At 35.2% G+C, this 67083-nt stretch overlaps 6 protein-coding genes and 1 long non-coding RNA gene across 13 annotated transcripts; 1 reads left to right on the plus strand and 6 right to left on the minus strand.

Moving 5' to 3' along the window:
• Window positions 1-1741: 1741 nt before the first annotated feature.
• Window positions 1742-13530, minus strand: LOC113732964 (protein SEMI-ROLLED LEAF 2). Its single transcript, XM_027259036.2, has 20 exons — window positions 13398-13530; window positions 12196-12334; window positions 11645-11719; window positions 11275-11390; window positions 10837-10951; window positions 10245-10373; window positions 10031-10078; window positions 8481-8671; window positions 8199-8395; window positions 7208-7491; window positions 6938-7087; window positions 6069-6452; window positions 5817-5966; window positions 5466-5544; window positions 5262-5386; window positions 4580-4771; window positions 4292-4423; window positions 3916-4056; window positions 2367-2573; window positions 1742-2155 (listed from the first exon to the last, which is right to left on the minus strand). The coding sequence occupies exons 2-20, from the start codon at window positions 12328-12330 to the stop codon at window positions 2039-2041; spliced, it is 2967 nt and encodes a 988-aa protein (XP_027114837.1). The 5' UTR covers window positions 12331-12334; window positions 13398-13530; the 3' UTR covers window positions 1742-2038.
• A 5112-nt stretch (window positions 13531-18642) lies between these two features.
• LOC113732965 (uncharacterized) lies at window positions 18643-23660 on the minus strand. 4 transcript variants are annotated; one of them, XM_072080965.1, is made up of 12 exons: window positions 23546-23660; window positions 22724-22792; window positions 22112-22330; window positions 21903-22027; window positions 21661-21782; window positions 21498-21580; window positions 21121-21285; window positions 20544-20672; window positions 19972-20154; window positions 19416-19510; window positions 19220-19317; window positions 18643-18933 (listed from the first exon to the last, which is right to left on the minus strand). In XM_072080965.1, the coding sequence occupies exons 1-12, from the start codon at window positions 23585-23587 to the stop codon at window positions 18827-18829; spliced, it is 1437 nt and encodes a 478-aa protein (XP_071937066.1). In that variant the 5' UTR covers window positions 23588-23660; the 3' UTR covers window positions 18643-18826. The 4 variants fall into 4 exon arrangements, with proteins under 4 accessions (XP_071937066.1, XP_071937065.1, XP_027114838.2 ...); XM_072080964.1 differs by having other exon boundaries at window positions 22724-22822; XM_027259037.2 differs by having other exon boundaries at window positions 18643-18943; window positions 22724-22822.
• A 1446-nt stretch (window positions 23661-25106) lies between these two features.
• LOC113732966 (uncharacterized) lies at window positions 25107-29024 on the minus strand. Of its 2 annotated transcripts, none has more exons than XM_027259041.2 (7): window positions 28746-29024; window positions 27641-28158; window positions 26558-27242; window positions 26358-26458; window positions 26159-26248; window positions 25948-26072; window positions 25107-25805 (listed from the first exon to the last, which is right to left on the minus strand). In XM_027259041.2, exons 2-7 carry the CDS (start codon window positions 28121-28123, stop codon window positions 25655-25657), a joined length of 1635 nt encoding a protein of 544 aa, XP_027114842.2. In that variant the 5' UTR covers window positions 28124-28158; window positions 28746-29024; the 3' UTR covers window positions 25107-25654. The 2 variants fall into 2 exon arrangements, with proteins under 2 accessions (XP_027114842.2, XP_027114840.2); XM_027259039.2 differs by having other exon boundaries at window positions 25460-25825.
• A 1512-nt stretch (window positions 29025-30536) lies between these two features.
• On the minus strand, window positions 30537-31373 carry LOC113729649 (uncharacterized). Its single transcript, XM_027253907.2, has 2 exons — window positions 31225-31373; window positions 30537-31105 (listed from the first exon to the last, which is right to left on the minus strand). The coding sequence occupies exons 1-2, from the start codon at window positions 31319-31321 to the stop codon at window positions 30621-30623; spliced, it is 582 nt and encodes a 193-aa protein (XP_027109708.1). The 5' UTR covers window positions 31322-31373; the 3' UTR covers window positions 30537-30620.
• A 992-nt stretch (window positions 31374-32365) lies between these two features.
• Window positions 32366-40005, minus strand: LOC140037065 (uncharacterized). Of its 3 annotated transcripts, XR_011840958.1 has the most exons (5): window positions 38982-40005; window positions 36253-37395; window positions 34060-34137; window positions 33128-33178; window positions 32366-32781 (listed from the first exon to the last, which is right to left on the minus strand). It is a non-coding gene; the product is annotated as an uncharacterized lncRNA (long non-coding RNA). The 3 variants fall into 3 exon arrangements; XR_011840956.1 differs by having other exon boundaries at window positions 32439-32781; window positions 34060-37395; window positions 38982-39687; XR_011840957.1 differs by lacking the exon at window positions 33128-33178 and having other exon boundaries at window positions 32439-32781; window positions 34060-37395; window positions 38982-39685.
• LOC113732967 (F-box/kelch-repeat protein At3g06240) lies at window positions 34513-42204 on the plus strand. Its single transcript, XM_027259042.2, has 2 exons — window positions 34513-35732; window positions 41200-42204. The coding sequence occupies exons 1-2, from the start codon at window positions 34513-34515 to the stop codon at window positions 41810-41812; spliced, it is 1833 nt and encodes a 610-aa protein (XP_027114843.1). The 3' UTR covers window positions 41813-42204.
• An 8310-nt stretch (window positions 42205-50514) lies between these two features.
• Window positions 50515-53152, minus strand: LOC113729457 (F-box/kelch-repeat protein At3g06240-like). The gene is made up of 2 exons (XM_027253752.1): window positions 53081-53152; window positions 50515-51414 (listed from the first exon to the last, which is right to left on the minus strand). The coding sequence occupies exons 1-2, from the start codon at window positions 53150-53152 to the stop codon at window positions 50515-50517; spliced, it is 972 nt and encodes a 323-aa protein (XP_027109553.1).
• Window positions 53153-67083: the final 13931 nt, after the last annotated feature.

Consider the following 67083-nt stretch of genomic DNA (forward strand, 5'->3'; position numbering starts at 1 on the left):
TCCGTGTAATTAATAACAAATATATTTGTAAAAAAATTATTTATAGTACAAAATGAAAGAATTTTTTTTTTTAAAAAAGAAATGCTTACAAATTATGAAAAATCTAGAAAGAGCCGTCTTGTGGATAATTGGAGAGGTACACGTGATTTGCAATTGTGAGAGTAAAAAACATTTTCTTGTGGAGTCGAACTAGAATTGGAACTCGAATATTTATACAAATGAGTAAATAGAAATCAAGTAACAGTTATAATTCCTTCAATATTAGATCGAGTTCAAATCTAACGAGTTTGACAGTTTAACCCTATTCGTATAACATACGAACAAAAATTGAACGCCAATTATTTTGGTGGGCTCCGGCAGTCGAAAGATAACAAGGAGGTCCCATAGAGAGTCCACCAGAAGAACAATTAGGCCGAAACAAGGAAAGCTTACCCATATACTCAGGCACCTCTACAAGGCTTAATTCAGTACTACAGACAGAGACACAAGAGAAGCTACAAGAGTAGAGGGTTTCGAGACGATTCATGAAAATCTTATGTCATCTACACAAACATTGGCCGCAATTTCTGGATCCTACAGGGGCCTAAACTTGCCTGAATTGCTAATGAAACCAGATGCCGAAAAACCATGCTTTTCTTTCTTCTTGTTAGTGGGAATGGAAATTAGGTTGCAATTTTTGTCGTTAGCCTCTTGTTTGGATTGCAATTTTCCAAAAAGAAAAATTTTATATTTTCCATAATCACATATTCACATTTCCTAATTATCTTTTTTAACGTCACATATATCAAATTGCAATAATATTTTTTTTACATGAATTCCAGACAATGACAGGCAAACGAAACAACTCGGCCCCTATTTCACTTCCGCATTTATACTTCGAGAAATTTTCATGTGATAAAGCCTTGGTTTTAGTCTTCTAGAGTTTAGTTTGCTTTCTCTCTTAACTTTCTCTCTTTTTTTTTTTTTGGGTATGAAACAGAAAAGAGATGGTCAAAATTTAGGATTAATTTCTCCTACATTGACAGTGTATACACTGTCAACATTGGATGAATGATAACTATGCAAAATTTGAATTTGAAATTCAATTTTTGTACACATGTCATGAATTCAACGATGATAGTGTATATACTGCCAGTGTAGGAAAGATTTACTCCAAAATTTGTTACCTCAACGAATAATGGTCGTGACTGAGTCACCAACATTTTTCCAAGTTGCTTCCTGTTCCTTTCGCTTCACACATGGAGTTGTATTCCACTTTGAGTTTACAGCCATATTCAGGTTAAAACTGGTCTAGAACCACATTTTCTGTAGTTCATTAGGGTCCAAGAATATGATTTTCCCGAAAAACAAAATTGTAACTTGTACGTGGGATTTTTAAGTACCATGATGCATTTTATGGATCAAGATTGTCAGGTTACCCATGATTCTATCATGATTTCACACGTTATAGTTAAGAGATTATGCTTCATTTTATGGATCAACTTAGTTTTGTTAACGACTCAGTTTGGTTTCTTCTGTAGTGCCATCTCAGGTTTCATGAACCCTGAACAACAGCTACACATTACCATGCACAGGGACGAAACTGCTCTTGCCCTCTTTTATGGCTGCTGGCATTTCAATTTTCGTTCATTTTTTTTAAGGTTGGGACAATATTAACTAATAGAAAACCTTCCAAGAAAATCAGTTCCTGCATATATATTTTCTCTCCATCAGAAAGCATTTCGCCCACGTAGACTGCAGATAAGAAACTCGGTCGCATTTTCACACACAAACACACAGGGTTTTGTCTTGTGCGCTTTACAAGCCCATAGGGGTTACATAATTTAGTCTGCACTGCAAACTGTTGGTGTCAATGCGAAAGCCAATGCTGCGAATGGCATAAAGCTAGGCAACTAGCGAACTAATTACACATCATCTCAAGGTGCAAACACTGCAAATGTTCTAGGCTTGACAAGGCTAACCTCATAAACATTACCTACGAATTTACAATCACTCTAGCACAAAGTTAGACGATACATAAGCTGAACCAGGCCTCTCTCTAACCACGAGCTGCTCGGAGGAAGTTATCAAAAGGACTTGCAGGAGGCAACCTAAGAGCCGACCATGACTCCTTTGGCATCTCCGAACCAGAAACTGGCCCGTCTTCACTGCCTACCTACAAATATAGAAGTTCCAAGGCCACAACAATTATCGCAATAGCTAATTGAGCTTAGAAATTCTTAGCTCAAGACTAGAAATTCAAGTATCAAAGCAAGAGCTCTTTGGTTTAATCTCCCGGGTAAAATGAAGGTCTGATCAACAGCATGCACATGAAGCTCCAGGAATCAATGTACAGTTTCTAGCTGACAATTAGTATATTCACTCACCTTCCTGATTGCTGACAAGCCATAATATCCAGGATTTGGTGGAAACGTAGTGTCTGTCTTCACAAAGTGACCATCATTAGTCAACCAGTTCGAAAGCTTCTTTCTAGCATCTGTACCAAGAGCTTCACACTGACTAGCCATGGTATGATAGGGAAGTGGAGAAGTTGAGACAGATGTTCCAGCAACCTGACCAGCAACCTCAAGTGCCTGAAGACACAGTGTCAGATTTGTAGACAAAGAAGAACATGGTAAAACACATAAACCTATGAAACCATAACTACAGCCTGTGTATCAGATAATGAGCATCATAGACAATTCTATTGTTCATGAAACATAAGACTAGGGAGCACTTCAAGGCTACAATAAGCCTGTAGTGGCACATGCCATACCCCCTACCATCCTCAGGTGTTGTGTGTGTGTGTGTGTGTGTTTTTGAAGAACCATGATGCAATTCATATAAAATTCTGTATGATTTTTCAAGAAAGTTGAATGAACTGTTAGGCCAAGTCATTGATGATAGTTTCAGTCACAAGTTTAATTAACTTAGTGCACAAGTATCAGCAAAATAATAATGTTAATCTTTCTACGAATTGGTAGTTTGTTTCACCCCCTTTTAATGTTAACCCATGCCTTTGTAGACAAATAATATTAACCCCTTTTAATATTAACCCATGCCTTTTAATATTAACTCCTTTTAATAATAAAGTTCTGCATCCTTTTCTCCTTACTACACCCCATCTGTACCAGATATTGTAACTGACAAGTAATCCTAGAAAAACCACCATATCAGCCTTTAACGAGTACATATTCAGTTCAAACGATCCATAGTTTTGTGAAACAAATCCTGACCCTAAAATACACTATCTATTTGTTTTTTTTGGTTCAAAATTGTACAAATCACAAAAATCTCAGTTTCTTTTTAATACAACATAACAATGAGAATTTGAGTAATCTAATTTCATCCCATCAGCTCATGCTTTGAGTCCACAAAATGTAGGTATCAGGACAAAGACAGCCCTACACAGCCAGCTAAGGATTCTTGGTCTGACCCAACTATCAAACACAAGTCTGTGCAAACTCACACCTCATCTCATTCAGTTTCACACTATTGCAGCCAAAGCTCAAATGAGATTTAGCTAAATGTGAACTCATCCAAAAAGGCCAAGAAATCTATTGTTTGTTCATTCACTCGCTGTTTCTCATAAGAATCTAAAAAGAACTAGACAACTAATTGCCTCTAGACTTCAGAAACATCTTAAGCCTTTTGAGTCTGAACAAAGGCAATATCTAAAGGTTTGGAACTCTGCAGTCTTTCGGTTCAATTTTAGTTCATTTTTGTATTTCTTTTGTCTGTGCTCAGTATGCAGTAATTCATGTATCATTCAACATAAGCCTTGAGAAATTATAACCAACACAAACAATTTTGTATATTTCTTGGCCCTTATGCTGTCTATTAATATTATGTCGCAAATTTAACTTTTGAAAGTGCGACCAAAGACCGAAGCATGTGCAAGCGTCTGCATCATACACCCAGAGAGAGGAAGATTACTGATTCCAGAAGTTGCCCAATGCTGACAACATGCGACATGGAAGGGCATGGTGACATAGGCGTTTTGATGAAGCGCGAGATGTCAACAACTGAAGATTCACTGATGATGTCATCCTCACTAAGCACATTTGCAGGAAACTCCTGCAGCAAGAAGTATAATCAATGGCAGCTCCTGCTTCATTATTAGCAAAAACATTCACAAAGATGGAAATTATAGACAAAGGTCTCCATAAAACTTCACTCCTAAAATAAGTTATGTCAAAGATCTTATTCAGCCTTTTTTAACACACCGTTTCCAACTTGAGAAGGAAGAAGCAAAAGTTGTGCCTTCTTCCTGCTTCACTGGAAGCAACATAATAAACTTAAAGGAACTTACACCATCAAATGATGGAGATTCCTTGGAGAAGGGTACTCCATGCACATGATCAAAGTCAAGCGGACCAAACATCAGCACATCATCTGGTGTGAATGCTTCTGACAGCTGATTAATCAGATCCTCTTCCTCAAGCTAATGAACAAACAGTAAATAACAATGTAAGTCAAGAATTTCCTACCTGCCTGCATTCATTTCATGCAAAAGCATAGAAAGCCTGGCCTTGAAGCATGTAACAATAGTATTTTGAGATAGAGAAAGAAAGTCCAAACTTTTTCAACAAGCCCATACCCCAGTAATGGTAGATAAACTTGCAACCAAAAGATCTAATATAGCTTTCTCAGATTGTTTAATCTTGCCATGTAATTGAGAGAGTAAAGCTGCAGCTTCCTGGTTGTCACCAGGAGAACCATATTCTCTAACATCTGCTTGTGGTCTAACATATACTTGGATATCATCATTAATGCCAACATATGGATCAACCTGACCAAAAAACAATATGTAAGCCCATCAGAAAGAACACTACAAAAGTCCCATACCATACAAAGAACTACCCAAACTGGAAAGTTAAGCAAACATCAATGCATGGTAAGATATAGAGAGGTAGACAAAGCTAGTTCTGGAGAAATGTAACACTTAAAGACTAGTTAATTGACCATTTAGTGTTGACAACAGAAACAGTTGAAATTCAGAAAATGTGTCAAAGTGTCCACATTGCCAAATCAAGAGGCAATTTCAGATCTACTATGAAGAGTATAGTGCCCAAAACCACTCGTATATTGTACTTATACCACCTCACATTCCTTAGCAAATGCTATAGCATCATCTAATCGTGAAACAAAAGAAGGTATATGAGTCTAGTATCATTCAAATTATGTAACCATGACAAGTTATAACAACCATAAATCAGTAATTTTATCACAAGTTGTGATATCAACATAATCAAGTAGGGATACAGCTTATAAGCACTCACATCGAAATCGACTGAAGTCTTGATAAGATTAATCAAATCAGCAATATGATATATCTTAGCTGTAAACATGAGCATTGCAGTCGATAACACAATAAGCGATCTCCGGTATGCAGGAGAAAAGGCCCCTGTGAAGGGTAAAGAAGTCGTTAATGATACAATACCCTACTAGACAAGTACACTTTATTCAAAATATATTTTACATACCATTGTTAGAGTCCAAGGACATCTTCAAAAGTGAAAGAGGGAAGTGAAAGAAGCGTATGATCAAGTTGCCACGGGGGCTCTGCAACAACAAAAGATCATTAGACCTCATGAAATTGAAGGGGCATACACACACACACACATATTACACGTGGTACAAATACATAACTGGAAGTTGCTCATTTTAGTAAGCATACAAATCATTATCTATTTACCTCAACCCACCCCGTCGGCCTACAAAAGAAAAGGTCAGGTATGATGGATGCCAAGACTCAAACTTTGATACACAAATCTAATAGGAAAATGAAACACTGCAAGTATATTTAAAACATGATAAATGATCTGAATCCTCACCTTCAAGCGTGAAGTAATTAGTGTTAAGAAGAAAGAATGAGCTATAGCTTCAATATTTGCTGGTAGATTATCAGAAAGATTGGCTTGTATCCATAAGGCAGTTAGCACCTGGGTAATTTGGTCCTCATTAAACTTCATAACAGATGGTTCCTGCATGCACGAACATGCCGATCACGCATGTCAAAGATAAATAGCAAAGACAAGTTTCCAAAAAATGCACGAGGAATCAAGTTGGGAAGAGAAATTTCTTACAGCCTCAATCAAGCTCGCTGATCCAGGAGTCTTGTCAATAATATAACTTATTTTGTTAAAATTGGGAGAGTTTCTGCGAGCCCACCCCTGATGAAGTTCTTCTTCAACATCTCTTTCCTTGGAATCATCTTGAATGCTATATCCATTTTTTAGCTTAGTTCCATCTTTTCCCCTCCTGAGCTTCTCAAGTAAAGCTGCAACTGAGTCAAATGTAGAGGAACTATTCGAATGCCATCTTTTTGTGTAAACAGAAACATCCTTTCTTGTTAGGTTAGAACTCGGAATGAGAAGAATTGAGAGTACGTGGTGGCCTCCAACACGTACTTTAACATCAGGATGCAACATCACCTTCAAAAGTTGAACTAGAAGCATATCTGGGAATCCCTGCAAAGTATTTAAACTGTAATGTGGCCTTCCCTCAAAGAAAATCCTAAAATAACTCTTAATTTGAATGTTCAAGTTGTTAAAATCAGTTTTCTGCAGAGTTTCTGAGATAACATCTTCCATTAATACTATATAACATCTATAAGTTAATATGAGGATGCAGAATCAAGGAAAGTAGTATAAGAATTGATGGTTTAGCAAGCAAAGATGACAGATGAGACGGAATCGCACTAGATTAGATATTGAACCTCATGCTGAGATATAAGTCAGTGCAGATTTGTTTTCAATGCTTTTAGTAGGATATCATGCATCTATGTGATTCAGAGCTGGTTCAAACAGTAGAATGAAAGGCTAACCTGGAACTAAAATAAGATTAAACTGGAAAACAGCTGACAAGTCTTCCACCCACCCTTCTTTACCCAGAAAATGGCATGCATGCAAAACATTACTACAAAAGATTGCATTACCCAATTAAAGCACCAAACCTGCTGCACATGGGAAGAGACTGCTGCTAATGAGATCATGTGAGCTAGAATGACTAATGATCCAATGGTGGCCCTGGCAATAACTTTAACAGTTGAAAGTTTCTCCATTGACATGGCCATAATATCATAGAGTGGTCGGCCATCACTAATCTACAAGAACAAAAAATAGATTTCAGGCAGGAATAACGTTTTTACCTACAAGTGAACTACAATTTCACTAATCGCAGATCTATAAAAGCAAGGATGTCTGCTGAAGGTGTTGGTGCTTACCCCTTTAGCAGTTTCCAGCAAGAGATCTTCAATGGAAGTTTGAAGTGTGAGATTCATATCCACTTCCTTCTCCCCATCTGATTCAAATGTTGCCTGTAGGCATTTGCGCAAGTGCCTGCAAATGTCACTAACAAATCCAACATCTAAAAGCACAGTTCCACTTCTAATCTGTTGAGCCAAAGCAGTAGCTGTTTGGACCACAAAAGATTTAATTTGGGGATCATGCACAACATTCTTGTGGTCAAGATGGCGAACCACACTAGCTAAAATCACGACCTGATTCCCTGAAACCGTTAAAAAGAAAAGTTTAGGTTGATCAAAGTTCAACTACAGAGATGAAAAAGAAATGAGATGAAAACATTAAACAACACATTTTCATTCATGAAGCCAGTTACATAAGTTCAATTATCTAAACCAAAACTTTCTAACTAACTAACAAGAAAAAGTAAAGATTGAAATAGGTTAAACTTATTCTGTTCTGAGTTTGTTCTTTTCCTTGAAAACAAGTACGCACACTGCTACTTTCAATTACATTCCAATCCTTGAATGGTTTACGTAATATTCCTAGCAAATATATCTTCTAACTCACCTATTTATGTAGAATAAGGAACCATCTAGATGACTACCATTAGTTGTACAATTTAAACCAATACCACAAGCAGCCACATGAACAGAACGACAAAAATTCTGAAGCAATAGGACCGAACGAAATAAAATCATCAGAGAGGAAAAATAATGATTCATGCACTAACAGCACAACAATGAAAAGATGCCTCGTTGGAAATTGCTCAGACTTGACCAGAGCAAGATAAGACAAACTATGTTCCTTTTTTCACAAAGTAATGTTATAGGACATCAATAGAATCTGATGATAAGCAGGAGAGGAAAAGAAAAAGACAGAAATTCCTCAGTGCAATGTATTAGAAGACCTAAAGAGACAAATAGTTTGAGCAAAAACCAACCACATCAATCCAGTAGAAGGGTGGCTCACCTGAACTTTCCATAAAGTAGCACATATCAGACAGAACTACCAACGCCAACCCATGGGGTGGAACCCAGTGTCTTCCACTGTCAAAGTAGACAAACATTGGATCTAATACACGGCGAATTGTCGTACTTTCCTTCGCCAGCTCCATCATCCTCTGTACACATATCTGAGCCCAAATATTTGGTTTCTCAACCTCTTCTCTGCAATCCACAAAATCCATAGAGTTCCACCCATTATTTTCAACAAACTGACCTCGCTAATTGAATTCTCCAACAACAAACTGACCTGACTAATTGAGAAGGATCTTTCCAGTCTGGTCGAGGTCTGATGTTGATACTACTAGGGCTAAATTCACCAACACCCCTTCCTTCACATCTAATTACTTCATCAACCCAATTATGATGTGCTTCACCTCCATCTTCATCATTTTCATTGTGTCTATCGGGGTCATAATTTACTAGTGTAGCATGAACAATCTGAAAAAGCAATACAGAAGCTTCAGTACTAATATGTACTTCTTAAGATAAGCTTCTAATAAAAGGTGAAACAATGGAAAATTCCTATATCAAGGCATTTAGATAATTGACGAGACTGAATTCAACAAGCATATCAACAGGCCCTTTTTTCTTTTGCAGGACTTATATTCCATGTTATTTTAATAAATAGCTATGCCAAACAGGAGATATCCCTTATCTCTTGTAGGTAAAGATGGCTAACACAGGTTCTTTTTAGCCATTGACACGCAATCTTAACTTGCTCATGTGACAAATTCTCTCCCTTATCATCCTAAAAAAGGACCACTATCCCATGGTTCCAATTCAAATCTTCATGAATTGATCCTCATGAGAGATTTCTCATAGTGAACTAAACAAATGAGAGCAGATAAGCACTTCAGATACATACTGATCAAAATGAAAATTAACACCAGCAACACCAAAAAGGCAAGTTGATGGCATATGCAACAACTTAAAGAAGTAAATTTTCGGATAATACTTCAGAGAATTGGAGTGACTGATCAGATGCAAGGTCTTCTCATTGAATCAATAACAAACAGATGCAGAGAAATAGAATTCCTGCTAAAAAAGTCTCTAAATTGCTATCAATTCATCAGTTGTAAACATATCAGCATTAGATTACCAAATTTTTCAACCACCTCCCACAACAAAAGAAAGAAAGCGAAAGAAAAATTGAAGCTTATATGTGTTCATTCCCAAGAAAATTACCCCCTCTCAAACGAATATTTGCATAAGAGGCAAACCTTCACTTGCCATAAGAGGCACAGTGCTGACAATTAGAACATACAGATTTGTAATAGTTTGACAATGTACTGAACCAGTTAAGAATGAAACAATCTCTAGCCATTTGACTGTTAACATTAACCATTTATTTTGTAATGGAAGTCATCCGCTGTCACTTCTAATGCATTTTCATTTCCCAGTTATTTTTTCATCTTTCAACCATAGAAAGCTCAAGAAATAATTAAGCAACTACATTTTTATAGCACGATAACTCTCCATGATTACATCAAGAATTTGAAAAAATGCGACCTCCTCCCCATTTAAAAGTCAGAATTGGCAATTGCGAGTCTTAAAGGTTACATACAAACCATTATGTCTAGATAAGGCAGCCCAGGATCTATGCACAACATAATTCTGTATCATTCAAAATTTCCTCCTTAGGAGGGGGGTATTCATTTGTAAGAAGTTACTCCCCAAATATGTCTCTTTCTTTCATACATCAAAAAGCAGGAAAGAAAACATTAACAAAGTCATGGGGGAGTAATGGATACTGCACTATCAAAATAGATGCAAATAACAAGCCAAAAGAAGACCAACCTTATCAAAAGCAGCAAAAATATGAGAAAACTCCCCCATGAACCATACCTGCAAAGGAGAAGCAAACCAGTTAAAGTATATATCTTCAAGAAGGGCAGAAACCAAGTGATTACGAAGTTCAGTAGTAGATTTGAGAGTGAATTGCAAAGAAACAGAAAGAAATATCCAGAAAATTTTGAATTAAATGCACAATAAAAATAAAAAGTCCAATCACCATGGCAGAGAGAGACTGCAAACTTGACGCTCTCAAGCGGTGTTTTTGAGGTTCTTCTCCAGTCTCATGAGCAATGATAGAAACTTTGTGAACCAAACTTTCCAAATTGTATGAATAAGTTCCATCAACCTGTTCAGGCATTGTGAGTATATGGACGATAGCGTAAATGGCACCACTAAAAATAAATGATAAAATAGTTGGCAGATAAACTGCATCTAAATGCGGGCCATGGTAATTTTTGCAAATCAAATTAATATCTGCTAATGAAACCATGTGATGTACTGGGTGGAGCATTTAAAGCATTTAAATTTGATCGAGATGGAGCAAGAAAAATTGTCATCACAGTAAAGCTGTATGAAACAACTCTCAATATAAATGTTGGAATAAAGCTATTGCCCAACTATAAACAACAATTACATATGATTTGCAATTGTTTTGGAAAAACAAATCTTGCAACATAGATTGACCGAGGACTTCTAGATAAGCTAGCAAGGATCCAATGGCACGAGAATAGTTTTGTCTAACAAGTCAAAAGATTTTGCCCCCCTTCCATCACACAGTATTTGCAATATAGCTCGAGCACACAATTCACCTGACTGTAAATAAACTGAGTTAGCATCTGGCATCCAATTATCCTGACAGCATCTTGCTTCGACTCATCAAGTAGTTCAACCACTAGGCTCAATAGGTTGATAGCAAAATATGCCCTGAAAGTTCAAAAATGTTAAAGTTTTTTTTCCCTTTTTGACTGCAAATCTTCTGGAACTTCACTTCTACGAGAAGACAAGAATTTTTAAGGCAGAGACAAAAATGTATAAGAGCTTAGCCATTCTTAAATTCCAAGTTAGCACTTTAAAGCAAAAAAAAAAAAAAAAAAAAAAGAGCTAAAGGTCCCAGACCTGGTCCCTTAAAATAATGGCAGCAAACACTAAAAGAGATTTATTTCATGCCAAAGTATGTTCATAAAATCGCTAACATGCAGAGGAACAAGAGATAAAATATGCAAAGAACTATCAGTATAGCAACTCACATTTGATCCTTACAAATGCTGAGCAACTTATTATAAGCCTCAACAACGATCTCAACAAATTTGATATTCTGGCTTCTTAGTTCTTTGTAGCACCTATCTTCAAGATACTTGGTTATCTGATGGAAATTAGAATGTCAGTAACAAGTTAGAAAAACTGAATATGTTTATATGGCAAAATCCATCTTTCTTCTATAGTTTTTTGTAGAACCTGTCTTATTACAGAGTCCATGATATATTTTAGATGCTAATTATCTTCATCAGTTTTACAGTATTTCTTAATTACAGTCAGCATATCTATTGGAAACAGGAAACTTTCATCACTTCCAGAATCCATCCATATACACATATAGCATATAGGAAAATTAAGTACCTTAGGGATTCTGAAAGGGTTTTTTGCCGCGTATTCACATAATTTAACAACTTTCCTCTCGTTGGAAGAGCTATCCTGCACAAAGAAGTGTAAACATCAGTAATTCTTGGCTATTATCTATCCCAGCTGGCTTGTACAACACGTGAATGTTAAAAGGAGAATGGCAAAAGGGAACTTGCCCTCTCCTTGAGTAATACCAAATGTTCAATTCAGTTAGTTACCAACTCGGCAGAAATCAAAGTACGCCATTAACTTAAGTATGTAAAATTAAAACACATTCTCAGTTGACAACATATTTCAACTTTTCTGCAGGAAAGGGTTCACGAGCGCTCCAAGCCTCCAATCATCTATCTACCACACCGGCCGAAAAAAAAAACTCCAAAAAATTGAGTTGCAACTTATAAACCATGATACATAATGGACGAGCAATAATTGATAATATTTGCTATTCAAGTTTCCACATGTAGAGTCCAAAAAAGTAGCTTTTTCCATCATATCATAGTGCTCAGAACAGAAATCCAAACCAAATTCTAGCAAAATATAAAACTTACAGGGGACTTGGGAAAGATGTCAGCTAGCAGTTTCTTGTATCGCTTAACAGGTTGTCTTGATCTTGACCTCAAAGCAGGACAGCATACACACATATTCCCACATGCTGGGAAAATCTTTCGGGAAATGAACCCCATTTTCCTAAAATAAACATTAAACCACCAGATCAGCCTAAGTGTTCGAGTATACAACTTGAAGTTTGCATCAGATGTGCATGATTTAACAAAAAATATAAATAAATAAATAACAGAACTTTAAGAAGCTCAACTAAACAACAATGCAGCTTAGGGGCAAAATTAACCAAACAAGAATAAATCAAGAGAAGAACAACGAAAAGATTTACAAGGACCAAATGTGACAAAGAGCAGAGGAAGAGAAGAACCAAAAAAAAAAAGTGAACTTTTGCACACGAGAATGAGAAATTTGACAAAAACGAAAATTAATTAGTAGCAGCACCATTTTCCGGCTACAATACGAAAGAAAAAGTCAATGGCAAGTTAAAATAAGGGAATAACCAACGCATTCGTGCACCAGCGTAGAAAAGTAAACCAGAAAAATTGCCCAAGGATAAGAAAAATCCACCACATCAAAGTAGCACTAGACCTCAACCGAAAAAAAAGTGAGCAAAACAACAAACTCAATGAGCTACAAAAAGAGGAAGTGCAAGAAGTTGAACAAAACCCATAATGTAGCTTTCCAGAAAAACAATCAAACAAGAATACAGCGAGGAAAGATGGGGAGAAAATACACTAGCAAAATATGAAAATAATAGAGGAATGAATAGACCAAAAAGGTAACTTTCAACTTTAGAGAGACCCAAAACACAAAATGACACACAAGAAACTTAAACAGGACTAAGATTTTCCAGCTTAAATGGGAAATAATTAAAGCCCATTGTAGGTAAGAACAAAGGGGTGATCATAAAAGAAGTCGAGAGACAAACATGCACCAGTGTGTACCAAAGAAATTACATAAATAAAAGAAAAACCCAGAAAAAATTACACAAAAATGAGAAAAACCCACATCACAAATTAGTACTAGACGTCCAAAAGGAGCAACCCAAATAACCAAAAAAAAAAGGAAAAGAAAGAGCAAAATCAATGAGCCCAGGAAAAAAAGAAACATAAGGAATTTTTTGTTAGACTGAAACAGAACACCAAAATGGAGGAAAAAAATGTAAGCCCAAGAAAGGATAATAACACACCTTGCTTGTGAAACCAGATATGGGGAGTAAAAACTCCCACAGAAACTGCTATAATTTGCAGAAAGTTTTGAACTTTGAACAAGAACGGTGAGGAGCAAGCACGGGAGAGAACAGTAGTGTATACAAAAGTACAGAAAGCAGAAAAGCAAAAAAAAACTTACAAAAAGAGGGGGGAGAGAGTGAAAGAAGGCGCGTGAATTTTGAGGAATTATTAAGGGATAATTTCAGAAACCTCCCTGAGGTTTCTATAATTTCATTTAGTTTCTTTAAGATTTTAAAATTTATACTTACCATGACATTCATTCAAAACGATAATATTAGTTTTAATATTTTAATAAAACTTCCTTATTGAATATACGGATACAAAAAATGGGATTTATAATTTTTTTTTCCTTCTCTTTTTTTATTCCTTACTTTTATATTTTTTTATTAAAATTATGGAACCATAAACACTGATCCTAAATATTAAATTAATGACCTTTTTAAAGAACTTTTAATGACACTAACTCAAAAAAAGACTCAAAACTACTATCAAACTGTGACAGTTTTACCAATCCAAAAATTCACTAACTTTAAAACCATTATGATGATAGTTTCTTCCCCAATTTAGAAAAAATATGTATTTTCAATAAAGTACTATTAAAAATAATTTATCATAATTGATAGACAATTGCTTACCAAATAATAAAATTTTGGTATTGAAAACTTGATAACTTTTCTTACCCTTGTACTAAATATCTTATTGCTTTATAAAGTAATTGAAATTTATACAGTGAGGGTGTTTAGAGGTATTCGTTTAAAATTTTTACCAAATCTAAGGTTCAGTTTTTAAAAGTATCAAATTATGAGAGGTAGGTGTAATTTTTTAAAATTAAAAGGAGCTCATTAAAATTATTAGATACCTTAGGGGTAGTTTATGAAATTATCCCAATTATTAATAAAGGAGAATTTGGATTGGAATGGAGGGAGGGAGGACAGACAGCACGTGATTGTCAGACAGTGTTGCAGTGTGAAGTCCTCCAAGTTTTAGAAAGTGAGTTCCTTTAGTCTTTGGATGTGTCAGAACTTGGAAGACTAAACAACACCAATAATTTAATATTTCACTTTTTGGTTTTCTTAATCTAATTTTATTTTATTTTATCTGAATTTAATTTTATCTCGTTTTTATTTTCATGTTTCAGTATGCTTTTTTTCTAATTTTGGTTTATACTCTTTTTTCTTTGGGAAGAAGTTATGAATTTAATGACAATTTGATTAGACTTCTTTGATCACACTATATTACCACACCTCTATTGTTTAGTGTTAGTGTAGTGGTGTCAATTTAGCTTTTTAAGTCGGGTTTCAGCAAATTCAAATTCGGCATATGAGTTATATAAATTTTCGGATTTCAGATTTAAATTAAAAAGGTTCAAGTTCATCTCACACTATTACATGAATTTCGGATTCAAATTGAATTTGACCCAAACTCATAATTAAATACATAAATATATAATATATATATTTTATAATTATGAATTAATACAAATTTACATATAAATTATTAACATGTTATGTCATAATATGTATTAGTATTCAAGGAACACACTAATGTGAGTGCAACTAATAGAAAAAATATTTGTGAAATATTTTGAGTATATTTATTGAAATTATTTTCAAAAAAATTGGTTTTATATATTTGAAATTACATATGTAAAAAAAGCACCAAAATAAAAGTTATAAAAATTCATAACCATAATTGGAAGTTGCTAATTAAAATTAAGATTTACTAAATAAGTTTAAAAATAAAATATAAAAAATACATATTACTTGATAAAAAATCATATTGGTAGTAGATAATTATCAAAAATAGACAAATTTTTGTTTATATCAGAAGCTCTCTCATCATCAATGGTAGTTTAAAAAATATATAAAGTGATAAATTTTTGTTTATTCCAAATCCTTCCTCTCCTTTTATATATAATATAGATAATCATAAATTATAAATATTATTATATATATTTTACATATATAATTATATTCATATACGAATCACACTATAACCGGTCTAATCTAATATAATCTAAGTTCAATTTACATTTAATTCGAGTATAATATTTAGGCTCAAACTTTGTTGGTCCAATTAAAATTCAGGCGCAGTGTGTTTTTTCTGGCCGAGAGGGGCCTACCCCAGCCCCAAAACCCAACCCCACCCCCCCCCCCCCATAACACAAACTTTATTGCGTGCGAATCTGTCGTTGTAATGATCTATATCGGTAATCCAAAAGATTACCTCGACAATGAATCTTTTCCATTACCTAATACCTATTGACTATTGAAGTCAAACTTAAAAGCAAACTTACAAGTACCTTTTCTTGGCCTTAGTAACGGGGTAGTGTATTTTAAGAGCCCTGCAGTAAAGGTTAATATGATGGAAAATTTTATCCCTCTTTTAGGGTTAGAAAATTCTGCAGTTTCTTTAAAGGAAAATACTTCTACATTCTGCATATGACAATCACCGATTGCCACCTTATTCAAAAAATGACAGTGATTTATATCTTAAATAATTAAAATTATTGTAATTTAGGGATTAAAAATTCTTATTTCTACCATCCAACAATAAATTTTAACTTGAGTCTCCCAAATATGATATGCCAATAAGAACAAAATGTTGTACATGATGTTCAATTTTGATGACATTTTGCTTAAACCATACCACTTTTTTTTTCTTCTGATATGTGATAGTATATGATTCAGCAAGTTGTGAAAGGTGGGGCGGGGTCCACTCCCTACGGAACACTCTAAAAAAAAATGGAGGGAGGGTTGGATTGGATGATATAGGAGAAGGGAGTGTAAGTGAGAGGTCTCGGGTTCGAGTTCTCCTGCTTACACTATAAAAAAAAAAAAAAAAAGTGGCCTCTTTCAAGGCTGAATCCCTCTGATTCAAATCTTTCTTGCTAGTACAAAAACTACCTCTTTTTTTTACCAATATAAATACTGTTGCTCCATATATTTTTATTGTGTAGTACACATCAACGTGCAAGAAAGGTTAGGCAATTGATTAAAGATATTTCTTGCATGGAGTTAAGATTTATGAAAGCAACGTTTGAGGAATAATGAACAATTTTTTGTTACATAAAGCTGATCCTGCAACCGTCTGAAAAAAGGAAACTACAAGAGTTCATCCCAAGAATTTTTTATTTTTTATTTTTTTTTGTTAATGATGGAACTTCTTTAGAAATTCATCCAAATTATGAGATGGTCACCGAATCCAGATAATCCCTAATTCTTCTATTATCCCTAAAAGTTTGTATGATTCAATGCCAGTTGTCTGTCTACTGTGTGAAGAAGCTCCAAATATCTTGTGCTGGTTGGTGGTCTGCCTGCCCAAATTCCCAGCTACCTTCTTGCCCACAATAAATATCAAATGATTGGTTGGCAAGACCAATTTCCATCAAATCTGGACTTTACTTGGTATATGTGAGAGGGTCTAGACCAAATAAAAAAGGGTTAAAAACAAAGAAAAGAAAGAACTAATAAATGAAAATTTGAGTTAGTAAACTAATTTGGCTGCGATTGGATTGGTCATTTTTTTAAAAACAAGATTTTCATATATAGTGCTGCAGTAATATATTAAAAAAAAAAACAATCACAAATACTAAAAACAACCTCAAAAAATACAAAAAAAAAATCTCAAAAACACTAAAAACAGCCTAAAAAATAATCTCATCTACAGTAAAATTTTTTTTACCTACATTATTATAGTAAAATATTTCAAAAATATCCTAAAAAACAGCTAATTCAAATGGAGATTGTTTTTTGGATTGTCCCATAAATGTTCTTTTTTTAGGGGAGGGGGTGAGATTATATCAACAAAAGATGAAAATAGGATTTGACATTTGTATATACATTTTTCCTCTCTCGTTATCCTTCACAACATGAATAAAATTCTTGGGTAATTACTATCCAAAAAAAACAAAAAGCTCCCAAACATCTTTCGAACTCTAATGACAAAATCTGCAGCTTTGTTGCATTTTTGACAAAATGCAAAGCTAATATGGACATTATTAAAAGAGGGCAACAACAGTTGGTATCTGTCGCTGCAAAAATAGGCTCCTTCAGGAACATTATTGATGATTGTTCTTGGTAATAAATATCCTCGCACAAATGTTTAATAAATAGATCAACAGAGATTTGTGAATCAAAATTGTCAAGAAGAAGTTGGCCAGACAAAAAATCACATTGGGACAATGCAAAAACCGGAATTTCAAAGTTTGGTAGACATCCCTTATCCCTCGCCAAAAACAATTGCAGGTGGGGCTACCAGCACCAGCTCATGGCTGTCAAGGATTCTTGGTTTGCTATCCATTTTCTCTATTGATGATCACAACGAAAGTGTATGCCAGGGCAAGAATAGTAGTAGTACAAGTATTTCTAGTATTGGGTCAAAATCACAAAATGAATGCTAGTCTCTATTTGTTTCTTCATAAATTGGGTCAAAATCACAATGAATGCTGTGAATGCTAGTCTCTGTTTGTTTCTTCATAAGTAATTCCCTACTCTCTCTCTCTCTCTCTCAACCAGCTTTGGAGTCTTGACAAGGAGGATTGGAATTAAATTCCCCCCCAACAACCAGAGTTGGTCAGTAGTTGTGCCAATCAGATGGACAGGCAACAAAAGTATTGGTTAATCTTCGTACTTCCTTTTTCAGCTCTATTTGGCACTTAAGTTTTTTGCCAAGTTTGTCTGCTACAAATTTTTTAAAAACTTTAACTACAGTAATCTCAAATATTTTTCAAAATTTTTAAACTATACACTTCAAAATATTCAAAAATTTACGCACTTCAAAAATTTTTTAAAAAACTTCTACAATAAGTTACAGTAAAATTTTAGACAAACATTCAAAAAACTGGTTTTCCTGTGAACTGACACCAAGAGGAGGGCCACAATTGTGCTGACATCCCAGTTCAAAGGATAAGTCGACCAGAATAACAAGTCCATTAGGGCGATAACAAGCAATAAGTCCACAAACATGGCAAAGGTTAAGACTCAAGAGAGACTAGACAGATATTCAGGCTTGCTATAGCTAATTGAATAATGAATCCTCATCCACACTGACCTGACAAGATGCAGATTATTGTGGAAGCAGAAGTGAAGATTTACACTCAAGGATTAGAAGCTACATGGCCTTCTCAAATATTAGAAGATGAGAATTTAAGATTATTAGGTCAAAACCTCGGATAGCCTACCAGTTACCCAACAAGATTCATACTGAAAACTTGATCACCTTCGACCTGCTAGACCATTTCATTTTTAAGTACAGTTGTCAGAAGTACAATTAGAATGATTCCCAGTAATTATTATGTACATAATATTTTATACATTCGCCTTACTTTTTACATAGAGTAGTAACAAAATGACTAAACTGATCCTTCATGCTTTAGAGCATCAACCTAAAAAGCTTTAAATCCATCAGTTCTGGAGTCTGTATCTTGAGCGCAAACGGCTGAGGATCTCAGCATATTCTGGAGTTGTCTGGCTGAATACTTCATTCCACATCCTGAAAAGGTCTGTACGTATAAACAGGAATCCAGGTCAATCAAACTCAGCTTTAATAAATGAATAATATCATTGATACAAAACTCCACACGCATTCATTCGTCTTTCTGGTGAGAGCATATAAACTGATTCATAGGCTGAACTACTGAAAAACAGTAGTAATTGGCTGCACAAGGGAATTATTTAACGCGGTCATTTACAATAGTATGTTAGATAACACGAACTGCACATTTAACCATGTCTCAACCCTATTACATTATAATTCTATTAGATTAGCGTGGACCTACCAGCCTTATCAGCAGAGGAAAGACACATGACAATCATGTCGAATCTTGGGATTTTGGTTAGATTTTCTAAGAATTTGACAGCTAAATCCACATCTTCTCTGCCAAACATAAGGCAGAAGAAATGTCAGCAAATCATTAAAAGAAACATAATTTTGCGAATTCATTTACAAATAGTTTATTGAAGATATTAACTTACACGAAAAAGGTAGCAATACACCCAAGAATATCCATGAGTAATGAAGCAGACAAGGCATTCTTAAATATCTGTGGCAATGAAGTTGGAGGAGTTGCCTGATCAGGGAAAAAGAGGAGGTCACACAATGGGAAAAGAAACAAACTATAAACAACAGCAACAATGAAAAGTGAAATTACTATCAGCATGAAATTTCCATTTCTTTGTCAATCTATAATCAGTTTCAACATGAAGATAGTCCTTTCCAAAAAACAAAAAACACCACACAAACAGCATTTAGATAGACATGTCACTGAACTGAAAACATAGTTGGTAAAGTTCCGCCTTGCCAATCAACCTTTTTGCAAGTCTCAAGATGGAAAAGTCATTCTCCTCCATCAAGATAAATTGTTAAAAAGAATTTAAAGTGATTTTGAGAGAACATAGCAAATAAATTTGGAAAGATTCATAAAAACCATGAGTATGCAACTACAGAAACTTAGCATCCTAAATGGTACATTCTGAATTGCGTGCAAAGGACAAAAGTGACACACGGCTGCAAAACAATTTAAAAATAGACCTTCAATAATTGAGCCTGTAAGCTACGGTCACCAGAAAGCCCCCGCCAAGAAACCTCAAACTGGTAAGCTGAATTTGGAGGTGCAATGATTTTAGCAGCCTCAGCCTTAGCAAGAGTAGCAGCTCGTGCGGCAAGCTCTTGAACTGATGTCTTCAACTCATGCTTGCCATTGGTGCTGCTTCTCTGCGATTAAAAACCAAAAGAATCAGTAGAGAAAAAGAGAACCCAAGGGCAGGCTGAGTCTTAGCATATAAATCCACAAATCACGCTACAATTTTGATAATAGCCAGCTGATCACAAAGTCATGCCATGCACATGTAAAATCTATAATTATTTTAGACCTGTTTGTGAAAGCAAAAAGTATTTGCAGACCGTTGACATAAAAGATCAATCTGCAACTTTTAATTATCTTGTTCTCTTAAATCTTTGTTATTAAACTATTTGCCCTTTCTAATCATCAAAATTGAAATGTTAGAATTGTTTGTTGCCCCTAATCTTCTTAAACATTCACTATCTTTCTAAAAACACCAGCTCTTAACGAAAAGATTATACAAGAAAAGAAAACAATGGACCTTCGTTGTCTCCAAAGCAGTGTTCTGAAGAGCTGATTCATGAGAAGCATTTCCATTTTGATCCTTAGTCTTCATACTAGCACCATCAAGTCGCATAGCTGTCTTTAAAGGAATTTCTCCATTATTACCCTGCCAATCACAGCTTAAAGTTCAGAGAAATGACTTTTGCCCACTATCTGATAAAAGAAGATACTGATCAAATGTAAAGCTATTTTTTCCAAAAATTTCCAACCATCACAAATGTAAAGCCATTTTTTATCATCTAAAATATATTCTTAAGAATCTCTATGACAGGTCAGGTGCAATGAATATGAAGCTCCAAAGCCCATGCTTTCACCTTGCAACGAAGATGACTATAAAACTCTTAAACACAAAATAAACCTTCAGGAAACAGAATGAACTGTCCCAAAGACATGTTTTTACCTCCAGAAGCTAAAGGAGCAAGAAAAGAAAAGAAGGTGATTTACTGGAGTCCTTTTTAACTCACAGTAGTTTTGCTCCCAGCCAAGCCAAACCAAATAGTATACATATATACAAGCAGTCAAAAAAGTGAAAGAAGAAACTCCATTGTTCAGACCTTTGTATGATCATCCTGAACTTCAGCCACCATTCCACTATTAAAATCACTGGAGACAGGTTTGACCCCATTTACAGCTTTGTTTGTCTCAACCTTTGACTTTCCAGCTTTTTGCAACCCTTGCACAGAGCTTGTTGATGCTCTAGATACCTTCTTAAGAATTTCCTGGAAATTGACAATGACTGATCAAAAATGGAAGAACTATATCCAGAGATAGCAGTAATATATGACTCAAGTACTCAAGGATTATTAGTTTAATCGAATTTGCCGTCTTAAGTGTTCAGAGGCATGTGAAAACTTTGACAAACTGAGTCCTCAAATCTATTTCTTTACAAGAATAAGAGAACAAGAAATTGATTACAAGGTAAGGAGTAAACCTTATCTAGCAAAGATTTGGTTTCTGCATATTGCTTCTTGATCTCCTGGTTTTGTGGCTCTAACCTCAAGGCAAATTCAGCATCTGCAATCAGTCATACTTCATCAGAAATACTTCTTTTTTAAATAAATCAAAAAGAGGTTTCATAGGATCCATAATAATACCATCATAGGCTTCTTTTAGTTTGCCAAGTTCTTTTCTGGCTGTTGAACGACGAGAATAGGCCTTAATGTAGCGATCATCTAGATTTAAGGCCTCAGTACAGTCACTCTCAGCCTCCTCGAATCTAATTTAAAATGAGGAGAACATGTCACTTCTTATAGTGTGTACATTTTATCTTATAAAAGAGAATAATTTCTCTATTCTGGAAATAATAAAACTAAGAAGATAGATGATATGAACTTGCCTTTTGATTTTGATATAAGCCATAGCCCTATTAGCATAAGCAACTGCAGCAGGCAACAATGCAATGCTTCTAGAGTAACAGTCAATTGCTTCATTAAACTTCTTATGTTTAAAATATTCATTGCCCTACGCAAGATAGAAAGTAAGAATCAGTATCAATACAAGACAAACATGTCATTCTAAACCATATTTGTTGAGTGTGAAGCATACCAACTCTTTCTCCGAGTTTGCATCAACTGAACTCTCTTCTGTCATGAAACCACTTGATAACTGCCTTATTGCATCATAGTTTCTCAAATAATCATATTTTTTAGTAGCATCACCAATATCCTCATTGGCATTTTTTTCAACTGCATGTCTCTCACCAACTCTTGAGCTACTAGACAGCTGATTAGCATTTGCCACATTATGTCTTTGAGCAAGGAGATCCTGAAATAAAACTTGATCCAATCAATAATAAAAAACAACACTTATGTAATAAAAAAAAAAGTAAAAATCAGAAAATGCAATCAAAAGATCACCATCATGTCTTCCCCTTTGGCACCACTTAAATGCAATCAAACAAGAATAGAAAATGAAAGGGAAAAGAAAAACAAAGAAAAATTTGCAAACAGAAATGCATTCACACTGACTAAATTCGCTGTCAGGGTGAAGTGGCTATAAAAAAAAAAAAAAAACAACAACACTCTCGATGTAACTGCCAACAATTCTCTAAGATAGAGCATTCTAACAGAATTCTGCACATGAATATGATTTCGTATGCTGAGACAGTCAAGGGTTGAGTAACTGCACATCTTAAATACAAGAAAACAGAAAACTTACTGCCTTCTCCTTGCCTCGGGATTGTGGCTTAAGTTTCTTGTCTTTATCCTTGAATGATAATTCCCAATCCTGTAAATTATTCAGAAGCCCCTCAAAGTCCTGTTCAACCAAAATCATCACTAAGGTGAAAAAAAAAAAAAAAAAAAAAAACTATCGAGCAACATCATGTTTGTACTTTCTCTGGGCCAATTTAGTCCAGTAGTACACACTTTAGACGTAAAGAAAAATAATACAGTCCAGTAACATTAAAAAAAAATGCACCTCCATAGTTCTCAACATCTATTTTCTTTTTTTTCCTTGTACAAGAATATATTTCGCAAAGAAATCTTACAGCTAGCTCGATTTCATCCACAAATTAACACGGCTTTGAAATCCTTCCCGGACCACAAAACAGTGAACTCACAGAATAGAATTACTACAGGCCTTGACTCCACTAGATAAACATAAACACAATGATGAAGTTACTGCTCTCAGAATTTTATTTACACTTTTCATTTCTAATCAAGAAATGGATTCTACCAACCCTATAATCTTGAACCATTTTCATCTAATTTCTTCTTAATTTCCATGAACAAATAAAGCAGCAAATTTGAAGGGTTCTTCTTGCTTGAATACCTCCAACTTCTCCACCAGCAATGTGATGGTACTTACTGCAATAGAACTAATACCTCCAGCAAGTATAGAATCCAGACCTTAAAATCAACAAGCCCACAAAAAAGAATGCAAAAGCTAAAGCCGTTTCGATATTGAAATCATGCTTGGTGAAAAGATACTACAGCAATGCTGCTCTGCTAACAAATAGAAGAGAAAAAGCATATGCACCTGAGCTTGATCGCGAGAATGTTTGGAGGGAACCCTAGACATTGCTGGGAATAGAGGGCACGGCAGTCGGAGAAGAAGAGAGAGCGGAAGCAGTTCAGAATTCAGATGCTTCTAGAGTTCCAAGGGGAGAAAGAAACACATTTCATTTTAATACTACCATCGAAGCTGGATCAACTTTTAAGGCTTAATTACAAATTGTACCCAGTAATTAGGAGTTAGTGCAAATTGACCCCCTACATTTACAAAATTTAAAAACTAATTTTTTTTTGTTCTTCATTATTTCTCTTATATGTGTAGTTTTACTCTTTTCCCTTCCCAACTCTATTGTAAATCTTGATAATATTGTGCTAAATAATCTTTTTCCTCACTTAAATATAGATTATTATTTCTTATGAAAAGTTTTTAAGGGTAGACTACTATATTTACCACTAGATAGAGTTTTTAATGAAGCAAACTGTTTGCAAACGTATTTATGTTCGAATCGTTTGAATTCGAAAAAAGTACAATTGTTTAATAAACGAATGCAGTTCAAACACAATATTAGACTCGTTTAATAATCGAACCGAACATGAACCTCTTCGTGAACACATATATATAAATATAAATACAATTAATATTATTAAATACATATTATATTTTACTAAAAAAGTACTTATACATAAATTAGCATTATTTATTTTTTATTCTAAACAATGTATTATTTATTAACAATATAATTAGATCATCTTCAAAATCAAATTCGAGAACGAGCCAAATTCGAGCCGTGCTTGACCTTGAATTTGGCTCGTATAGTTTAACAAGTTGAGTTTAAGCTCAATCTTAAATGTTTATACAAATAAACGAATCAAATTCAAACGATATTTGTAATTTGTTAATATTCGAATCGAACTTGAACCCTATTTGTATAATATACGAACAAAGCCTGAACATCAATCATTCAACTCGATTTGCCTCGTTAAAAGCTCTACCACTAGACTACTTCAATCGTATAGCTCCTTCATTCCTATTAAAAAATATATATTTTGATCATAATATGTTAAAGAATTTAAATTTATAGTTAAATATAATATTGTTATTTTTTATGAAAATATTTAATGGTTGAGAAACTTATTTACCAATAAACTATACTTTTTTTTTTCAACAAACACCAATAAACTATACAAATAACTTTTGCCACTTAACGCACAAAATTGTTTTATAAATAACCATTCGTTTAGGTTTTGCCATTAGATATCATGCATTTCCATTAGCTCGGAGGATGCGTATGGAATTTTATGTGGATGGTAACTATATACTTTGCTTAAGCACAGGCTATAGAGATTGTATCTGCACGTTTGTTCATATTCAACTGTTGAAGCAGACAATTGAGCCTAGCTGAAAAGTAAATTGTATCCAACAAATGAAAAAGCAAGTTGCAAGATTACCAGAGTCAGATTTCAACATTTAATCTATAGCCAAGACAGCATGAAAAATTGAAAATCATCTGAACATCGTTACTAACGCAGCAGACCAACAGATTTCAGCACAAAAAGGGAGAATAAGTCCCTTGTACGCAAAAACATAACAAGCAAATTTCTGCAGCTTTTAACCAACTTTGTGATTCTGGTACCACAAACCTAATAGCATTACAAGATTTACAAGACAACTTGATGATAATTCTAGACAAATGTCAACCCGCATTCTGGTGGGGCATGACAATTTCAGTAAACCAACACCAAGGCATATGTAGGCTTTCTTGCATATTACAACTCCAGCCTTGAAGATCTGCATCTTGGTCCTTCTATGAGGGGGGATCAAATTGCTTCAAGAAACTCCCAAAAGCTGCACTCCAAATGGACACCGTACCAAAATGACTTACATTGATCCATGCAGCCAGGCGGTTGTAGAGTGCAAAAACAATCTCTAAAGAGAACATTAATAAGGAACCTATCAAAGCTATATACCAAATAAAGTAATTAAGCGAAATTTCAGCATCGCATCTTTCCAGTCTACAGATGCCAGCATCAAATTGGATTATATACATCCCATCCACTTAAACTGGGTAAACCTAACAGAACTATGCAAACACTGTATTCCTGAATTCCAGCAGAAGACAACAACCAGAGGTGGTCAAATCAAACAAGCAGCTGCAGTCTGCATCTTCTCATGTATTGCCTTGTAGCAACCGAGGCTGCACAGTGGCAACTTTGACTTTGAGTCTCGGTACTTGTATGCATTTGTACAAGAAGGGCCAGCACAGTTTTCACGTGGAGGAGGATAACTGACGGCAAAGAACAAAGGCTGAGTCAGAGACAAAAGAGGGTGAGAATAGCAGAAGTACATATTTGTAGTGCCACGGAGACTCCTGAAGATCTGTTGGCGTGCAATTAAAAGTGCACAGGATTGAAAAAGTGGCATATTACCTACAAGGCTTGGATTCAAGAATTCTTGGGAGGCCTATCTCATCGGGGAACGTCACAGTAGTCCCGGACGGGCCAATCACCCATCTAACTGCATTTGATGCAAGAACGTTGTTTGCAGCCCTCTCCTGCATCACATCAGAGACCTATAATTTAGAATGAATCCAAAAAGACACATAGATAGCTTCTTCACGTGGATCATTTGCGTTGTCACCTGAGCCAGCTCATCTTGTCGCTTCTTCATTTTATCCTCTTGCTTCTTCCTACTGGAATCTTGGCCTAGGATTTTTCTGATCGCCTCAGCCTGTAAAAGCATCAACCCTTGAAGTCATATCTTTTACAATACATAACGTAATTTGACTGGAATATCAACCTAAATAACTGGCATAAAAGTCTGTTGTAGGAAGCACAACCTCAGCCTCCCGAGCAGCCTTCTCCACTTGCATCCTACGTCTTTGAGCAGCCTCAGCTTTCTTCAGTTGTTGCTCCACCTCCGACAGTTTCTCCTTTTGCTCTGTCACTCAACCCAACATAAGTTATATTGTAAACATTCAATTAGAAAAGTTACAGATGCATTTGAACCAGGACAGAGTTCTACAACAGGAATGCTCACTTTTAGGTGGGGCAGGAGGTAATCCATTTGGGAACTCAATCAAACTTGCACCAGAAGGGGAAGAAGTGGATCTTGCACTTTTGAGTGCTCGTTGGCGGGTAGTGATAGCCATTTCCCTCTTAAAATCCCCTGACTCATCAATTAACTCGTTGCTGTGCTTTCTCTTTGGTTCAGGCTCATCATCAGAGAATGAGTCTTCATCTTCAAAATAGTCTGCATCTTCAGATGCTTTAACTGATCTGGACTTCCTACGCTCCTTGCCTAATGAAGAGCTGTTATGATATCTCAAATCTACATCATTACTGTAGATATCACCATAAGATAACCTAGATGCATTCTGTTGCTTCTTGCTCCCTACTTCATCTACATCTTCAAACTCTGTGCCGTGACTTGAACTAAGTCTCAGACGTCTGACCTTTTCAAGGTATCGAATCTCGTCATCACTATTATCTTCTCCATCATCAAAAACTTCACCTAATGAACGTTTCTTAGGAACTCGTTTGCTCTTACGAGAGGACTCAAGAGCACCAGATTGCCTAGTAGAGACACTTTGTCCAGGCATCTTTCCCAGTGAAATAACATGTTTCTTAACAGTAAAACCACTCTTAGAAAAATCCTTCCATGGAATGCCCTGCAATCCACTTCCTTTGTCCTTAGAAGTGCAGCGACCTGTGTTTTCATTATCCTGGAAAATGTAGGAAGAAGAAGCCCCTGTTAAGCTCTAATTCAACGCATCTTTCACAAATTAGAGCTAGAAAAATATGGCCCAAGGAGGGGGGGGGGGGGGAAGGCATGGTTTGTATTGAGCCGGGAATGAACTGGTAAAGACCAAACCGCTGTGATGGTTGGACAAAATAAGGGTCTTTTATCAACTTAGCTATCTGTTAACTCACTTGGAAAAATAACATGCTATTATGCTAAACTTTTTTGGTCAATGATCCTGAATAAGGGATCATCTTTGATCCAGAGCCCAGAAGAAGAGAACAAACCTACTATAGATATCAAAAGGATTAGAAGTTTCAAATAGAACAAGCTCGGACTTTGGTAGCCTTACTTAGTGCAAACATTAAAGCACAGAGTTACCTGCGCAATCAGCTTAGGGTGCACAGGTGGGCCATCAGAAGAGAGAGAAGACTTGGTTGATGAAGACCCAGCAAATGATGAAGCCTCAGAAACGGTTTTAGTATGTAGTGTATGAGTAACACCACCAACCTTAAGCTTCACTTTCTTAAGTTTACTGATGCCTGCATCATTTGATTCTCCCAATCGTCCAACTTCATTACTCATTTTAGAGACAGTTTCGGCGTCACCAAGATTATCATACGATGCTCTGGAAACGCTTTGGTTTGTACTTTCTTTTCCCCCCGTAGCAGCAGCATGACTGAGATTTTCCTCACTTGATGGTTTGCTCATACTGTCTGATACAGGCGTTGATGACAGGGAAGAATTATCCCGGTAATCCAAACAAGATTGAGAATCATCTACTCTTCGGCGAGGCCGAATGCTCCTCTTTTTCCTTGCATTTCTGCCCGTATCATCAAATACAAAACTTCCAACGTTTTCCATAGTGGCACAGTCCACTTACTTCCAAGCCTCTGCTGCTGCAATTCATCAAGTAAGACATTGTCAAAGTCACGAAAATCTGTTATAGTGCAAGAAAAGGAGATCAAAGAAGAATTAAGCAGATCTCATTTCTAACATTCTCAATCTGCTTTAAAGTTGCCAAAAGGACACGACTACGAGATTAATATCTACACTAATGCAATTTCTGAGTAGAAACAAACAACCTTGTAAGCATATTAAATAATACTATGATAAGCTTTGTCCCGACTTACGCTAGTTGGTTAAAGTACTTCTTTTTTCCTCATAAAATATGCTACCAACTATCGTACGTCCTCCAACAGAGGTCGAGCTTCTTGACTAATATCAAAAGAAACCGTGAACTTTATGATGTAATCTTTGAAAAGCAAACAAGAAAACATAAAAGCGAATCTCACTGAAGTCCAGGAACAGGTAACATGGTATAATTGATTTTTAAAGAAACCCCACATAAAAACACTAGCTTGACATCAAGAAACTGGAAAAAGAAAAACGTATAAAAATGGGAAGAAAATTACAAGTTTCCTTCTGGAACTCAAGAGACAACATATGATAAGCATAAAAAAGCAGAAGATGAAAATATTATTACCTTGAGTTATTTTCTTCCACAGAACCCTCAAAATATGAGGTTGGAGAGGAGCTGAAAAGGGCAGAAATTTTGTGAAGGAAATTCAAGAATTACAGGAGCCCAGTTGGAAAACAGTGACAAAGTTGGGAACTTTGGGGGAGTTGGGGCGAGGAGGAGGAGGAGGAGGGGGAGGAGAGGAGGCCATCAATGAACCTGCTGGCCTGCTCCATCAACTTTCAACCATGGTTCCTCCCGAGTCCTTAGCCCCTCGTCCCTTACGGCCTATTGGGCCTATTCCGCAAGCTTCAAGTTTGTCTATATTTTTCCATAGCTGCATTTCTTTTTTTCCAACAAACGTTAATCCATAGCTGCTTTTCATTCCCTCCATTTTTGGTCCACAGGAGGGAAAAATCTTCTCTCTTTTTTTTTTTTTTTTGATAAGGGATCAATTTTTAACTTGTACTTTATGCATAATAAATTCACAACCACAAGCTTGTAAGTTAGTAGTATTTGTTTCCTTTAAATTTTCTATGAAACCACCCCGTTTAGTACTTGTGGTTTTATTTCCACCTAAATGAAATATTTGGAAAGTTGTGTCAAGTATTTGGTCTAGATTTTCCTAGTTACAGAGGATTTAGCTATTTAAGTGAAATTAAAAAAAAGTTGGTCATACTTTAAAACACAAATGACATATTATTTATGTTATATTTTGAATTTATATATATAAACATTCAAAGAAAGAATGATAAATTGATTTGGGAGCAGAGAGTACTTTTGCCTATTATAAACCTAATTTTTCTGTTCATAATATTCATAAAAATATATTATTTTTTGGAAAAAATATTCATTTTCATATTTTCAATCTTTTTTTACCTCAAATATATCATATCTTACAAAAAGTGTTATAATAATTTTTCTCCAAAAATTCTCTGAAAAATGCAATCCAAACAAGATCTAATTTTCTGTTTTAGCTAATATTTCAATTCTTCTACGGTCAACATGTCAAAGAAATAAGAGTTTTTCTTTTTTTTTTTGGGTTTGGATGTCTCGTAAACATGTTTAAACCTCCATACTTTATTACTTCATCTTATTTCAATAACAAAAGACACTCACGACTTTTTCTTTAGAAAAAAAACTAAAAATTAGAACATCTATGATTTAAAGGAATTATTAACTTTAAAAACTACTTTTACAAGTTGTCATGAATTCTTTCATTGAATCAATTAACATATTTTTTCATGATATTAAAGGTGAGATATTTTCTTGATAATCAATCACTCTATTATTGAAATTACATGCTTTTCATATCAATTTTTTGTTAGAAGCTAACTACAATAAAGTACCTCCCCCTATAAGCGAAAGCTACTTTATTTTACATGTGAGGTTTCTTCTTGGCACCTTGTAACTCATTATTATTTTACTAATTCAATTGATACCACACTCCATTGTAATGGTCAATAAGTCAAATCTAATATATTATCAAAAAAAAAAAAAAGTCAAATCTAATATAATTGGGAATTTCGCCAATTTGGTCCCTAAACATTTTCACTTAAACCAATTTCGTCCTTAATGAAATATTTTAACCAATTTAGTCCTTGAACTAGTTTTTTACTTCCAATGTAGGACTTTTGACTACATTTTACTCCCTTCGCGTGGACCAACAGGGCTATAATTGTCACACTTGCTTAATCTGCTGCAATTATTCGAAAGACACAAATTACAGATCATTACAAAAAGGGGCGAGCATCTGGGTTTGAAGACATTAGGGAATCTTGTTAGTAGCAAATAACTTCTGACTTTTGAAATGGGAATGACGAAATTCCACAATTTATCAGGGGAAGATCTAGTACAATAAGAGCACTAGCAAGAATCAGTTGAAATCATTCTCAACACACCTCATTCCCCAATGAGAACAAGACTATGATCAAAACCTGAAACAGCTTCCATAACTTCACAACCTTCCAGATCTTCAACTACCATAGGTTCTGGTTCATCAGCCGAGCTGCCCAAGCCAAGTCTACCATTTCTACCACAGCCCCAAGTCCAAAGTTCTTTCCTAGCTGTGATAGCCATTGAATGAGCCCGTCCCCCCGATACTGTAATAGGTGTCTCACTAGAAAGTGCTTCAACCACCAGCGGGATATTTGCTGGACCATTTCTCCCAAGTTGAGAATTGTGGTTCCATCCCCATGAAACAACGATTGGTGAATCTTCAGTAACGTCTGATGCGTGATTCTGACAGACTGCAAAAGAATGCCCCATACCCGATGCTATAGAAAGAGGACGGAACTTTATGTCAACTGGATGCATCCCTGAATCTTGGTTTACTCTACCCAACTGGCCATACACATTGCTCCCACTACTTAAAAGAGTTCCATCCCCTGCAAAAGCATGTTACATGATCAATATATATCAGCATCAGATATTCTTATTATTATTATTATTCTTTTGTAGGTAGCATCAAATATTCACCAATGTACAAATAATTTGTATGACTTACCACAAAGAACCAGGGAATGGTCAAGCCCACATGACACATCTACAACTTCAACATCACGTAGTTCTTCAATTAAACTGGGTTCCCAAATGATTGGCATGTCCTTTTCTTTCTCAATACCTTCCAAGACCAAAAAGATGGAGCCAAAGATAATTCTTTTAAGGACTTGCACTTAGATGAAGGAGATCAGATTCCAGTCCATGAGGAATCTGATTCACTCGCCTCAGATGAGTTGAATAGTTGCCAGTCCTCCTCGGATGAAGACAGCAGATTTCCTTATGACTTCAAACCCAGATGCTCGCCCCTTTTTGTAATAATCTGTAATCTGTGTCTTTCGAATAATTGCAGCAGATTAAGCAAGTGTGACAATTATACCCCTGTTGGTCCACGCGAAGGAAGTAAAATGTAGTCAAAAGTCCTACATTGGAAGTAAAAAACTAGTTCAAGGACTAAATTGGTTAAAATATTTCATTAAGGATGAAATTGGTTTAAGTGAAAATGTTTAGGGACCAAATTGGCGAAATTCCCAATATAATTTGTATGGCTTACCGACCTCGTTATCTACCTAATAGCTTAAAAACCTAACATCCTAACATTCTTTAGAGTAACCTTTTTCCACGTACAGCCTAAAGCTTAACACCACGTAGATTTTTTGTTTGTTGTATTAGAAACTTAATAAATAAAGCCATACTAAAATTCATTTATTAATGACCCAAAATCGACTTCTATGCAAGAAATCCAACATGGGGTATATGTTCGAATATCAGCTCTTCATGGCTTGTAAGTAACATGATATGAATCCCGTCGTTCAAACGAAACTCACGAATAACAAATCCGGATCTTTAGTGACTGACACAAGTTTAATAGTTGAATAATTGCGAACTTTAAGAAGGTAACTAGAGCCACAATCAAAAATGATTACTTGATTGATAAGTCGGAACGAACGCTCAAGAGAATTCCGAAGCATTGAAGGATGCTCGCAAGAGCTTCAGGGGAGCTTCACGCTCGTGCATAATAATTTTTCTGGAATATTTCGCGTGTTTCATTCAAAAGAAAAGCTGTTTGGATTGTAAGTTATTTGGGATTATTTGGGATATTTTTACTGTAGCACTTTTTGTGATGTGATGTATGTGAGATAAAAAGATATTGGGAAGATAAAAAGGTGTATTGGAAATTGTAAAGATGATGTAAGCAAATAAAATTGGGGAAATATGAAGCAATCCAAACAAACGTTTAATGCTAGTCCGTCTATTGCCTAATAATTAACTAAAATAACGACTAAATATAACTAAATCATAAGCTGGAAAATTCGGCTTTCATTTCTCTTGTTTATTCGTGACTTGAACTAGGTTAACTAAAGATGAACTCCCTTCATTAATCTCTATGATCATGCTCGGCATTCCAATCGAGTCTTGAACAGCTCGAACTATCGCTTGGACGACTCTTGAAGTTTCTTGGCACGAGCGTGCGTCATTGGATCCACTGGAATGTTCATGGAATCGACTTGAGCACGTTGAGCATCTTGGACAGCTTGCGCGGCTTCATCATAACCCATTTTTGCTTTGTATAAATTTTGCATGAAGCAATAAACAAAATGAGATGCAATTAACGAAAAATGGTGCCAAGCTCAATACACTTTATTGTTATTATTATTATTTTCTTTTTGTGTTAGTTTTTTGGACTAACATTCATGTAAACATACCTACTACCTAGCAGATTGCCATATTGACACGAAACAAAGGATTCCTTTCTAGAAAAGAAGAAGAAAAGCATTGGCATAAGAAACAAAATCCTGTGGTTTGGTATAGTTGCAGACTGTAAAACGGTTTTAGCCTGTGGTTTAAATCACGGATATAGTTGCAGAGCATAAAATGAATTAGTTGCATACCATAAAACGATATTATACCTGAAAGGGTTCGACTCGACTCGAACATGATTAGTAAAAGAATGTGGAATCCTGTTGTTTAGAAGAAAAAAAACATAAAATCTATCAAATATATGATCGTCACAAGTATCATTTTTGGGCATTCCTGATTTTAGGCATTGTTTGATAATCCAATTTAGCACTTAAATTTAAAAAATTTAGCAAAAAATTGAATATTTGAATTAATTAAATGGCAATGAATTTTTAACCAAAACTTGCTTCAAAAATTTAAATTTATCACTTATTGTGATATATACTCAAGTGTATTAAATTTAATACTTAACAATTCAATAATTTAATGGATTCAAATTTCAGATTTCAGATTCATGCCTTGTTTGATAACCCAAATCAGTATTTAAACTTAATGGATTTCGATTTTAACATGTTCAGGCGTGTTTGACAACAAAAAATTGAACATCCGAATTAATTAAGTGGCACTAAATTTTTTAGACAAAACATGCGCATAAAAATAGGTGATAAACTATCCACTTATCAGGTAATGTGATATACACTAAAATGTATCAGATTTAGTATTTTACAATTCAATAACTTAATGGATTTATATTTCAGTGACACTGAATTTTTTAGGTAAAACATGCTGCTAAAAATAAGTGATAAATTATTTACTTATCAGTTAATGTGATATACACTTAAAGGTATGAGATTTAATATTTAACAATTCAATAACTTAATGGATTCATATTTCAAATTTCAAATTTTAAATTATAGTTTTCAGATTTCAATTTTATTAAATGAACTGTCACACTTCAATTTTTAAATTTCAATTTTATCCGACGCATCTTACTTTAGCTTCATATTCACCTGCCATGTTGTATTTATCGTGTTTTAGGCTTAGAAACACTGCACCAAGAAATAGAACAAGAAGAAATAAAGAAAATTATGCTAGTACTCACAAAAAATGTACATGCCATTCCGTTCTTGACTCAACCCTCGTGCTATTTTGTATTTGTCTTGGTTTAGGCTTAGAAAAACTGCACCCAGGAATAGAACAACAAGAAATAAGGAAAAATTATGCTAGTACTCACAAAAAAAATGTACATACCATTCCGTTCTTGACTCAACCCTCGTGCTATTTTGTATTTGTCTTGGTTAGGCTTAGGAAAACTGCACCGAGAAATAGAACAAGAAGAAATAAAGAAAAATTATGCTAGTACTCACAAAAAGATGTACATACCATTCCGTTCTTGACTCAAGCCTCAACCCCAATTCCCAAATCCTCAAAATCCCACCTCAGAAATCCCAATAATTTGCATCACTCTTGCAAAGTTTGTCTTTTTTGACGTGGGTTTGTCTTATTTATTTTTCTTGGCAGCAATTTTTTTTTTCGTTTGAATAATTGATGAGACATGGAAAATCCAAAAGAATTGAGGTCTGATGCTGATTTCAGCTTCGAGTTTTTCCCATTTGAAATGATAATTGAGATTCTCTCAAGATTGCCAGTCAAAGTCCTTGGCAGATTCACCACAGTCTCCAAATTATGGTACTCTCTCATCACAAGTTATATGTTCATTAATAAGCATCTCAAGGATTACTCCATCTCGCTGTCTAATAAGTCTTACAGCAGCGGCGACAGCAGCAGCAGCTCGGCTACCCCTTTTAGCTCTGTCTTGCTAATTCCTATTGTACTAAAGGAATTAGAGAGACATTCTTATTCTATGTTTTTTGATAGCACTTTTGATGATAATGGAAGTTTTGAAATTCCGATGTTGTATCATTGGCTTGAGATTTTGTACGTTGGGAATTCTTGCAATGGAATAATCTGTTTCACTGATCAGAAGGCATTTTTCGGTAGGAAAGTGTATTTGTACAATCCTGTAATTAGGAGAATGAAGCTTATATCCCATAATTGCTTTGCTGATATGATGTTTGATCGTAACAAAGTGTTTTGCAAACTGGGATTTGGGTTTTGTGAGTGTACTAATGACTATAAGGTTGTGCGGATCCATTATGTTAAGGACGAGGAGTCAAAAATGTTGGGGAATGTAGCACCTGAGGTGGAGGTTTATAGTTTGAATGCTGATAATTGGAGAAGGATTAAGGCAAATGTCGAGTGTATTGTCAATTATAGGTCGGTTTCTTGCAATGGATCTATTCATTGGTTGGCTCGAAAGAAGAATGGACGGATTTTTGATGCTATCATGTCCTTTGATATTGCTCATGAGTTGTTTTGTGAGACCGATTTGCCTGTTCAGTGCCACTCATTGAAGGATGGGACTTTATTGGTCTTCAAGGGGTTGCTTGCTATTTTCAAGGATGGCATTAGCATTAGAGAGTACGAAGGCTATAAATGCTACGAGTTATGGGTGATGAGGGAGTATAAGGTTGCCAAATCCTGGACTAAACTATTTGTTTTGGAGACAAAACGATCTGTTGTGAAGGCATTTGGATTTACAAAGAGTGGACAACTTGTGATGCAGATGCACGGTGATAGGTTAGCATCTTGGGAGCCTGAAGGAAACTGTCTGAAACATCTAGAGATTGATGGATTTCTACATCATGTGGATGCTTCTTTTGTGGAGAGTCTTGTTTTATATGAAGGTGGATGTTTTGCTTCAGCAGAAACAAAGTAAGATCTTAAGAACTTTTAGCTCATTTATCATTTGCTATCTCAGTTAAAGATCTGTAGCTTGTTGCTAGAGTGCTGGATGTTTTTCCTGTTTTCAGGATAAAGTGTTTTAGCATGCGTTGATCAATTATCTCTGTGCTAGGATGCATTAATGGTGCTAGAATGCGTTGCAGCTATAGATGCATCAGTCATATAATAAATAAAGCTTCTGCAATCCACCATAATCTCTTTCTGAGTTCTATACATCACTACCATGTTGGAATTATTTATGGAGTATCATTGCCTACACAATACGTTCCCCTAAACCATTAGACTAATTTGGTGTTCACCAATGTTATTTGTTCTGTTATCAATGCCATTAAAGGGGAAGAAGTGTTCAAATGCTGTCAGAGATAGGCTGCTGGTTAGTAGTATTTATTGTTATCCGGTCATGAAATACATGAGTAGTCTAGAAAAACATGGATCAATTGTATGACATATGCTGGAATTTATGGATTTCAGTATCTGAACGAAAAACTACCTTGCAGTTCATGCAATCGCATGGATGTCATTCTTTACATAGCCTTCTTGCCTTTCCAGCAACTAGCCATATGCAGTTTATAGGGTACTTTCTCATCTTGATAGCTGATTGAGGATCTCTTGGCAGTCAAGGTGAACAAGATTACTTTGTTAAGACCAGGATTTGGGTTTACTAACTGAAGAGATTGAAACTGGTAGATGAATGCATTGGATAGTGTCCTTCTATAGGATATTAAAGGAGAAGTAGGAATAAGAAAATTGAGAAGAGAGTACCTTACCCTTGCAAGAGATGAGAAAAATACACACAATAGCAAATCGTACAGTTTGGCTCTGATAACAGAATTTAATTATGTATATTTTGGATTCAAGTGCCTAAGAAACTAGTCCCTATTATATCAATTGTTTCTGGGATTAATCTAGAATTTCCGTGCCTTGAACAAAGTTTTACTTCAAATACTGTTTGACTCATCAGTGTCATCTATTTCTTCCTCAAACTGGAAATAGGTTTTAAGTGAGTAGGTATCCTAACCGTCTCCCATTCTTCCTGGAAATTGGTTTCTATCTCCCAAGAATATTAAGAACCTGTTCAATTGCATTTGTTCTGTCTTTGATAGATAGGGTAAACTTGCAATCCAGAAGACAAATGCAGAAATTTAACTGGTATGCAGTTGAAAAGCTTCTAGGGAAGGAGCAGAAACATTAATGGTATAGTCAAGATTAATGGCATTGTTTATTGCTTATTGCCTATTTCAAGCTTGATTAATATAATAGGTTGACTTACTAAGGAATTGGCTCTCAGTTAATGCTAATTTTGAATTGGTATTAGGCTTCATATGTACGAAGTTGAATTTAGGTGAAATAATGTTTATACATTAAAAGTAGGAGATTTGGTTTTATGGAAAAGTTTCTTTTGAGAATTTATCAAAGAGGAGATTAATGTAGCACAAAAAAACTATAGATAACTATGAGGAGAATCAATAGATATTTTGCAGATGAGGAGAATCAATAGATATATTGCAGCACCTGTAGAATAAAGTCTTGCTTAGTATCTAAGTTGAGAACATACTTGGTACTCATCAACCTTCTTGCTTTGCCATCTGAATATCAAATACTCTTATTTGGTCCTGCTTTGGTGTTTCTGCCTCTGAATAAGATGTCTAGAATCAGTTCACCACATGAATTTAGTATGCAGCTGCTTTTGCTGTCCAAATAAGTTTTCAGAAATGAAATAGAATTTTTGTTTTTGAGAAGAAGAGCGATCAGCATTGGTGATTTAACTGTTGTGATTTTTGACTGGACTGTTTGTTGAGAGTTGAGTACACGTTGATGCATCAATTACCAACATGCAGATGCTATACTCCATGAATTCTGGTCCTTCAATGGGGATATTTCTTGACTCTGTTTGTGTCTGACTTTGGTTAAAAACGTGGGATACATCAAATATTTAACTTGGCCCATTTGGTAATGTTCATGTTTTTTTGTTTTTGTTCTTTTCTAAGAACAGAACAAAATACTTATTCTGTTTTTATTTATTTATTTATTTTTTGCAAAAACTGAACATAAACACGTTTGGTTTACAAAATTGTTTAAAAAATGAAAAAAATCAAACATGTTTGGTTAGAGATGTTTCAGATGAAATTTTGATGCCTGGCTGCCAAAGTCAAGTAGGATTTATCTAATACTTTGGCAAAATGGATCCCTCTGAAGAGTTTATCACACTCTACAAGACTTTAAACAACTTTCATGGTTCCATCCTAAATTTCCATCAAAAAAGAAAACACTAAATGTGTGAGAGATAGAGAGAGTAAACAAGTGTTAAAAACAGAGACAAAATTTCAACTTTAACGCAATGCAGTGGAAGAACTTCTTGGAATCAGCATCAAATCTGAAAGCCTCATAAGATATCTTATATCCAGAATATGATTTAACATGTTATTTTGCAATCAAATGATAACCTTTACCAAATCCTGCAATAACACATGCATATGACGGACATGCTAATATAATCACCGAATTTGTTAAACATGTATAACATTAATTAATAACTAAATATTAAATAATCAGAATATTTCCACCAAAGTATTAAGGCTATTTTCTTTATCTTTCTGTCTTGTATTTTTTCTGTTTACATACAATACTTAGAAGAGCTGGAGGGTGGGGGCAAATCACCAAGAACAATTGCTGGAAAAACACAAAGATAGAGCAACTAGAAACAATGTTAATTGTACTTAAACCAGAACAATAAGCTTGGGGTACATTTTCAGGTTTAACTTGGCTTCTTGCTTATGCCCGGATCCCACTCTCTTCAGCTATGATTTAAATGCATCGTGTTAATAAATAATCAAACAAAAATACCAACAATAGAAGATGGAAAATCTTACTTGAAATTCCCTGTTTCCTGTCGAAATAATTAACTCTACAACACCCACAGAATATTTTTGGGTTGTAAAAATCTATTGGTTTGCAAACAAGAAAAAAAAAATTAAAAGGGCAAGTTTAGGTAGAGTTAAAGGGACAAACATTTATGAGGAAAGAAGAAATCAGAAGGGATCATTCTAGGGCTTTAATTCTGGAGAAAAAAGAAAAGAAACCAGAAGCAGATGACAAAGAGATCCATGATCTAAAGTGGGGAGGGCCGCGGGAAGGGTGCAGAGGAAGAGTAGGAGGAGAGGAGATCACCAATTTTAGAATTTAGGGAGGGAGAAAGGAGTGAGGGTTTGAGAAAGTTACCTTGAACAGCTGAACTGAAGTCTCAGAGCAGGAGATACAGAGTGCGACAATGAAAAATTGCTATAAGGAGAAATAAAAGGGCTCGTGTCCTAAATGTTGCTTGTCGAACAACTAGAAACATCTTTTTTGGTGTATCTAAAACAGGGCCCCTCTTTTGAACCATTTCATATTTGGCAAAAACAGAAACAACCGTAACAAAAATTGTTTTTTGTTTTCGTCTGTTGAATTCTCTGAACAAAAACAAAAAAACACCAAACAAAAACATTACCAAACGGCCCCTTCTGAAAGTAAATCTTCGTCGTGTTGGAGAATTTTGATAAGACAATTGTCAGAAAGAAGTTATTTTTGTTGGTGCAAAAGTTAAAGTATATTCTGTTAGTAAATTCAGAAGCAATCAAAAGACAGCTGCATTTTTAAGAGTTTTTAGAAAAATGCTATTGTATAACTTTCTTGAAGAGTAGAGCATGATATATAGGTTGTTGGAGAGGGTGGTGGGAAAAATTTTGCAAGAAAATTTTTGAGAAACTGCTTTCCAACTGAACAACTTCTGGGACTTTCATATGCTCACTGAATTGAATAGTAATCTGTTTGCTTGTGGTAACTGCTAACTGTTGTTATTGGGTGATCCAGAGTAGTGAGAATCATTAGCTGCTTAGTCTTATTTGCGGCATTTCTTACATTTGGCTGCTTTAGAATGTATTAATCACTATTCCAGGTCTAGGCTTTAAAGATCTTCTTTTCAAACAAGTTAGAATCTGGGGGTAGAAGCTCTGGGAGAGCATTTTGTAAACCCTCTAATATTCCGGTATCACCAACATTAGACATGAGAGGAAAGAAGGAAGCTTCGGGAGAGCTTCTAATTACTCGATTCTACCCGAGGCAGGGAAAGATGATTTGGGAAAGCATCTGACCTGACTTGGCAGTGAGACCGTCGGCTTCCCCTCCTCTCCTTTGCCTCTTCGGCTTCGGCTTGGAGTGCAGATAATAACCAGCTAGCTTACTGTACCTAAGGGGGGGAAAGGATGAACAATTTGGATCCATGTTACCAGCCTGGCAGGCTTCTAAAGCACTGCCAGTAGCCAAAATATACACATTAACGAACCCCATCTTGCAACAAATAAGAAAACTACCTTCAAAGTTGTCCTTCATTTTCTTTTTTAGCTATGAAATCTAGTGTTTCTATACCAGCCTGGTAGGCTTCTAAAGCACTGCCAGTAACCAAAATATACACATTTAACGAACCCCATCTTGCAAAAAATAAGAAAACTACCTTCAAAGTTGTCCTCATTTTCTATTTTAGCTATGAAATCCAGCGTTTCTACATTCTGAGAAGATTTTCTTTTCCTGGGCAACAAATTTTAAGTCTCATTGCATTTTAATTTGGCTGGTTTTCTTGGTTGTCTGTTCTTTTTTTTTTTTTTTTTTAACTTAATGGTCCATGATCTCTGGAATGATTTGTTTTAGTTAGAAAATCAGAAGATTATATTGACTGTTAATTAGATGAGAGTTTCTTTAAAACTAACTTGATGACATCCATGGAAACAACTTTTCAATCCTTCAAAGGTTTCAAGTTCCATGACAATTACTGGAGATGACAAATTACTAGATTAGCTTGCACAGGTGTAAAATTTCCGCTTTTTCTATTGTTTTACATCCTTCAGAGAAATTATTGAGTGTTGTAACTTTCCATTTACTGCAAATACGAGCGATTGATATATTAAACACAGCTGATAACGGAATTTGATGATTGTCAGAGTAGAGTGGTAAGTTGACAGATTGTTTAGTTTCCTGTCAGTATTTCATGAAAGATTTTAATTTGTTTGATGTTGTCATTTGTTTAGGTTGAACTTTATGACTGGCAAATTGGCTTTCCAATTTAGTGTTCCAGTGATGTGTAGTTTCATCACCATTAACTAGAGAAAGGGAAAAAAAAAACAGTTAATCAATTTTTTCCTCATTCTTTACCTGTCTGGAGGTTCATTTAATTTTTTAATGCTTCAACAGATTTTGTCCTGTTTTGGTACATGGTATTGGTGAAAGTTGCACTTAAGAAGATAAAGGCTGTATGATTGTCTTATATTCTCTTCCACAAAGTTGCAAGTTGAACTATTATCTTATAGACAAAATAGAACTTTAGCAAAAAGATCTCTTACTGATTTTTTGTGTCATAGTTGATATTCTTGGTTCTTCATACTAATGCTGATACTTTAATGGCCAGCACAATAGTAGCAGAAACTAGCCAAAGTATGAGGATCATGGATTCTCGGGAATTGCTCTCAAGCATGGATACTCTTAAAGTTCCAATTCATGGTGACGAAGTAGCGGTGAGGGTAGCAGCTGATGTTGCTTCGCTGGAATGTGGTATAAGTGAACTTAAAAGTCTGTGTTGGAGACGCCCAGCCTTAGTGTGTATCATGGCTAAGCCACGGGATTCACCTTCTACTGTGCAACTTTGTGTAGAGAATTATTGCTTGCTTATTAAGCAAGATGATCTGGGTTATGTTCCTGAATCACTAAGAGATTTTTTGGCTAATCCAGAAATATGTTTTGTAAATGTTGGTCCTGACAGGTTGTATCTCGGGCCATTCTTCCTGGAAAGAAATGGGATTGAGTTCAGTCATTTAGTTTACAGGGTTCTAAGGAAGCATTATTTTAGCAGATGGGGGTTGAAGCCTCTTGCAGATGAAGTTGGAGTTGTTCTTGAAGAATATCCTGCTAGGTTTGGCCTAGACTGCAGGACTGAAGCTTTCTCTGCTGAGGATGTCAAGTGGGCCATTTATCATGTCTATGCATCTTTTAGGATCAGTAGTAAACTCTTTGGTTCACTTTAAACTTCCTTTTTCTTTTATTTTAGTAAGCTATTTCTTCTTTTACAATTTTCGTAATTTTTCAAACAGTTGTAAAACTGTTAAACCTACCATTTTTCTTCCCTCCCTCTCTGTTTGTTTCGACCGCAATGTATCATGTATTTGTAACGGTTCACAACATGGCATCCGCTTGGACGACTTGAACCTCCCTTCTCCATAGTGGTGGTGCATGTTTACTTATTTGTTGCTAAATAGTCTGTACTTCAGGAATGCAGTAGCAGTAACTTTGGTGCCTAGCAAGTCAGTTAGATATTCTAACGTGTTATTGTGTAACACTTATCACAAAGGGCTGACTCTATGTAGCATTTAGCTATGCAGAACATTAAGATCTAGGAATTTGCAACAGGTTTGATCCATTTTCTAGTCCACACTCTGGCACTCCACGACTCAGTTTCCTGGATGTGGTCTATACTTGCTTATGTAAAACGTCCAGAGGGAAAGAGATTTGGTAGAGTAGCCATGACAAATGAATTTCCTTTTGCTATGCAACAAAGATCTTTTGAGTTTTCTAGGTAGCTAAGAGGTACAAGCCACGCAGAAGTTTGCAGAACCTCAGTTTCCAGGATGCATGACAAAGATGAAAGATGAAATCACCACCCCCTTCTGTTAAGTGGAATGCTGTTTGAGCTTAACCTGAATACTTGGCCACAACTTTAGTTCTGGACTGTAAGTACAATCTCCCATAAGCATGCTTTTTCGAGTTTTTATTATCTCTACAAAGTGCAGAACAGCTATGTATTGAATTGGCTTTCATCATCTCTAATTACATTAGTGAAAGGGCCAAAAAAACATAGAAAGAAATGTTCTGAGGATTCCACAATAGAGTTGTTTGTCATCTTACATTACCTTTCAAGGTACAACAGTTTTCCTGTTGTGAGTTTCTACATTGTGATAGAATTCGCCGTTAATCCCAAGGTCTTTAAACTGTTGATCTCTAGTATCCCATGAAACTACCGTATCAGTTATCCATCTGAAGAAGAATAAGTTTGCCATCCTGTGTAAACCCCAATACCTTCTTTGTCTGAACAATAAACTGTTTAGTCCATGACTTGGTAACATTATACTCCTCCATCACCCATATCTCATAATAGCATTTCATCTCTTCTTGTTCTCTTCCATTAGGAGGGAGATTCCACGAACAGAACAGCGCAAGTAACTCCTCGAATACCAACAGAACCCCATCCGACAAAGGTGAACGTTCAGCAGGCAGAACTATTGCTGAGAACACCTCATTACTGACATGAAATGCCATGATTGCGTCCCAAACCTCATCATCCCTTCTGCTTGCCAGCCAATTTATTGCTCCATCGCACGTTACAGGCCGATGATGAGCATAATCAGCGATACAAGGAACACCTGCCTGGATTGTTCTCCATGAATCAGTGATTAAACTATAAACTTCAACTTCGCAAGCCACTTTGCCCAACATGGTTGCCTTGTTATAGGGGTAATGTAACCAATCCTCACAATCTTATGCTGATCAGTCCATCGACAATATCCTAATACAAGGCTGAAAAACACTTCTGCGTGGCCAAAAAACACATCTCTTGGGAATGCGAGAGAGAAGATAGTTTGGAAACGGTTGGTTGCTGCAGGATTATACAAGAAGAGTTTGGTTCCTAAAATTCTTCTCATCCCAAAGGCTAAACACATTAAACCATGGCATGAACTGCCTATAGAAACAAGTTCATGTGCCTCAATACATCGTAAAGGAAAATGATATTTTCTATGTTCAAGAAACCTCTCGTCTCTAAGTACTAAGCAAAATTGTTTGGATGGCTGATTACTACAAGTAAGACTTTTCTTTCTTTGGCCTGACAAGGATATTACTCGGAAATGAACTTCTATGCATGTGTATGATGATGAAACTTGGGCTGGTGATGAGTGAATGCCATCATTTGCAGACTAGTAAAAATCTTACAAGGTACTCTACTGGCAACCTCACAAGAATTTCGATCAGGATTTCAATCGGGATATGATTGCTGGTGTTGGTTTCTGGGCCATGTTGCCTTGGAATTTCCATGGTTCTGGTGCGTGTATTTGCTAGGAGTGTGTGAAACAATTCATTGCCCCGTAATGGTTTGAGAGAAATTGTTGTATTTGCACCTTTGGATAGGTCGAAAGAGTCAAGAGAGAGCGGCCATGCCTGTTCGCAGACGATGCACCATTATTCTGATGACCTGGTTTCCCAAAAGAGTTGTTTATGCATTTAACAGTAACAGTCATAGTAAAATAGTCATATTGCTTGTTCAGCGATGGGACAACTATTATGTCTGGTGGAAGTGGAAGGTCATGGGTTCAACCCTTATCTCCTATCTTGCGTTCCTCCGATGGAAAAATTCTGTCGATTCCGCATTCCCTTAAATTAGGTTAAAGTAGGTTGTACAAATGTTATCGTTGCGATAAAAAAAAGAAAGAAAGATGGGACAACTATTAATTAATACTTTGTAAGATTTTGATATGTTTTACCGTTCAGTTAAAGGTAAGTCAAGAAGAGTTGATAGATTCACCCAGAAATAGAAAAATTAAATTAAAAAAAATCATATATATATTTTTTTATATATGCCAAAATTAAAATGAATCATAGGTTAACAGGCTAAGAGTAGATAAGTTTTCCATGGAAAAAAAAAAAAAGAGAACTCGTACATCCTAAAATGAGAGGGAATCATAAGGCTTGCTTTAAACCAAGCATTTTGAGACATGTTAACCACACCATCCATATGCCACGGGGCCGGGGGGAGATCAGAACAGAATATTTTTGTTCAAATAAGCTATTAATATTGCTGCACAAGATGCTGATTGTTTCCATTAAGAGGAAATACCAGAACAACAAATCGATAGTTCGATCAAAAAACACTCTTTTATCAATGTATGTTGAGATTCAGTAGCCTACTCGGCAATGAAAGAAGAGATGAACCTGTTAAAAGCCTCTAAACATAAATTACCTCCTCTGCAACTTCTGGTGCTAACGTTGAGCTAACCTGCAACAAAAGCTACATAATGAGTCAAAATCTTAATACACATCTCAAACAGAGATTTCAGTGCCTAAAGAATGTCCACTGCAAAAGTTAGAATAACTTCGCAAGATCTTAGGAGCTAGGAGTCACTTCCCTTGTACAGTATTCACAGGTAAGGCTCTTGGAGAAGGGTACATGGGCTGAGGTAGAGATCTACATCCATGGTCCACTAGTATGAGTAACTCCCTTGAAGAACTCTTCAAGAAAACAATGTACCACTCCCCCTGATAACCACTTGCCTGATTCACTTTCACATGAAAATCATGGCATGCCATCAGATCTTCCATAATCACAACCTATCATAAACGCTCTCTTTCTTGTGGCGAGTACGATCAGGCTTATAGTTCATCTTAATGCCATGTCTGCTGCATACCTGACTTATAGTCCTGTCTTTTTTTCTAATTGATACTGGTCACATAGCCCAAAATTTGGAGCACAAAGACACCCAAAAAAGTGTATGCTCCGTTTCACTTATAAACCATCCAGTAGTTTGTGTTACTTTAAACAGTGCAAACCAACCATTACCACCTCCAAATCTTAAGCTTCTGTACTTCAGCCAGTTATTGGGCTTGAAAAAATCAAACTCGCCAATGTTGAAAGTTACTTGAAGATATATCCTCACATTGAACCATATCTTTGGTCACATTTCATGTGTATGCTGCACTTCCAGAACTGTACATCATTAACTGGTTCATTTGCAGCAACAGTCAAGCGTGCAAAATAAGCATATCAGTACTTCAAATCAATTACCAAACGTGCATAAATCAAGAAAAGACAAGCAAATTAATAAGCAGTCCAACATTGAAAAGGACTAATAATTAAAACTTCCAATTATCACATTACCTATAAGATTGTATAAAATATCTAACATGTCACTAAAATATTATGATCGTAGAGTTTTGGCCACTGAATTCTTAAAACCTTCAAATAGCTCACCCAACTACTAAATCCCTCAACAATTGGTCATTCTGTCTAACGTCATTGTCAAGACTTCTTCATTCAGTTAAATCTAGGATTTTTACCTCTACATAAAATAAATTAAATTATAGAAGCAAAGAAAATTACCATATAACATGGTTAAGAAAATGAAAAGAGATGGAGAAGAAATATGTCAACAAGAATAAGGAAAACACAAATTGATTGATTTTTCTTCTTCTGTCTTTTATCTTTCTTTTATGAGAGTATCATCTGTGGAAATAAATGCCCCTAAACTTAGTCAAATTAAAGAAATTCAATGGCCATAATGGACCGAATGACCATTTGTATACAGAATTATTGACCTATCTGAAACTTCTAATAGTTAAGTGACCAGAACACTAAGATGAGAATAAATTTAGCAGGCTTAGGTAATTTTACCTAACTCATAATAACTCCCCCCACAAGTGGAAACTCTCTGCCATACCTGAAAATAATAGAGGACAAAGTGAGTAACTTTCATTACCAATGCAACATTTCTTTCTTTCTTTGCATAAACAACAAGATTGATAAGGAAAAGCACTTCAGAAGTTAAAGGTCATGCTTTCAAAATGTCTGAATATAAACATATAAAATGTGACGGATTTAAGCTATTCCAGCTGTAGTACTTAAGCTGGAAAGTTAAAACCATAATCAAAATGTCCTACCGCAGGCACCGACAGAAACTGTACAAAACATTATCTAATTAGCAATGAACCAAGCATTTAGGAGAAATTACCATTTAGCATGAGATAAAAGAAGAAACAAGCACAGCTCAGCAACTGTCTTCAAATTTAATGGAAATTCACAAGAAAAAAAACACACGAAAGACATGATCTAGCATGATCTATAATACTTTTTTGGGCCACTTTTTTAGACGGTTGAACAAGGGCCAATGGACCACAAAGAAGGATTGGACTCACACAGAGTCAAAAGAAGTAAGAAAAGTAATTCAATCAGCAATAACGTGTCAAGAAAAAAATGACAAATGGCAAAACCATGATTAAATTTGCAATCAATCTTGATGCATTGACCAAAAAGAAGTTGTTGAATCAAACTTTAATGCTAAAAGAACCAATGCTAACAGTTGCCAATCATCTATGCTTGCATGAATTTGTAACAGATTTACCTGCTGTTAATACAGTTGTAGGAAGAATACAATCAATGCCAGTGATGTAATACCTCCACCTATCACTGGGTCCACAAGTTTCAGATGGAGCGAACTTTGACGGCAACAATTACCTGAAAACAGAAGCAACCCAAGAAAAAAAAGTTTCAGAACAAAGTCAAACAAATTCATTCAACAAAATGAAAATATAGTAAAACAACTATAATAGACTAAAGACTATAGTTCTACTGCACTATAATATAGATATGCTGATATCAGAATGAATATTGCTGTTAATTTTGGAGGATAGAAAATTATAGCTTGCGGTCAAGGATTATGAGTTTCAAAGATTAGATTAGAAGGAACTCAGAATAATTTATGTGACTAAAGCAATAGATTTATTGACCCTTAATATTAGAACCATAAGATATATTTCTTGAACAGATACATATAATATTCTAAGAAACGAGGTCATTATGGGTTCTCCAAATGGCAGAGGAAGCAAAAATAGCATTTATGTACAGAGTAATAATATCACACCTACTTGCTGATATGCTCAAGATGATTTTCCAACCAAAGAAACTCGAATAAGAAGTCTTACACGTTGAACATACCGAGAATTATTTCTGCTAAAATAAGACAGTATTACTCCTTGTTATATATATACACTATGGAGTTTAAGAATCAATCATAGCTATGCCAAAAAAAAAAATCATAGCTATGCAAGAAAGTTTTACTAGAGAACTGCAGAAGTCTTGCCAAGTTTTACCACGACCAATTGAAGTGTCACCAAGGGAAGCAACTGCCAAAAGGAATACGTCATCACTAGGTCTAAATTGTGAACCTAAAAAATCTAGAGCTTCAAAATCTCTTCCCCAGTATGTAAATTTGTTGGCATGCTAAAATGAATTTTGAGAAAACAAAATTTTATATAGCTAAATCAGGTGATATAGAAGCGAAATTTCTTAAAAACTGTATCAGACTATGAAAGCTTAAGGAAAATAAACATGGATGCCAGAGATGTTAGAGAAAGTCTAAAGAGGCACCGGATCAATACATTGGCTTTTCAGAAGATTTGCAAGCCTCTTCTGGATAAAATACTTATGTATGGGGATTATCTAACCCATATTATCTAACTGTAAAATATTCAAAGGATAAAGCATAGCAAAATATGAAGAAAACTCAGCAACTTCCCTTTCGACTCTATTCAATAGATGAGATGCTCATATTTAGTCATGCTGTTTACCTGTATAATTACAATCACTAAGTGTGCTAAGTGTTGATGCATGATTAGGAAATGTCTAACATATATCCAGAACACAAATTCTAGATTTTGGCCGTGGAAATCATCAATGGACACACATAAAGGTGTCAGAATAGTGTAGCTCTCAGCATTTAGCAGGAGTCCAGCATGAAAGACTGAGGCATTTTAAGAAAATTTGATACTCATTAAAGAAAATTGCAAGAACATATGAGCTGTTGGCGAGAATAATCGTTTAAGATAGAAGGTAGGTCGTCTAATAGACAGCAGTGCTAAATCCGAACCATAACCAGACACTGGATGGAAAAACTGTATATGAGTAATAGGAAAATGCCTAATGTCTAAATTTGGATCAACATAGTTGAAGCATATAAAAGAGTAGTAAACCGAGTCACTAGCATTGAGCTGTGCTAGTGCCTGGTGCTAGTGTGATACCAAAAAAAAAACGGAAAGCTGGCTGCCAGTTAACAAAGAAATGGTGATTAGGAGTCTTTCTCATAGCACCATGTAAGGAAGGGGAAATTCTCCGAGAGCGGGTGGGTAGAGCTTTTGTGGTACCAAAGATGCCCAAAAAGCTAAGATAAAAAGTTGGCTTTTAACTCAGAATAAGACCTACTTCACAGAAAGAAAGATGCTAGAATTTCCTATAACAAAACCTAGCAATAATACAAGCCTTTATCACCTATTCAAAGATTTAAAACAACTTTTAGAATTTAGCAAAGACCTCTTACAAGCTTGGGGAAGTTTCTGTATCTCATCTTCTAGTTGCAATTAAAAAGTGCCACTCCATTGCTCATCCAGTGGAGTTCAAAGTAGAACTTTAAAAAACTCATTTGAGCAAGAAACAACATGATCAATTTGGGTAATATGCCTCCTAAAACAAAATGGCCTTCAGGCCTCCACTCCATGAAAAAAGAACCACATATGAGGTCGCACACAAAGAAGTTTTACATAAAACAAGATCAATGTCGGTCTTCTACAGCCAGTCCTAGCTTTCTTCTTTACGTCCCATCCTACTTTTGCACAGTCAATCAGTTATTCAATGCATAAAGACATTTTTCACCCTCTCTGAATTTGCAGCTCATAAAAAGTCCAGCTTGAGTTTAGAACATATACAGGACACATAAGTATACAATAGTTTAGACAAAAAACTAGTGCATTAGGCATCCATTATGCAGAATGTCTGCATGGCATATTGAACTAGAAATGTGTTCTGTATGATATCCATCGAAATTAAAAGTAATGCTTTATTCATGTTAGAATATAAGAGAGAGAGAGAGAGAGAGAGAGAGAGAGAGAGAGAGAAATTTTAATCACGGAAGAAATCCATGAGAAGCATAATCCCAAGGAACATCCTTTCTGTTTACACACATTCTTCCCAGTCAACAAGAAAGACCTAGAGTTAAATATCATTTTTGACCCAAAAACACAAAAAAAAAAAAGAAAAAGAAAAAAGGCTATTGGTTTTACCTCTAATTGTCTAGTAAAAGATTCACAACATAATGATATGAAGACACAAGTCTCCTTATAAGCATCAAACTTCCTCAGATCTCAAAGTCCAATATCTTCAAAGCAAGTCATTGATGCTCAGATACAGCATAAGAAGGATAGCTAACAGTATGCTCCAAAATCCATTCTTCTTGGCCTGCAAAAGGATAGCGAAAGAAGAGAAATACCTGAAAGCTAAATATCAATGTGACATTGGATAAATACAAATTTTAAAGCAAGTGAAATCAAAATTCCACAAAAATTTCATTTAGCATCAGATACAAAGATGTTGATGCATATCAAAGCTCCAGAGTCTCTAAACATATGTTGAGAAGAGCAGATGAAGCCCTTTTATGCAGAAAGACATTTAAAATTCAAAACTTTCCCCACATTAAAAATCAAACAACCTAAGCCTGAAGGGAGGAAAGGTATAGTTGGGATCCAAATATATCTGATAAAGCTTAGAAGTAACTATATTAGCAGAGATAAGGGATCAACACTTCGGGTTTTGTCATAACGATACTCACTTTGAAGGACAAGAATTTCCTCTATCAGTAGAATCAGTTCAAAAAACAAAGAACAGCAATAACTGCAGATTATGTACATTTAACTAAGCCAAGATAAGACCAAAGGAGCTTGAAATGCAAATAGTCCGTGGTTCTAAACATGCTGTGAAACTACTAGCAAAAATTCATAGGTAGGCATTTGTTGCACAACAGATCTGCATACAAAATAGCAGACAAGTAAACACAACCAATTAAGAAACACAAACAGATAAGTTGAAATCATCTTGCCTTTTCTTTTGATCCACAGCTTCCTCTTCCTTTTGTTCATATTTCTAATCCATATGTCCATCCAGGTTAGCTTGTTCATCCAGTAGGAGCAAGCTTTCCATGTATGTTATCAAGAAACAGCTATGCGGGCAATACTTAGGAAGCCCAAGATTCTTCACTTCCTGCTCCTTAAAATCATATGCCACCACTTTTGAATCAGGGGTGAGAAGCAGAATATCACAGTTTTTAGTAACCCCTAGAGACCAAACTATCCTCTGTTCCGTTACCACATTGAACAATCTCTCCCAAGAGTTGGTCACACCATACTCTCTCATCACCCACAAACTCCAAGTACCAGTCCCTTCAAGAGCTGCAAAATTTCCACAAACAAAAAATGCAAGCATGTCCTTGTATTCCTTGAGCAATGGACCTCTATAATCCCCCTCCATCTCTAAATCCGGCAACTCTAGTGTCCTAAAATCTTCACTTTTAACATCAAAAGCCACAATCAAATCTTCATCGTGTCGTTCAGGATGAAATGCAAGCCAATTAACAAACCCATTCACATATAAAATTCGCAATTGGCAGTAAATAATCCAATTAACGACTAAATTCTCAATCTTTCTCCAAGAACCTGTACTCAGATTGTAGACCTCAATCTCAGTCTTCTCCAGGTCATAGGGAGCTTCACAATTTGGGCTATCATATATAATCCTAACCAACTTAAAGACACCTGCATCAAAATCGTAACCACAACCAGGGGAAATCCAACTAAATTCCTTAGATATCCCTTCACAGCTAGAATTCCTAATGGTTATAATTCTCCTAACTGAAGGGTTCCACAAATAGACAACCCGACCGTATAATACGTCATCATTTTCTGTGAGGCAAAGCAATCCAGCACATGAATCAACAACCGAACATGACCCAGATACAAAATCAATGGGGGGTTTCAATTCTAAGACCTTCGCTTATCCATTAGGCCCATCAGATAACAGATGGTATGCAGTTTCTCGCTTTTCCCCGTCCAAAAACATATGAAAAAGATACCCAGTTGATGGATCATCTTTATAACTAGAAAAGCAATTACTAAGGTGGGTTCTAATAAACGATGGAGATCTTATAAATTGACACCATGATTTGCGAATGAAAATGAAATTGGCTAGACTTCTTGAAGGCAATCTTACAAGAATGTCACCGAAGATTACTTCTTCTGGGATGCTTTGATTCCTTTCGCCCGCCAATCGCTGTTTTGCTCAGCCATTGACTCGGATTAATTAGATGGGAGATATCAGGTTGAAGATGGTGGCAGAATTAGCAGCGAATTGGAGAGGTCGCCGTTCGGGGAGCAGAAGAGTTGATTAACTGAAGTGTTTGCCGATTTGGCAGGGAGTTATAAAGTGACAGTGACAGATCGGAAATTTTGGAATTTTGTACTATTGCGTGTCATGAATTCATTTATTAAAGGCCATGGAATGTAATGCTCGAATTTTTTTTTTTAAAACGCTCTAAAAAAACAACTAATTCATGGTTATTACAGAAATACGGTTTCATTTGTATACATCACCTTCTACTATGCAATTTTAGGCTCAAGAAATAGTAAAATACACATAGTTGCATGTGTATTTGAAGATGAGTATAAAACTTGTGAGAAATATATAAAATAAAATTTTACATGATTTTAGCAAAAGCATAAATGATGGATTCTGAACCAACTTCCCTCGCGTAAATTGATGAGTTGATCATTAGGTAAAGCATAAAGTGCAAATCTGGTTACAAGTTAGGATTTCAAACCTTTGCACATGTTTTAAAATTTAAATGGTATGTAGTAGTGCATCCTTTTGGTTTAGAGATAAGATCCTCTTCCTCTAATTTTTCTTAGTCCAATTGATCCCTCCCCTAATATAGGTTAAACCTACGTATAAAACTATAAATGGTCGATTGTTACTCTGTAGTTTTAGTCAAAGTATGGATAGTTTGATACACATACGCAGAATGTGCTTTTTATTACAAAGTATAAAAATGTAAGAAAAGTAGAAATTGCACATTTTGCATGATACTAGGTAATCAAATTGCTTAATCATGTATAACAATATATTTAGCGCTTTTAAACTTTGAAGTATACAAATATGTTTCCATGAATATCATTAAGCTCTTTTTAACAAAATCCTCAGCTAGTCCGGACTTAAATGTTCAAAATATTGCCCAAATTTAACAAGTTCAATCAAATGACCTAGAGACTACTAAGGTTGAGCATAGCATTAACAAGTTAAAATACTAGAAATGTCTGTGTAACCGAAATCATAAATTCTTGAAGGGAAAAACTTCTACTTGGAAGAAGATAGTTGTCGTCTAAAAATTAGTAAGAAGAAATTTGGAATAAAAAGGACGAGTAACCGTAGAGATTGCTGATTTGGAAGCCAAGCATAAGTGACAATTCGGCATAAGGTAATTTTCTTGGATTTGTGCGCCATTGATTCAGTATGGACTACGGCCCATTACGACTGCCGTTACAATTGTTTGTGGCAATTTATTTGATGGAGCCTTATGCCAATGAATTAGTTCCTCATGGATTTGGTGTTTTTAGGATATTTTTTTAAAATCGGCTAGATTTCTTGAAGGCAATCTTACAAGAAGAATGTCTACTTCTTCTGGGAGGCTTTGATTTTTTTCGCCCACCAATTGCTTGTTTTGCTCAGCCATTGATTCGGAATAATTAGATGGGAGATATCGGGATGGAGATGGTGGCAGAATTGGCAGCAAATTGGAACGATCGCCGTTGGGGGAGCAAAAGAGTTGAGTAACTGAAGTGTTTGCTGATTTGGCAGGGCGTCATAAAGCGACAGTGACAGATTGGAAATTTGGAATTTTGTACTATTGTGTGTCGTGAATTCATTTATTCAGGGCCATGGAATTATGCTGTGTGATGAGTGGTTGTGGGTGAAAGGAGAAGAGGTTATAAATTATTTATTTATTAGATGTAATTGAGATTGTGTGTATTATTGAAATTATTTTTGGAGTGTGACTGTAGATTTCAAAAACAAAAACATTTTAAGGAGTCTTACTATAGACTTCAAAATGTGTAGAATATTTCAATTGTGTACACAAAATTTAGCTTTACTAGTAGGGACATTGACCAAATGATCTTGAAGTTTTCAATGCTACTCTCAAGACTTTCCTTTTCCTTTTTTTCATTGTAGGATTTGGAATCTCCTTTAAAGCCAAAAACAAAAAAAATCAACGGCACGACACACGTGCATTGTACGTGTTTTTTACTACAAAGTGCAATAAATCCAATGAGTGTAGAAATGATAATGTTACATGACACGGAGTAATCTACCTGTTTAATGATATATAATAATCTTAGGCAACTTTTTAAGCTTTGAAGCATACAAATATTATTTCCATAAATATCATATAGCTGTTTTAACTAGATCCTTAGCTTGCCCCAAGTTAAATGTTTTGTAACTTTCTAATTTAAACAAGTTTAATCTAGGTGATAATTAATCAAGTAGCTTACTTGAACTCATTAGCAGTTTGGTCAACTGCTTGACTCGAACTCGGCGATGACCGAATTCAAGTCAAGTTTGAACTGCTTGATTGAGATTTCGAGTCAAATTCGAGTACAGATTTGGAAGAATCGAAGGTTCGACAAGCTCTATCGAGTTTTCTATTGAATATTTGATTATTATATTATTATTTTTCAAATTAATATTTTAGGTTTATTTGTTACAATATTTAGCTATCATATATTTCAAAACTGTTTATCGAGTTCGAAGATAAGGCTTGAAAATTTTTTGAGCTCTGACAAGTCAAGCTCGAACTCATAAAAAACTCTAGCAAGTTAAGTTCGAGTTCAAGTTCAACTTAGAATACTCGTTCGACTCGACTTGATATCGCCCCTAGTTTAATTTGGAGACATAGAGACTTCTAAGATTGAGTACACCATCAAGAAACTTGCAATCCTTTGACTCGTTGAACTGATGCATTTTCAATTATAATCAGAACTTCTTAAAAGGAAATAAAATTATGGTATGATATGCAAATGAAAAGAAAATTGGCTAGAATTCTTGAGGGCAATTTTACGAGAAATTTAACAACTATCACTTCTACTGGCAAACTTTTATTGCCATTTTTCTCCTCCAAGGATTACTAGAAACTTACAATGGTGGGATTAATTCTAATAGTTGAGGTTAAGATTCTCTAGGGCTCTGATTCCCTTATCCTTTCTTGTTTTTTAAATTAAATTCCACATCTTTCTTGTTAAAAAAAATTTTAAAAATAAGTATAGAATGGAAATTCTAAAATATCTAACATCCATATATAGCATAGTAATCTAGATATATGAGAGATATAAAATTTCAAAAGAAATCAACTAAAAAATAAAAGAAATTCTCACATAGAAGTTTTAGGAGAAGAGAAAACTCGTACAAAAAATTCCTTCCAACGGACGAAATAAAAACCAGAAAGAGTGTTCTCCCTTATGGAGAAAAGATAAATCTTTATTTCCATACGGGTTTCTAAGCATGTGTACATGTATTGCAATATTGTTGTATTTTGATTATATTCATCGGTTTTGTGTGACTTACATCTTTATTTTTGGTTAATTATTTAGGGGAATAAAGAAGGATCGATAGAGAAAATAGTGGTAGTGTTGTACGTTATAAGAGGCCGACTTGTTAGGAAGCCAAATTGAGAGATGAAATTCTTTTTTTTTTTGTGGAGGGGGAGCGGGTAAGAAGGAGATCTTGATTCTAAAACCTCCTACTTATAATCATTCCTTTCTTACCACTTAACTCAACCCTGCCCAAGATGAAGTTGGTTAAACACTCGGTGGCATGTGCAGCTCATCTAAAGGAACACCGTATTGCTCTTTAGTATTCAGTATCTAATATCAGTTGCACGTATATTCTTTGCATATAAGCGTTTTGTAAAGTAGTCATTGACAAATTAATTTATGATATGTAATTTTTACTTTTTTACCAACTAATACTAATCTATCAAAATCAAAACCAAAACTACGTGCAATCAAGGTAAAATCCTTTCATGTTTTAGTCCCGTTAGAGTCTCCAATGCATATGATTCTCCTTACAGAAGGGTTCTAAAGATTAATAATTTGACAAAAAAAATATCCTTCTTTTCACTAAGCTAAAGAAAGTTACTGCACGAATTGAGCAAGACGAAAATCCAAAATATTCAGGGCTTTTGATTTTAATGTTGCCATAATTATTTGTTTTCCACATCAATAAACATGTTTTAGAGAATCAATTCAGATTGTTTTTCTAGCTAGAACTGCACTAATTAAGATGGACACGAGTATAGCATAGAGATATAATAAAAGTACACCATGATTCATGAACAATATAGTGGGGATATTATCGAATCCTTATACTATATAAGATTGAGATTTAGTGCCTGTTTGATAACATAAAAAAGTGCTGAAACTGAATTCATTCAGACATTCAGATGTTGTGAGTGTTTGATAAATAAAAATTCACCTGCTGAACTTATTAGGTGGTGCTGAATTTGTATGTATTTTTTTTCAGCACAAGAATCGTAGCTGAATGCTTAATTTGATAAGAATCAAGAGATTTACTTCAACTACTTTATCTTATCTACCAAATATATCCCTGTTTGTTAATTACATTCAAAATCCTTATCTAATTAAACAACCTAATATTCCTTATTCAAAATCCTTATCTAATTAAACAAAACAACCTGATATTCTCTATTCAAATTTTTTTTTTAACAATAGTATTTTTTTGCAGTAATTTTCATCCACAAACATTTATATTTTGATATATATATTTTTTGTACAGATAAATATTATTTATGTGATGCAGCTTATCCACACACACGTGGCTTTATGACACTATATCGAAATATTAGATATTGGTTGTCTGATTTTCGAAATGCTTCTCGTCCAAGATCAAAATAAGAACGCTTTAACCAAGCACATGCAAGATTGAGAAATGTAATTGAACGTGCTTTTAGAGTATTAAAAGCTCGTTTTTCCATTCTCAAAAGAATGAAACCATACCCTTTTCCCACACAAAGAAACATTGTCATTGTATGCATTGCTCTTCACAATCATTGTCATTTTCATACCTAACAATTTTAAGTTAATTAAATCATAGGTTTTATTTCCTTTTTGGATTAAAAGATAGAAGGACAAAATTGTACAATCTAACTTATTAAGCATTAAATTATGAATATTTATCAAACAGTATAAATAGATTCAGCATTAAGATTCAGACATTCATATATCTCTTTTCAATGCTTAAAATTCAGCAAATTAATTATTTCAGTATTCAGAATTCAGAATTCAGATTCAGTGTTATCAAACGGAGCCTTAGTCAAAGAGGGTGTTGAATTTCAACCACATGGGCAGGAGTATTTTGGAAATTTGAAAAATGTGTTGCTTTTTTCAACCTTTTGGTACAACTGATTGCAGCATATGTTTGGGTGTTTTTACATTAGAACTCCCATATTTGTACATTTAAAACTTGTATTTATAGACACATCTGGGCATTTGTGGAATGTGGGCTTATTTGGCGATCATTTGTGCATTTGGTCCAATTCATATAAGCGTGTGTTTTTGTGCAATTACTGAAATGAGGTTATTATGTAATTAAAATAGAACCACATTGCTTGCTGATAACCTCAGTAATTGCAGTATAGCTCCATTTCAATTGTCTGAAACACTCATAATTATATCAACACTTGTTTTTCTATGTCTGAAGTTTATTAGAAGTTCAGTTGTTGGAAACAGTTTCTCTACTAGCAATAAAACACTATTTATATCCCCATTAAACGGCCAATAATGTGGGTATGCTGCTAAGTTATTGTCTCAATTATGGCTTTTTCAATTCTTCCTCCTTCACATTCTTCTGTTTTCCCCTTTTTTGCTTTCATGGTTGCAGTATTTTTTCAGCATTTACACTCAGCATTTCATAATGGTTTTCAGCAGAAGTTATATTTCCTTAATATTACTTATGTGCTGTTATATTATATTTATCTTCATTTATTTTCTTACCACAGGTGTGACAGCCCCACTTTCCCCTAAGACGAACCAAAGAGATTAGCAAACTGCCTGCCCAACTCTCGCCAGGACTAACGGTGTAGGCAAATACGATCTAAGACGTTTCGGGAAAATAATACGCGCTCACACAAGCCGAAATTGCAAAATAGCTAAACGCAAACTAAACCGTCGGTGAATAGTGGGTTCCATGTCATATAACTCGAAAAAATATTTCCAACTAAATAGGACACATAAACGGGGTTAAAACAGTGTTATACACATACGTTTGTAAATTTACAAAACAAAAGGGAGATAATTGAATCAAAATACATTTAGGATTTTGCCCAAAAGGAGCTATTCAAATTACAGTCACATAAGCTCAACTCGGCAACCAACATGCATAGCCTTTCCAAAAGGATTCAAATTCCTGTAAGGAAAACAAAAGGAATATAGTGAGTTTACGCCCAGTGAGACATTACCACTCAAGCAACGAAGATCATATAAGCAGATAGCATTTCATTCCAATTCATCTAATAAAAGTAAGCCAAGAGTACACATCAATAAAATTGGTAAAAGGATACAGACGGCTCTCAAGAGCCCCTTTCCTTGCTTGTATACTTGATCGGACTTCATTGACCCTCCGTCAATGTTTACGAGTAACCAACCGTAGGCTCCACTTTACTCCCATTCCTTCCACCCAACATACCCCTACCGGGCCCGAACTCCATACAGTACAAATTTGGTAATATTCGAGTATACCGAAATCAAGAGTCTCACTACTACAAGATTTCATATAACAGTCCCCATGGCTCGTCAACTTTCACGACCAAACCCTCGCTGGCTCGATTCAATCGACTACCAATGGGGTTGAGCTCAGTAGTAACAGTAAAAGCCATTGGATCCTCATCCAAACGACACCAAATCCAGTTTTTCATGTACATTTCAAGTACCACAGTGAAACAGTAGACAGTCGTGTATAATACAAAAGGGGGTGAGAGAGATCAAGTACACCCTCACTTTAATCAGTTTCAACAGTGCAAATAAGCCTTCAAGGCATCAAGTTCAATATAATAAAGCCACATTGTAAACAAACAAGTGAGTAGTATGCTCACCAAGCAAGCAAGTGGAATTTCGTAAACTTCCACCCAAAGAGCGTCTTTACTCACCGTCACGCCCTAAAATATTCAAATAAGCACAATAAGACTCGATTACAAGTCATAAACCAATTCCACATACTACCAAAATAGGGCTCCATAAGAATGTATAAGCACTAGAGTAAACCAGGGAAATCCGGAAATGGAATTAAGCTCTAAACCATAAAAACAGTTTTTGACATCATTTTGCGGTTTTGGCACCATTGGCACTACGATTATCGGATGGAGGTACAATATACACTGTTTTGAAGCTAAGAGGTAGGGCTACAATGTTGAAGAAGGCTACTCAGTCCATTTCATAGTGCAACTAGGTCAAAAATTCAATATACTAAACCAGAACCGCAAAAATAGGTTAACAAACCGCATTTTGGTTAACGAACCGTAATTCAGGTTACCTAAGTCCAAATCAAGTGATTCCAAAGCCATCCGAAAGCTAAGACACTAGGCTACATTTCTTAAGAAGGCGTCAATAACCAAATCAGAAGTATTCCCAACCAAATTAACCAATTACAGAAGCATTTATCAAGTTCGGGTAGAAACAGGGCAGCAGGGGTATTTCAGTCTTTTTATAAGCTACGCTACTCCGATTGGCCTGAAATTTTGCAAGCATCTCTAAAATATCATTCCCTACAACTTTTATGTTTTAATCCAAGGCTAATTCGGCCTCTAACTATGATGAATAGTACCGGGTAGAAAGGGGGTAATCGAAACCCTAACTTCCGAAATTTCCGTTCAATGCGGAAATTTTTCGCAAATAACTACAATTGACACACTAAGGTTTCATTCCAAATCATTTCCAACCATCATACATAACCACACAACATTAATCATATGAAAACAGAAAAATCATGAATAATTATAAAACTTCACCAAATTCAACCAAAATCATGATATAATCCACCAAATCACCCCTTAGGCTACCACAAGTCATTAATTAGACATCATTAGATAGAGGAGAGGGGTTCCTTCACTACTCACCTTAGTAACCAAAGGAAAAGAGCAACTTGGCACCTTAATCCTCCAAACAACTCCACTAATCACCTCACAACCACTCACTTAAGGGTTTTTTTGGAGTAAATGCAAGATTAAATGGTTGGTTTGTTGGATTTGAGCAAGATTGGAGCAAGAATTTGGAGAGATTTTCCCTTTCTTTTTGTTTGAAGTGGCCGGCCACAAGAAGCTTGGAAATGAAGAGTTTTGGTCAATTTTTGAGTTTATTTAGTAAAATGGTAAAAAGGTGAATAGTAGTCAAAATGCAAGATTTAATCATATGGTGACACTTGTCACCCTATTTAATGCATGCATATCACTTTGTTTCCTCTCACACCAATCCACTTGGTAATCTCTAATTATCTCTTAGCACCCGATAATTTAAACCCGGTATCCAAAACTTAACCTAGTTGGTCGAATTTTTTCAAACTTTTCGCACTAGGGGGTCCCACGTCCAGTATACGCTCTTAATTTCTCAAAAATTAACCGATACTAGAAAAATCTTCTAAAAACTATATTTACTCATAAAAATTATTTAGAAAATTTCTAATAAAGAAAATGCATAAAAGGCGTGCAAATAATTAAAATAAGGCTTAGAAATAAGAAAATTTACGGGTTCTCACAACAGGCACTGAAAAATCCTCTTTAACCACACGTGCCAAACACCGGTGCGATGTGCGGGCATTCCCCCTAGTATTAGTTATAACGCGGTCTTGGATATTTGCATTAAAATTTAGTGCAAGGTTGAGACTTTCCGAGTGAAACTAAGATACATATTGGAATTTAAGGGGTGTAGATGATGGATTTTGAAAATTAGGGTTGGGACAATACTCATGGATGCTAGTTAAAATTTTCACACGAATAATCCAATTAATTTATCGTGTATGATGATCTTCGTGGAGCTATTAAACTATAAAGAGTACATGTATGATGTGTCAAGAATATTAGTTAGCTATTCTAATGAAATTCTTACCTAATCCCCAGTGGAAAGTCCATTGCATTAATCTAGCTGGGGACTTTTAAGATTGATCACACCAGCAAGAAATTAACTTGCTATTCTCCTAAGTTGATAAAATGCTGAAAGTGTCTATTTAATCAAAGTCATAAGTTTTTGAGGGGAAAAAAATGGATCATGAAGTTTTTATAATTTCTCAAACCTCAAAAGAGGTGACTGCAATCATTACAAACTCTAGAAGAGGCTTTTGAAATTATGCCAAACATTTATAAGCCAAGCTTGGTTGTATTCATTTTCATATTCGTTACCTTTTATGCAATTTTAGGCTAAGAAATTGTGTAAGGCACGTGACTAGCACATGTATTTTACTATTAGGTATCGAAAAAGTCAGAAAAATAGAAAGTAAAGTACGAATAGCACGATATGTGTGTGTGGCACATGCTGCTTATTAAAAGTATTGCGAAGTATAAAAATACAAGAAAAGTAGAAATTGCACATTTTACATGATACTAGGTAATCAAATTGTTTAATCAGCATAACAAATGTGCTTATAGCTTTTAAACTTTGAAGTATACAAATAAAATTTTCATGAATATCATTTAGTTGTTTTTAAAAATATCCTCAGCTAGTCTTGACTTAAATGTTCAGTAAATTGCCCAAATTTAATTAACAAGTTCAATCAAATGACCTAGAGACTTATAAAGTTGAGCATACCATCACCAAATACTAGAAATGTCTGTGTAACTAAAATCATAAATTCTTGAAGGGAAAAAAGTCTACTTGGATTGATTAGATGGAAGAAATCTGCATGATATTGGTTGCTAAATTACTCGAGGGTTGAAGAATAGGCTGCATGATTAATTCAGTATGGACCATGACCCATAACGATTGCTGTTACAATTGTTTGTAACAATTTATGTATACCAACTTTGATGGAACGTTATGCCCATTAAACAATATTCAAAATGGTAAACAATTGTCTACGCAAAATCTAGTTTTACTAATAGGGATATTGACCAAATGATCTTGAAGTTTTTAATGCTATTCTCAAGACTTTCATTTTTCTTTTTTCATTGTAAGATTTAGAGTTTCCGTTGACCAAACAAAAAAATCAATGATATGACACACGTGCATGGTACGTGTTTTTTTTATTACTAAGTGCGTTAAATCCAATGAGTGTAGAATTGATAATTTTACATGACACTAAGTAATCTACTTGTTTAATCATGCATGTATAATAATCTTTGCACAACTTTTAAGCTTTGAAGCATACAAATATTATTTCCATAAATATCATTCAGCTTACTATTATTTCCATAAGTCCTCATCTGCTGACCTTCTCCCCATTCCCTTCTCCAAACTCTCCACCCTATTTAAGTCGCCAGTTCCCCATTGGAAATATTAACTCTACCATTTTCCTCCTCTTCGGATCTCTTGAATCACGTATGCTCCTCCACTGTTGTTGTCTTCCTCCTTCTTAACTCATTATTTGCTGCCAATATCTCTCTCTTATTCATGTGGTTAGCTTGTTGTGATTTTGTTTTTGCTTTTTGTTTCCTGTTTTTTTTAAAGATTTTTGAGTGCCCTTGATAAAAGTGAAGTATAGGCTAGTCTAGAAATGCATACCAGGAAAGAAAAAAAAAAAGAAATGTACACAAGAATTGTATGTACAATAGGATTTTGAATTTTGGTATTATGAATCAAACATCAGAAATTTGAAACGTTAGAATGTGATAAAAGCAATTTTTTGAAAAAAAAAAAAACTTTGAATTGGGGGTATTTAATAGAAACTTCTGATTATGAGATGGAATCCTTGTTTGCGTTTTGCACCTTTTTTTTTGGGTAATTTTTCTGCAATAGCTTGTCAATCTAAGAAAAAATATATATCTTTTGAAAATTGAAGCTTGTTTTACTCTTTTATGCTTTTATATTGACAATCCAAAAATAGTTATTGTTGTGTGGGAAAAAACTAGGAACTCTTGTTAGGAGGCGTGATGTGGCCCATATCTACAGGGTCTATATAGGGGTCATACACCGGATTCACTCAAGTATTTGCACTTTACACATGGGTCAATGCAATAAGTGATTTGTTAAGTTTACCCTTTAAATATGGAACATGTGATAGATTCGTGACTCATTTCGATCAAATTGACCTGAAAAGATGTTGGAGGTCTAAATACGAGCACATTTTATATGGTACGAACTAAAAAATCGCTCATTTTCATTTTGAGAGATAAAATTTCACATCAACGATATGTAAGGGACGATTGATACAATTTTCCCCTTATGATATGTAATTTTTTACTTGTTGCCAACTTATACTCATTTATCAAACTTCAAACCCAAAACCACGTGCAATCAAAGTGAGGCCCTATTTGGCAAACTGAGTTTTTGCCAAGTTTGCCTCTTGCCAGTTTTTTAACAACTTTAATTACAGTAATTTCAAAAAATTTCTCAAAATTTTTAAACTACACATTTCAAAATACCCAAAACATAAAAAAAAATCCTTCCTCTTTCTTCTTCCACCTCAACCCACCACTACCTCCACCGCTAGCCAAGACCGGTTGGCACTAGCCACCTCTTTTTTTTTCCTTTCTCTTCTCTTTCCCTCCCTTCTTCTCTCCCCCTCTTCTCCTCTCTCCCCCGCCTCTAGTGAGATAATCAGCAGTGACAAACAATATCTCGTGGACATCAAAGTTGGTTGTTAGGAAAGGCCATTTGCAGGAAGTTGCCACAAACAACTTCGCACAGGGAATCGATGCCAATTTTCTCATTGTGCATCTGGGCTTGGTTTACCTGGTACTCGTTAATGGTGATGCCGACGATGTTGGCACCGAAATAAGCGGTGATGGCACGCATCGGGCCACTGACCCTACAGCCAGCATCAAGAATGCAGGCACCCTTCTTGACACCCAAGAGATCGACAGCCCTTTCCTCGTGGATTCTGGTGGCGTCCCGATAGGACTTGTCGGGGATGAAGGGAGAGAAATGGAAGGATTGACCCCAAACCCACTCGTAAATGTCAGTGATGAGGTTGTAGAAGGTGTCAACGAAAGCAGGGACTTTCTCGGCGGTCTTGAACTCCTTGGGGCGGCCAAAGAAGGACCAGTACTATTTGTACTTGTCTTGGACTTTCTCTTTATCGATACAGCTGTCGGAGAGTTGGACGGTGTGCTTCCCTTTCTATTCTGCAGAAAGGGAGAGGGAGAGGGAGAGGGGGAGAGAAAGAAAAAAGCAAAAAAAAAAATTTGTTTCTGCTATAGCTTGTTTTGGCGGGGGAAGGGTGAGGTCGTAGGGCAGGGGGAAGGGAGAAGAAGAAGAGAGGAAAGAAAAGAAAAAAGAAAGAAAGAAAAAGAAAAAAAAGTTTTCTATATTAAAAAATTTTCTACAATTTCTACAGTAAGTTACATTAAAATTTTAGACAAATACCCAAAAAATTCATTTGCCAAACAGAGGCTAAATTCTTTCATGTTTTAGTCCCATAATCCCATTAAAGTCTTCCGTAATCCCATTAGAGTCTCCAATGCATATGATTCTCATTACAGAAGAGTTCTAAAGATTAACAATTTGACCCAAAAAAAATATCCATCTTTTCATTGAGCCAAAGAAAGTTAATGCACGAATCAAGCACAACAGACATGCAAAATATTTAGGGCTTTTAATTTTAATTTTTCCATACTTATTTTTTTCGACATCAAAAAACATGTTTTAGAGAATCAATCTAGGTTGTTTTCTAGCTAGAACTGCACCAATCAAGATGGACACGGGTACAGGATGGAGGTACAATAAAAGTGCACCATGTTCATGAACAACATTGTGGGATATTCTAGATTATTAGCTTTGGAGCTATCTTGGTTATTTACGCCAAAATTTAGTGCAAGATTGAGACTTTTGTAATGAAACTGAGATTCTCACTGGAATTTGAAAAACAGTGAATTAGAGGTGGATTGACTGTTCAAACAAAGATGTAAGGGCAAATGACTTTGCAATTAGAAGTGTTGTAGTTGAAGAAGGTAAGCAGGAATAAATGATGGATTTTGAAGATTCACACAAATAATCCAATTATTTTATCGTGTATAGTGATCTTCGTGGAGCTATTAAACTATCAAGAGTACATGTGTGATGTTTCAAGAATATTAGTTAACTGTTCTAATGAAATGCTTACCTAATCCCCAGTTGAAAGTCCATTGCAGAAACCTAGCTGGGGACTTCTAAGATTGATCACACCAGCAAGAAATTAACTTGCTATTCTCCTAAGTTGATGAAATGCTGAAAGCTTCTATTCAATCAAAGTCATAAGTTTTTTAGGGGAAAAAAAAAGTATCATAAGGTTTCTGTAATTTTTCAAACCTTAACAGAGGTGATTGCAATCATTACAAACTTTAGGAGAGACTTATGAAATTATGCCAAACTTTCATAAGCCAAGCTTGGTTTGTATTCGTATACGCCACCTTTTATGCAATTTTAGGCCAAGAAATAGTGTAAGGCATGTGACTAGCACATGTATTTTACTATTAAGTATAGAAAAAGTCAGAAAAATAGAAAGCAAAGTATGGATAGTACGATAGGTGTGCGTGGTACGTGCTGCTTATTAGAAAGTATTATGAAGTATAAAAATGCAAAGAAAATAAAAATTGCACATTTTACATGATGCTAGGTAATCAAATTGTTTAATCATGCATAACAAATGTGCTTATAGCTTTTAAACTTTGAAGTATACAAATTAATATTTCCATGTATATCATTTAGTTGTTTTTAACAAAATCCTCAGCTAGTCCCTTCTCTAGTTCGACCAACCTTCTCCACAACTCCCCAACCTATTTAAGTCGCCAGTTTCCCATTGGAAATTAACTCCTCTTCGAATCTCCTCAATCGCTTCTCTTCTCCTCCTCCACTGTTGTTGCCTTCCTCCTTCTTTGCTCATCATTTGCTGCCAATATCTCTCTTTTATTCATGTGGTCAGCTTGTTGTGATTTTGTTTTTTGTTTCTTTTTTGTTTTTAAGATTTTTGAGTGCCCTTGATAAAAGTGAAGTACAAACTATTCTAGAAATGTACACCAGGGGAAAAACAAAGAGAAATGTACACAAGAATTGTATGTACAATAGGATTTTGAATTTTGGTATTTTGAATCAAACACTAGAATTTTGAAAGGTTAGAATGTAATAAAAGCAATTTAAAAAAAAGTAAAAAAAAAACTTTGAATTGGGGCTATTTAATATAAACTTCTGATTATGAGATGGAATCCTTGTTTGCGTTTCGCACGATATTTTTTTGGGTAATTTTGCTGCAATAGTTTGTCAATCCTAGAAAAAAATCTATCTTTTGGAAAATTGAAGCTTGTTTTATACTTTTACGTTTTGTTATTGACAGTCCAAAAATAGTTATTATTTGTCGGAAAAAACTATTAACTCTTGTTAGGAGGAGTGATGTGGCCCCATAAATATTACAGGGTCTATATAAGGGTAATAGATTGGATTCACTCAAGTATTTGCACTTTGCATATGGGTCAATGTAATAAGTGATTTGTCAAATTTACCTTTTAAATATGGAGCATATGATGATGAATTCACTCAAATATTTGCACTTTGCATATGGGTCAATGCAATAAATGATTTATCAAGTTCACCCTTTAAATTAGAGTTTCCAATGCATATGATTCTCATTACAGAAGGGTTCTAAAGATTAATAATATTACCTAGAAAAAAAATGTCCATCTTTCCATTGAGCCAAAGAAAGTTATTGCACGAATCAAGCATGACGAACATGGAAAATATTCAGGGCTTTTAATTTTAATTTTTCCATACTTATTTGTTTTCGACATCAAAAAAACATGTTTTAGAGAATCAATCTAGGTTGTTTTCTAGCTAGAACTGCACTAATTAAGATGGACACGGGTATAGGATGGTGTAAGTGCCCGGTGCAACCCAATGAGTACAAACAAATTCACAATGATGCACAAAGATATATCAAATTTAAGCACAATAAAGAAAACTTAATTAAAGAGAAAGGATAAGAAATGCAAACCAAATATCAAACCAATAGCCTCTTCAATTGATGGCGATGCTAACCAAGATGTACAAGTGAAGGCTCACTCCTTCCTCACCCCAAACACTCTTTGGTTGAGCCAAGGAGTTTTACAACAATACTAGTTAACCCTCAACAACCTACACTTGAAAGATCACTCACCCAATTAAGGACTATTTTATACAAATGAGGCAACCTTCACCAAGGTTTTACCACTCCAAGTGATAGGTTCACCTTCACCAAGGTTTTACTCCTCCTAGAGAATAACCTTCACTTGAGCAACCTCACAACCCAACTTCCCCAACCCCTTATACAACCAACAAAGAATCTTTCTACTCAAAAATCTCACTTGTAAGCTTGTATATTGTGTTGGCAAAAGTCTCTTGTCTTCTTGTGCTTTGGGGTATTTATAGAAGGTGAGAAATGGCTTCAAAAGGCTCTCTAACGGTCAAATATTAAATGCTGTCAAAACTAGCCGTTGGCCTGTCG

Source organism: Coffea arabica, chromosome 2e (genome assembly GCF_036785885.1).
Source record: "Coffea arabica cultivar ET-39 chromosome 2e, Coffea Arabica ET-39 HiFi, whole genome shotgun sequence".
NCBI lineage: Eukaryota > Viridiplantae > Streptophyta > Magnoliopsida > Gentianales > Rubiaceae > Coffea > Coffea arabica.

Bases quoted from the DNA above. Each gene is read 5' to 3' on its own strand.
- LOC113729457 (XM_027253752.1), bottom strand. From the start codon at position 53,152: ATGGCTGAGCAAAACAAGCAATTGGTGGGCGAAAAAAATCAAAGCCTC. The intron at 51,415-53,080 runs GTAAGATTGCCT...GGATAAGCGAAG, and splicing joins AAGAAGTAGACATTCTTCTT to GTCTTAGAATTGAAACCCCC.
- LOC113732966 (XM_027259039.2), bottom strand. From the start codon at position 28,123: ATGGAAAACGTTGGAAGTTTTGTATTTGATGATACGGGCAGAAATGCA. The intron at 27,243-27,640 runs GTAACTCTGTGC...TACATTTTCCAG, and splicing joins ACCCTAAGCTGATTGCGCAG to GATAATGAAAACACAGGTCG. The intron at 26,073-26,158 runs GTGACAACGCAA...GATGTGATGCAG, and splicing joins GACAAGATGAGCTGGCTCAG to GAGAGGGCTGCAAACAACGT.
- LOC113732965 (XM_072080964.1), bottom strand. From the start codon at position 23,587: ATGTCTAGGGTTCCCTCCAAACATTCTCGCGATCAAGCTCAG. The intron at 22,331-22,723 runs GTAAGTTTTCTG...GTTTTATTTCAG, and splicing joins CCCGAGGCAAGGAGAAGGCA to GATCTCCTTGCTCAAAGACA. The intron at 18,934-19,219 runs GTAGGTCCACGC...AGACCTTTTCAG, and splicing joins TTCCTCTGCTGATAAGGCTG to GATGTGGAATGAAGTATTCA.
- LOC113732964 (XM_027259036.2), bottom strand. From the start codon at position 12,330: ATGGGGTTCATTTCCCGAAAGATTTTCCCAGCATGTGGGAATATGTGT. The intron at 8,396-8,480 runs GTCAGTTTGTTG...TGTGGATTGCAG, and splicing joins GATCCTTCTCAATTAGTCAG to AGAAGAGGTTGAGAAACCAA. The intron at 7,492-8,198 runs GTGAGCCACCCT...TAACGGTTTCAG, and splicing joins CTACTTTATGGAAAGTTCAG to GGAATCAGGTCGTGATTTTA.
- LOC113729649 (XM_027253907.2), bottom strand. From the start codon at position 31,321: ATGCCAATCATTTGGGAACCCAGTTTAATTGAAGAACTACGTGATGTT. The intron at 31,106-31,224 runs GTAAGTCATACA...ATGCTTTTGCAG, and splicing joins CCATTCCCTGGTTCTTTGTG to GGGATGGAACTCTTTTAAGT.
- LOC113732967 (XM_027259042.2), top strand. From the start codon at position 34,513: ATGGAAAATCCAAAAGAATTGAGGTCTGATGCTGATTTCAGCTTCGAG. The intron at 35,733-41,199 runs GTAAGATCTTAA...TTTAATGGCCAG, and splicing joins TTTGCTTCAGCAGAAACAAA to CACAATAGTAGCAGAAACTA.